The sequence below is a fragment of the Pelophylax lessonae genome, assembly GCF_965119305.1.
Source record: "Pelophylax lessonae genome assembly, chromosome: 13".
NCBI lineage: Eukaryota > Metazoa > Chordata > Amphibia > Anura > Ranidae > Pelophylax > Pelophylax lessonae.
In genome coordinates this window covers 140,473,308-140,545,396 of record NC_138780.1, presented here as the reverse complement: position 1 = coordinate 140,545,396, position 72,089 = coordinate 140,473,308, and positions in this window count along the sequence as shown.

Here is a 72,089-nt window from a genome sequence, read left to right as displayed (position 1 = left end):
TAACTGCGCCTGGCCAGGGCTGTGCTGTGTCACCTGTCAGGTGCTGCACTGGCTGGGTACAGGTCAAGCAGAGACAGATGCCAGTGCCAGGATAAGCACCTCTTGGGGAACCCCTCCTCTCCTGGCACCCTCATGCAGCCGCCTGGGCTGCCTAATGCTGGCCCTGGCCCTGGCCCCCAGATAGGCTGAGGATGCTAAAACCAAGCATGTGAAAAGTACAAGCAGCAGACGAAAGAAAATCCTGGAGACAAGCCGAGGTCAGGACGGGTAGTGATCAAACACAGATGGTAAATGTAGCCGTGGTCGGTACACAGGTAATCAAGCACAGTATAGCCAGGAGGTATGCAAACTACACTGAGCATGTCTTATATAGACAAGCCAACTAGGAGGCGGCCCAGGAAGTGATGGAATGGAAGGAAATAAAAGCCCACAGACTAGCAGACGATGCCCAGGTGAGCACTGCCAAATCATAAATTTTGAAAGAAAGCGGGGTGGAACAACACTGCAGCAAGGGGGTAAGAGAACACAAGCAGGAAGTGCTGGCTAACTTGTGAAAACAACATAACCAGATAACCTTTCTAAAGGTTGGAAAGGTAGATGTCCATTTTTAAACAGAAAGTTGTAGATAGCACAGCACTGACAAACATTTTCTTATATCAGCACTAGTGTTGAGCGAACACGGACTGTATTATTCGTGTTCGTACCGAATAATTGGATTTTTTGTACCCGAACACGGACACGGACACTTTACTGTATGTTCGGGTAAAAATCCGTGTTCGGTCGTTTTATTTCCGGGTTTTGCATGCTTTGGCGCTCTTTTCATGGCGGGCTTTCAACAGCCAATCAACAATTGTTTAACTGGTGTGCCTTAAGCCATCCCAGCCATGCCTGCAAATGTCTCAGTAGCTGTGATTGGCCGTCTGAAGCATGTGACCAAGTCTTTATAAGTTCGAGGCAGCCGCAGCGGCGTCATTATGCTGCTTAGATTCAGGGACAGAGCACACATCAACGTGCTGGCTGCTGATTAGGGAAAGATAGACAGGAAAAAACCATTTGTGTCCGGATAGAATTGAGGGACAGGTCGGAGTGTTTAGGCAGGGCGAGTTGTAGGCATTTTAGGGATAGAGTCTGCTGAATTATATAGGGTCAGTGTCTTCTACAAACTACAATCGATATTGCTGTGTGGGGGGTGGGGTCTGCACTCAATCCTGATCTACGATCTCTTCTCAATCCTGTTAGGGACAGAGTCTGCTGAATTTTAGGGAAACTGTGTTCTACAAACTACAATCGATATTGCTGTGTGGTGTGGGATTGGAGATAGGCAGGTGTCAGTGATCCACATCCATTTTTCTGTGTGTGAGCTGCAGTGAACACAATCTTTTTGGGCTGCAGTGAACACAATCTTTTTGGGCTGCAGTGAACACAATCTTTTTGGGCTGCAGTGAACACAATCTTTTTGGGCTGCAGTGAACACAATCTTTTTGGGCTGCAGTGAACACAATCTTTTTGGGGTGCAGTGAACAAAATCTTTTTGGGGTGCAGTGAACACAATCCTTTTTGGTGTGCAGTGAACACAATCTTTGTGGGGTGCAGTGAACAAAATCCTTTGTGGGGTGCAGTGAACACAATCTTTTTGGGGTGCAGTGAACAAAATCCTTTTTGGGGTGCAGTGAACAACATCCTTTTTGGGGTGCAGTGAACACAATCTTTTTGGGGTGCAGTGAACAAAATCCTTTGTGGGGTGCAGTGAACACAATCTTTTTGGGGTGCAGTGAACACAATCTTTTTGGGGTGGAGTGAACAACATCCTTTTTGGGGTGCAGTGAACAAAATCCTTTTTGGGGTGCAGTGAACAAAATCATTTTTGGGGTGCAGTGAACACAATCTTTTTGGGGTGCAGTGAACACAATCTTTGTGGGGTGCAGTGAACACAATCTTTTTGGGGTGGAGTGAACAACATCCTTTTTGGGGTGCAGTGAACAACATCCTTTTTGGGGTGCAGTGAACACAATCTTTTTGGGGTGCAGTGAACACAATCTTTGTGGGGTACAGTGAACAGAATCTTTGTGGGGTGCAGTGAACACAATCTTTGGGGGGTACAGTGAACACAATCTTTGTGAGGTGCAGTGAACACAATCTTTGTGGGGTGCAGTGAACACAATCATTGTGGGGTGCAGTGAACTCAATCTTTGTGGGGTACAGTGAACACAATCTCATACTGAAGGTTTGAGGGTGCTGCCTGTTCCATACTCCCCCTACTCCTCATCTAGCCTTTTAGGGGTACAAACAATAGTAATTGGGGCCTAGTGTGGTTGTGTACGTGTGATATACATACACTTTTTTGGGATCATATTTTCTATTCCGCTATTTAATCAAAAACCTTTGGGGATCAGTTAAATTGGGGGATAGTCTGTGTTGGTACGTGTGAGAGAGATCCACCTTTCCAAGTTGTTGGGGTTCATCTCATACTTCTGAAGGTTTGAGGGTGCTGCCTGTTCCATACTCCCCCTACTCCTAGCCTTTTAGGGGTACAAACAATAGTAATTGGGGCCTAGTGTGGTTGTGTACGTGTGATATACATACACTTTTTTGGGATCATATTTTCTATTCCGCTATTTAATCAAAAACCTTTGGGGATCAGTTAAATTGGGGGATAGTCTGTGTTGGTACGTGTGAGAGAGATCCACCTTTCCAAGTTGTTGGGGTTCATCTCATACTTCTGAAGGTTTGAGGGTGCTGCCTGTTCCATACTCCCCCTACTCCTAGCCTTTTAGGGGTACAAACAATAGTAATTGGGGCCTAGTGTGGTTGTGTACGTGTGATATACATACACTTTTTTGGGATCATATTTTCTATTCCGCTATTTAATCAAAAACCTTTGGGGATCAGTTAAATTGGGGGATAGTCTGTGTTGGTACGTGTGAGAGAGATCCACCTTTCCAAGTTGTTGGGGTTCATCTCATACTTCTGAAGGTTTGAGGGTGCTGCCTGTTCCATACTCCCCCTACTCCTAGCCTTTTAGGGGTACAAACAATAGTAATTGGGGCCTAGTGTGGTTGTGTACGTGTGATATACATACACTTTTTTGGGATCATATTTTCTATTCCGCTATTTAATCAAAAACCTTTGGGGATCAGTTAAATTGGGGGATAGTCTGTGTTGGTACGTGTGAGAGAGATCCACCTTTCCAAGTTGTTGGGGTTCATCTCATACTTCTGAAGGTTTGAGGGTGCTGCCTGTTCCATACTCCCCCTACTCCTAGCCTTTTAGGGGTACAAACAATAGTAATTGGGGCCTAGTGTGGTTGTGTACGTGTGATATACATACACTTTTTTGGGATCATATTTTCTATTCCGCTATTTAATCAAAAACCTTTGGGGATCAGTTAAATTGGGGGATAGTCTGTGTTGGTACGTGTGAGAGAGATCCACCTTTCCAAGTTGTTGAGGTTCATCTCATACTTCTGAATGTTTGAGGGTGCTGCCTGTTCCATACTCCCCCTACTCCTAGCCTTTTAGGGGTACAAACAATAGTAATTGGGGCCTAGTGTGGTTGTGTACGTGTGATATACATACACTTTTTTGGGATCATATTTTCTATTCCGCTATTTAATCAAAAACCTTTGGGGATCAGTTAAATTGGGGGATAGTCTGTGTTGGTACGTGTGAGAGAGATCCACCTTTCCAAGTTGTTGGGGTTCATCTCATACTTCTGAAGGTTTGAGGGTGCTGCCTGTTCCATACTCCCCCTACTCCTAGCCTTTTAGGGGTACAAACAATAGTAATTGGGGCCTAGTGTGGTTGTGTACGTGTGATATACATACACTTTTTTGGGATCATATTTTCTATTCCGCTATTTAATCAAAAACCTTTGGGGATCAGTTAAATTGGGGGATAGTCTGTGTTGGTACGTGTGAGAGAGATCCACCTTTCCAAGTTGTTGGGGTTCATCTCATACTTCTGAAGGTTTGAGGGTGCTGCCTGTTCCATACCCCCCCTACTCCTCATCTAGCCTTTTAGGGGTACAAACAATAGTAATTGGGGCCTAGTGTGGTTGTGTACGTGCGAGATACATACACTTTTTTTGATCATATTTCCTATTCCGCTATTCAATAAAAACCTTTGAGGATCAATTGAATTGCGGGATAGTCTGTGTCGGTACGTGTGAGAGAGATCCACCTTTCCAAGTTGTTGGGGTTCATCTCATACTTCTGAAGGTTTGAGGGTGCTGCCTGTTCCATACCCCCCCTACTCCTCATCTAGCCTTTTAGGGGTACAAACAATAGTAATTGGGGCCTAGTGTGGTTGTGTACGTGCGAGATACATACACTTTTTTTGATCATATTTCCTATTCCGCTATTCAATAAAAACCTTTGAGGATCAATTGAATTGCGGGATAGTCTGTGTCGGTACGTGTGAGAGAGATCCACCTTTCCAAGTTGTTGGGGTTCATCTCATACTTCTGAAGGTTTGAGGGTGCTGCCTGTTCCATACCCCCCCTACTCCTCATCTAGCCTTTTAGGGGTACAAACAATAGTAATTGGGGCCTAGTGTGGTTGTGTACGTGCGAGATACATACACTTTTTTTGATCATATTTCCTATTCCGCTATTCAATAAAAACCTTTGAGGATCAATTGAATTGCGGGATAGTCTGTGTCGGTACGTGTGAGAGAGATCCACCTTTCCAAGTTGTTGGGGTTCATCTCATACTTCTGAAGGTTTGAGGGTGCTGCCTGTTCCATACCCCCCCTACTCCTCATCTAGCCTTTTAGGGGTACAAACAATAGTAATTGGGGCCTAGTGTGGTTGTGTACGTGCGAGATACATACACTTTTTTTGATCATATTTCCTATTCCGCTATTCAATAAAAACCTTTGAGGATCAATTGAATTGCGGGATAGTCTGTGTCGGTACGTGTGAGAGAGATCCACCTTTCCAAGTTGTTGGGGTTCATCTCATACTTCTGAAGGTTTGAGGGTGCTGCCTGTTCCATACCCCCCCTACTCCTCATCTAGCCTTTTAGGGGTACAAACAATAGTAATTGGGGCCTAGTGTGGTTGTGTACGTGCGAGATACATACACTTTTTTTGATCATATTTCCTATTCCGCTATTCAATAAAAACCTTTGAGGATCAATTGAATTGCGGGATAGTCTGTGTCGGTACGTGTGAGAGAGATCCACCTTTCCAAGTTGTTGGGGTTCATCTCATACTTCTGAAGGTTTGAGGGTGCTGCCTGTTCCATACCCCCCCTACTCCTCATCTAGCCTTTTAGGGGTACAAACAATAGTAATTGGGGCCTAGTGTGGTTGTGTACGTGCGAGATACATACACTTTTTTTGATCATATTTCCTATTCCGCTATTCAATAAAAACCTTTGAGGATCAATTGAATTGCGGGATAGTCTGTGTCGGTACGTGTGAGAGAGATCCACCTTTCCAAGTTGTTGGGGTTCATCTCATACTTCTGAAGGTTTGAGGGTGCTGCCTGTTCCATACCCCCCCTACTCCTCATCTAGCCTTTTAGGGGTACAAACAATAGTAATTGGGGCCTAGTGTGGTTGTGTACGTGCGAGATACATACACTTTTTTTGATCATATTTCCTATTCCGCTATTCAATAAAAACCTTTGAGGATCAATTGAATTGCGGGATAGTCTGTGTCGGTACGTGTGAGAGAGATCCACCTTTCCAAGTTGTTGGGGTTCATCTCATACTTCTGAAGGTTTGAGGGTGCTGCCTGTTCCATACCCCCCCTACTCCTCATCTAGCCTTTTAGGGGTACAAACAATAGTAATTGGGGCCTAGTGTGGTTGTGTACGTGCGAGATACATACACTTTTTTTGATCATATTTCCTATTCCGCTATTCAATAAAAACCTTTGAGGATCAATTGAATTGCGGGATAGTCTGTGTCGGTACGTGTGAGAGAGATCCACCTTTCCAAGTTGTTGGGGTTCATCTCATACTTCTGAAGGTTTGAGGGTGCTGCCTGTTCCATACCCCCCCTACTCCTCATCTAGCCTTTTAGGGGTACAAACAATAGTAATTGGGGCCTAGTGTGGTTGTGTACGTGCGAGATACATACACTTTTTTTGATCATATTTCCTATTCCGCTATTCAATAAAAACCTTTGAGGATCAATTGAATTGCGGGATAGTCTGTGTCGGTACGTGTGAGAGAGATCCACCTTTCCAAGTTGTTGGGGTTCATCTCATACTTCTGAAGGTTTGAGGGTGCTGCCTGTTCCATACCCCCCCTACTCCTCATCTAGCCTTTTAGGGGTACAAACAATAGTAATTGGGGCCTAGTGTGGTTGTGTACGTGCGAGATACATACACTTTTTTTGATCATATTTCCTATTCCGCTATTCAATAAAAACCTTTGAGGATCAATTGAATTGCGGGATAGTCTGTGTCGGTACGTGTGAGAGAGATCCACCTTTCCAAGTTGTTGGGGTTCATCTCATACTTCTGAAGGTTTGAGGGTGCTGCCTGTTCCATACCCCCCCTACTCCTCATCTAGCCTTTTAGGGGTACAAACAATAGTAATTGGGGCCTAGTGTGGTTGTGTACGTGCGAGATACATACACTTTTTTTGATCATATTTCCTATTCCGCTATTCAATAAAAACCTTTGAGGATCAATTGAATTGCGGGATAGTCTGTGTCGGTACGTGTGAGAGAGATCCACCTTTCCAAGTTGTTGGGGTTCATCTCATACTTCTGAAGGTTTGAGGGTGCTGCCTGTTCCATACCCCCCCTACTCCTCATCTAGCCTTTTAGGGGTACAAACAATAGTAATTGGGGCCTAGTGTGGTTGTGTACGTGCGAGATACATACACTTTTTTTGATCATATTTCCTATTCCGCTATTCAATAAAAACCTTTGAGGATCAATTGAATTGCGGGATAGTCTGTGTCGGTACGTGTGAGAGAGATCCACCTTTCCAAGTTGTTGGGGTTCATCTCATACTTCTGAAGGTTTGAGGGTGCTGCCTGTTCCATACTCCCCCTACTCCTCATCTAGCCTTTTAGGGGTACAAACAATAGTAATTGGGGCCTAGTGTGGTTGTGTACGTGTGATATACATACACTTTTTTTGGATCATATTTTCTATTCCGCTATTCAATAAAAACCTTTCTAGGGCAAGATCTTAAATTACAGAAATATGAGGAGACCGTCAAATAAGGGCCGTGGCCTGGGTCGTGGTGCTGCTGGTAGAGCTCCTGTTGCAAGGAGAGGACATGGTCGATCTGTGCCAGCTACACGCACAAGTGAAACACCTTCCTCAAGTGTGAGTAGGCGACAGAACCTGCATCAGTATTTGGTAGGGCATCAAACGCCCCTAGAAGTGATGAGGCCAGAACAAGTTGAGGCGATAGTAGATTGGTTTGCTGCTGACAGTGCCTCCAGTTCCTTCACATTGTCTCCCACCCAGTCTACTGCAGAAAGGTCAGAGTTGGCACCTGCAGCCAATGTCCAACCGTCTTTCACCTCACCCCCTTGCAAATCAGGCCAGCAGTCTGAGCCCCAAGCCATACAGCAGTCTCTTATTCTTTTTGAGGACTCTGTCAGCAGGGTTTCCCAGGGCCATCCACCTAGCCCTGCCCCAGAAGTGGAAGAGATTGAGTGCAGCGATGCCCAACCACTTATTTCTCAAGATGAGTACATGCAAGGATCATCGCAGCACGTCTCCGATGATGACGAAACGCAGGTGCCAACTGCTGCGGCGTTCAGCATTGTGGAGACCGACAAGGAGGGCAGGGGTGAAGACTGGGTGGAAGATGATGTGGAGGACGATGAGGTCCTCGACCCCACATGGAATGAACGTCATGCAGGTGAACTGAGTAGTTTGGAGGAAGAGGCGGTGGTCGCACAGAGCCACCAGCACAGCAGAAGAGGGAGCAGGGTGCAGAAGCGGAGCGGCCGTGCCCTAGACACTACGCCCGCTACTGCCCAACGCAGCAAGGGAACGAGCGCACCAAAGTCAGCTCAAAGGAGTTCTCTAGCGTGGAAGTTCTTTAGAAAATGTGCTGATGACAGGACACGAGTGGTTTGCACCCTGTGCAATCAGAGCTTGAAGCGAGGCATGAACCTTCTCAACCTGAGCACAACCTGCATGATCAGGCATCTAAGTGCAAAGCACGAGCTGCAGTGGAGTACACACCTTCAAAACCAAGAAACGTCTCTGGCTCATCCTGCTTCCTCTTCTGCTGCAGTCTCGGCCGCTCCAGCCACATCTGTAGTGATACCGGCACCTGCCACCCCGCAAACAGACGATCTGTCAGCAACACCACCACCTGGGTCACCAACAACCATCTCCACAATGTCCCGTGGAAGCGTTCAGCTTTCCATCTCCCAAACACTTGAGAGGAAGAGGAAGTACCCCCCTACCCACCCGCGATCCCTGGCCCTGAATGCCAGCATTTCAAAATTATTGGCCTTTGAAATGCTGTCATTCCGTCTGGTGGAGACGCACAGTTTTAAAAACCTTATGTCGGTGGCTGTCCCACAGTACGTCGTGCCCAGCCGCCACTACTTTTCCAGGCAAGCCATCCCTTCCCTGCACAACCAAGTGGGGGAAAAAATCAGGTGTGCACTGCGCAACGCCATCTGTGCCAAGGTCCACCTAACTACGGATACGTGGACCAGTAAGCACGGTCAGGGGCGTTATATCTCCCTAACGGCACACTGGGTAAATGCAGTGGCGGATGGGCCTGAGGCGGATAGCAATTTGGCGCATGTCCTTCCACCACCGAGGATTGCAGGGCGCTTCAGTTTGCCTCCTGTTCCTAACTCCTCCTACTCCGCTTCCTCATCCTCTACCGCCTCCTCATCCGGACAGCGTAACACCTTCACCACCAACTTCAGCACGGCCAGGGGTAAACGACAGCAGGCAGTTTTACAACTTGCCTGTTTGGGGGACAAACCACACACCGCGCAGGAGTTGTGGAGGAGCATGGAACAGCAGACAAATGAGTGGTTGCTGCCAGCGAGCCTCAAGCCCGGCCTGGTGGTGTGCGATAACGGGCGAAATCTCATAGCAGCTCTGGGCCTAGCCGGTTTGACGCACATCCCTTGCCTGGCGCATGTGCTGAATTTGGTGGTGCAGAGGTTCCTTAAAAACTACCCCGATATGTCAGAGCTGCTGCAGAAAGTGCGGGCCGTTTGTGCGCACTTTCGGCGTTCTCACCCTGCTGCTGCTCGCCTGGCAGCGCTGCAGCGTAACTTCGGCCTTCCCGCTCACCGCCTCATATGTGACGTGCCCACAAGGTGGAACTCCACCTTGCACATGCTGGAAAGACTGTGCGAGCAGCAGCAGGCCATAGTGGAGTTTCAGCTGCAGCACGCACGCGTGAGTCGCTCTGCGGAACAGCACCACTTCACCACCAATAACTGGGCCTCCATGCGAGACCTGTGTGCCTTGTTGCGCTGTTTTGAGTACTCCACCAACATGGCCAGTGGCAATGACGCCGTTCTCAGCTTAACTATCCCACTTCTATGCCTCCTTGAAAAAACAATTCGGGCGATGATGGAAGAGGATGTGGCACAGGATGAGGAGGAGGAGGAGGATGAAGAGGTAACATTTCCAAGGCTTTCAGGGCAGTCATTCGCAAGGGGCTCCGAGGGTGGGTTCCTGCACACGCAAACGCCAGGGACGCAATTGTCCAGCAGGGGCACAGTTCTGGAGGATGAGGAGGATGAGGAGGAGGAGGAGCTGGAGGAGGAGATGGAACCATGTTCACAGCAGGGTGGCACCCAGGCCAGCTCATGGCCATCACTGGTGCGTGGCTGGGGGGATACAGAGGACACGGACCATACACCTCCCACAGAGGACAGCCTTTCGTTGCCTCTGGGCAGCCTGGCACACATGAGCGATTACATGCTGCAGTGTCTCCACAACGACCGCCGAGTTGCCCACATTCTAACTTGTGCTGATTACTGGGTGGCCACGCTGCTGGATCCCCGTTACAAGGACAACGTACCGTCCTTAATTCACTCACTGGAGCGCGATCGCAAGATGCGCGAGTACAAGCGCACGCTGGTAGACGCCATGCTGCTGGCATTCCCATCTGACAGCGGGGCCACAGTGGAAGCACAAGGCAGAGGAGGAGGAGGTCGCCAACGCAACCAGGGCACCGCCAGCACCTCAGAAGGCAGGGTTAGCATGGCCGAAATGTGGAAAAGCTTTGTCAGCACGCCACAACAAACAGCAGCACCAGCAGCTCAGATGGAACGTCTTAGCAGGAGGCAGCATTTTACCAACATGGTGGAGCAGTATGTGTGCACACGCCTACATGTAGTGAATGACGGGTCTGCCCCCTTCAACTTCTGGGTCTCCAAATTGGGCACATGGCCTGAGCTTGCCCTTTACGCCTTGGAGGTGCTGGCGTGCCCTGCAGCCAGTGTATTATCTGAACGGGTATTTAGCACGGCTGGGGGCGTTATAACAGACAAGCGCAGCCGCCTGTCCAGAGACAATGTGGACAAGCTCACGTTCATTAAAATGAACCAGGCATGGATCCCACGGGACTTTTCCGTACCTTATGCAGAATAGCAATGGATACCGACCTTACCCACCCATTGTTCCATTTTTGCTCTTTCTCACTCTTTTGGGGTGTACCCTCATTTAAAATTTGTGAAAAGAAGCAGTGTTGGCTACCTCGTCCTCCTCCTCAGGGCCAGATTAATGTAGGGGCTATTGGAGCTGCAGCTCCAGGCCCCTACCTTTTATATAGGCCCCGGGTTGGCCATATTCACTGTTACCGCTCTTCTGTCACTTGTAAACACAGAAGTCTGGCTTCTATGCTCGCTTCCCCAGGCAGCACCCTCAGAACCTCCCCACACAGCGTGAAGGCCGGACAAGGAGGGACAGTTGGCGATGCATGGATGTGTTTATGGGCTTCAGAGACAGCATCCCATGTTGAATTAGGCATGCATGGCTGCACCCTTCCTCCTCTGGGTGCATGGCAAGGCACGGCCCTAAGGCCCTTCAAAATCCTCAGCACCAAGCCCATGATGCTGTTAATCCGGCCCTGGTCCTCCTCCACCGCCGCTTCCACCTACACCGCCCATAGGTGTGCGCAGCCTATTGCATTAAGGTGTGCACCCCAAAGTTGAAATACACATGCATGTGTTTGCCAGCAGGGAGAGTAATGTATCGGGGCCATGTACCTGTAGGCAAGGAGAAATAGAGCAGAGCAGGTCCCAGGGAGATCTTTCCCATCTCCTCACTGGCAATGCTATGTGCCCTAGGTGATTAGGGTGTGCCCAGGCACACCCAGCACACCCTGTGCGCACGCCTATGTCACCGCCACATCCACCACCACCTCAACCTCCCTCCTACTCCATATGGGCCTCGTCCTTCAGAGATGAAGAAGAACATTGTTTTATTTTTCTTTCTTTGTTTTTTTTTGTTGTTTTAAGTTATTTCCCTATCCACATTTGTTTGCAGAGCACTTGCCATGCTCTTAATTACGTTTTGCTGCCATTTGCAGCACTCTAGCCCTTTCCTTTGGTGTTTTAGAGCCATTTTAGTGCCTTAAAGTTCGGGTCCCCATTGACTTCAATGGGGTTCGGTGTCCGGGAAAAGTTCGGTAAAAGTCCGGGACACGGACCCGGACTTTTTTTTAAAGTTCGGCCGAACCCGTCGAACACGGACATCTAGGTGTCCGCTCAACCCTAATCAGCACCCATTCTATTAATGACACTCCTCTTCTTTACAGAAGTCTGATTCCTATGTAAATACCCTTGCATAGTGTTAGAGGCTTTTGTTAGCCCGGTGCCAGTCAGTCATCACTTAGATTTGTGTTTTTTTTCCCTCTCCAAGCTCTATTCACTGCCCAGAGCCTGAATAGTAGTCTGGATTTAAGCTGTTTACCAACTGGGCCAAAGAAGCAGATTGGCAGCCACAAAAAAGCACCACACATGACCTCACAATGCTAGACACCATTTTAAGAGTTATTAAACTACACACAAACTCCTGCAAAGTATGCCTCCTTTTCACAAACCCAACGTGGCGATTTAGCCTTGAATACGGGGGAACCATTAGCAGCAAAATCCTTTAAGAGATTTTCGAGGATCAGACTGGGCAGCAAATGACCTCTGCATTTTTTTTTTCTCCAGTTTTATTTTTTCAAGCACTTCAGCCTACAAGAAGAGTTTTCGGTGCTGTCTGTGCTGTTTTGCCATGCAGGCCTATTTAATAATGTTGCTATTGGCACACTTGGATTTTACAATATTCCTGTTGCTGCACTTAAAATCTGATAAGGTCACCCTCTATAAAAGAAAGGTTGGAAAAAAATGGTTTGAATTTCCCCTCAGTATACTTTAGACATCTATCTTATTAATGATCTAATAGCATCATCATCTACATAGTGCACAATTAGCCTTAAGAAAGTCTTCCTTTTCACATGTATATTAGTGCCCAATGAGTGCCTAATAAGTACCTATATTTGACAGAGAAAACATCTGATTGCGTAGTTAAGGCTAAAAAAACAGCAAGTCTTGACTTAATTACCATCACAATGCATTGGAGTACAACAGTCCTTGCTGTAAAATCCATTCTGGTATAGCTGTGCTACCCTCATCGGGTCAGCCGCAGTGCTGATAACCTTTTGCAGCAGACTGACAAATGCATCTGCAATTGCTTTATCTAATTAAGAGCTCAGGGAGGGCATAGGGAGAGGGCAAAAAAAAAAAAAAAAGAATACCAGCACATTCAGTAAGGCAAATGACGGCTCCCCTCCAGCTGATGGATCTACAATATGGTACTGCTGTTTGCACTGGAAGGAAACTGACTCACTTAACATTTCAATAGGTTAATCAATTGACAATTAAATGGAGAAATTGGTTAACTCTGAAAACAATTAACATGACACTACATTAAGTACGTTCTCTAATAGACCCTGCTGTGAGTAAAAATTAAAAAAAAAAAAGAAAAAAAAAGCTCTTATAAGAAAGATTGGAATTCTCCAGTATCCTCTCAATGAAAAATACAATTAAAATTGTTTACAGCACAGTGGCTTAGTGGTTAGCACTCCTGCCTTTAAACATTGGGGCCCTTGTTTAAAAGCCTGGCCAGGACACTGTCTTTAGGGGGTTTGCATGTTCTCCCTGTGCTTGTGTGGCTTTCCTCCCACACTACAAAAACATGCAATGTTAATTGACTAATATCCAAATGGATTTTAGAATGTATTCATGGGAAGTAGGGATGTTAGATTGTAAGCTCTTGAAGGGCAGGACTGATGTGAATGTAAAGTACTGCATAAATTGTTGGTGCTGTATAAATGCCTGTAATAAATAATAAAATAAGATGTGTTTACATAATCCAATTTATTAAAAATTACCCATGGCCATCAGAGATTTCAGTTTTCACTAGTTTGGAGTAATGAAAAGGAGAAAATGAAACTGGGCCAAGGATTAGGCGGCCATTTTTCCTGGTGTCACCCAAATAGCATCTAGGGTCATGGAATGAGGGGGAAGGGGGAGAGGGGGGTTATTACTTATATGTCAACAAAATGCAAAATAATAATGATAATAATAATAACAATAATAATAATAATGATACTTATTATTATTATTATTATTATTATTATTATTATTATTAATAATAATAATAATAATAATAATAATAATAATAATAATAATAATAGTAATAATAATAAAAAATAATAATAATAATTGTAATTATTATTATTATTATTTTATTATTATTATTATTAAGTAATTTGTTGATTTAGCACATTACTGCGTCATTCCTATATCTCTGCTTCTACTTTAGGATTCCTAACCTAATTTGCGCATGAAGGTGTGAATATGTAATATACTACTACACTGTATATGCAGGAATAATCGTTTAATCATTTCAAACATATTTTATATAATATTCATATTTATCTATAGCCATTAGGGAAAAAAAAAAGAAGTCCCACCCAAGACCTATCTTTATTTAGACAATAACTATGTATTGGGTGCTAAACCTATTTAGTATAATGTTACTGTTATATGATGCCAGTGTTTCGTCAGAATAGGCAACCCGTCAGAATAAGAAACAGAGGTGACAATCCATCAGCTGAATACTTACTGCGAATGTTAAGGTTTGCTAATCTGACAGAACACCTGCTGCCACAAGGCGCCAGTGGACATATTACTACACCCAGCTACGTCTTGGATTTCACAGTCATTTAACAAATAAAGTGAGCGTCTATCAATCAATAAAGTATATTGAGATCCGTCATGCTGTTTTCATGTTACATTTTCAAAGCCTAAAGGTTTAGCTCTGAGGAGTGAGGGGTGTACCAAGATGGCCTCCGCCACCTTCATATTGCTGGCTTCCAGCTTCTTTCAAAATGTAGCAATCAAAACAGCATCACAGATGTCAACATATTATATTTTATTTATATCCGCTCAGTTTATTGCTAAAATGATTGTAAAATTCAAGACATAGCTGGGTGTAGTGAGATGTCTGCTGCCACCTTCTGACTGCATGTGTTCTGTCACATTAGCAAACCTGCTACACATGCGCAGTAAGTATTTAGTTGACTTAATGTCACTTACCGTGTTTCCCCGAAAATAAGACTGGGTATTATAATAATTTTGGCTACAAAAAACACACTAGGGCTTATTTTCAGGGGATGTCTTATTTATTTACGGTATGTACAACAATCTACATTTATTCAAATACAGTTATGTCATCATGACGATCTTAAATTGGTAGTACCCCTCTCTATGTTCTAAAAAAACCTGGAATAAAACAATAAAATGTTTTTAAAAAGTTCCTGTGTCTCCTGTCTTCTCTCCCTCTCTCCCCCATCAGCTCAGGAGTCAGCATTATGACATTCTGTAATCCCAAAAATAAACCTTGGTTAACGCATCGTAAAATGATGTATTCGGTTTTGTAAAAAGAATATATAATGTGCAGTGTGTCTCCTTTTGGAACTTTATAGTAAAAAATATCTTATTTACAGCGCTGCTGGGCGCTTACGTGACCTGCCGGAGCTCTTCTTCCCTGCTCCAAGCACTGAAGAGGGAGAAGCCGCTGCTGGGAGAAGAGGATAAACTCTCCGGGTGGTCACGTGAGCGCCCAGCGGCGTGGTAAAAAGAGATTTGCCACAATAAAGTTACAGAGGGAGACACACTGCATTATATAATCTTTTTACAAAATAGTTTAGATGTTTTTACAGCAACTTTAACTAGGGCTTATTTTCGGGGTTGGCTTAGGTTGCAGCCATTCCCGAAAATAACACTAGGTCTTATTTTTGGGGTAGGGCTTATTTTTAGGGAAACAGAGTATGTTACCTCATCTGATGGGTCCCCTATTCTGACGGAACACAGTATTAAAAATACCCTTAAGGCAGGCTATGAACAAGTTGAAAACCGAACATTCTGTCAAAAAAAAAAAAAAGAAGGAAAATAGCTCATATGACTGTGCCATCATTTGTTTAGATTTCTACAAAGAAAATCCAGCATGTTGGATGAGGCACTTTTGATTGCGGCATGAAAATTGCGTGTTGCAGCTGGCACACTAAAGATGCGAAAAACAAAGAATTTGTCAAGAATTTTTCTTCAGTTTTCGACTCGTCTATGGCCTGCTTAAGTCTAGGCTTTCTTTTAGACAAGGTTCATTCCTTTTGTATCATATCTGCTTTAATTTGAATAAACATATTACTTAAAGTGGTTGCAAACCACTGCACTTTTTTTTTTTTTTACTTACCGGCAAGGCAAAGGCGTATTGTGCTAGTATGCATGGCATATTAGCACATTACGTTAAACTTACCTGAAAACAAAGCGCTCCAGCAATGTGATGCCATCGCTGGAGGTAGCGTTCATCTCACTGCTCTGAAGAAACGGCATGGGCGGCCGTGCCTTCAGAGCGCATGCGCCAGTGACGTAACTGGCTGCTAGGTCAGTAAATATCTCCTAAACGGTGCATGTAGCAGGGGTCCTCAAACTACGGCCCTCCAGCTGTTGTGGAACTGCCCATCCCATGAGACATTGTAAAACTCTGACATTCACAGACATGACTAGGCATGATGGGAATTGTAGTTCCTGAACAACTGGAAGGCCAAAGTTTGAAGACCCTTGACCTATAGGCTTACCTATAGGTATAACTTAAAGATGGAAGCTTACTTCCTCTTTAAATGGGTAATTTAATGAAATTGCCATTTTAAAGGAACAGTAGATCTCCACAGTGATAGCTAAATTTAATATTCATAGATGTTTCAGCACTCAAGTCAAACATGCAAAGTACAATGGAAAAAGAAGCAAATGTCAGAGAAAAGTATATAGACATTTATAGGGCCCTTTATGCAAACACTGTCACTTTGCACCCCCACAATTGTGATGCAACACAAAAGAAATGGTGAAGCACGGAATGGACACTGCATGACTCCTAACAAGAAGTTGCCCGTCCCTTAAGAGAATAGGGACAAGCTGGGTGAGTGAATATATTGACATAGGGGAATCAATTAGCCATTAAGCTACAAACTGCAGCCACAACATGTGAGCCCATCGTTACAAGGTAAGGCAAACAAATGACACTAGAAATATAACTACACTGCACACAGAATATAGGTAGAGAGGTAACAACTGATTGGACACAGCGAGAGCCAATCAGCAGGTCCAGCGGCAGACAGGTCGTTCTGTCAGACAAGGAGAGAGAGATCTTGTGTTCCTACTAATCAGGAACACAGATCTCTCTCTTCCTGCAGTCAGTCCATCCCCCACACAGTTAGAAAGCACTCCCTAGGAGCACACTTAACCCTTTGATTGTCCCTGGTAATAACCCCCTCCCTGCCAGGGTCATTTATAGAGTAACAGTGCATATTTTTAGCACTGATCACTGTAATGGTGTCACTGGTCCCCAAAAAGTGTCACTAAGGCCCCTTTCACACTTGTGTGACTTTTCCTGTGACTTGGGACTGCAAAGTCACATGACAAGTCGTACTCCATTATTTCCAATGAGTACCGTTCTTATCTGTGCGACTTCAAGTCGCAACAACTTCAAAGTAGTTCCTGCACTACTTTGGGCCGATTTTATTGCGTTTTTATGCAAAAAAATAGCGGCAAAATTGTGCGGCTAAAGCAGCGTAGTGCCGTATCGCAATAAAATGGCCTGGTCATTAAAAGGGTAAAACCTTTCCGGTAAAAACTGTTAAGGCAATAAACACTTTGGTCAGAGGTATGTAATAAAAATTAAGCATATGCATCATCTTATGCAGAGTTCACTTACATTCACCCTGCTGCCTTGAGCAACACCCTTCACAAGGCAGGTGTCTCCTCTGCAACTGCTGTATTGGAAGAAAAAAGTCCCAAAATCACCACCATGCTCAGCATTTTAATTCCAGGTTGGCTTGTGGACTCACCTTTTTTCTGTGAGTTAATGACCTGTGCTAACCCACAGTGGCAGGCACCCAGGCACCATTTTGTTGCCCAAAAGACCATCCCTGCCCTCCACTAACAAGTGGGGGGCAGGGACAGAATTCATTATGTCTGTTTCATTGAACTATGCTGTCAGCAGCAGAGAACACATGACCATGAACATGTGGTCTAGTAAAGAATGGGACACTACAAATTCTTCTTGGTGCACCAGGAAATGTTCTGGTGGCTGGCAAGGATGTAGCACAGGGTACACCTCTTAAGCTGGTGGTGCCACTACAGGTCTTAGCAATCAAACCTCTCCAGTAGAGTAGGAGGGTTGAGGTGCTGGTGGTGAGGAGGAGGAAATGAGACAGGATTCAAGGTGGACATTTCACCCCTTCTAAACCCTGAAAGTTATACTTGAAGAGATGAAATTGTTGAGGACAATGTTGTCCTTGGTGAAACTGAGGGTCTCTTTATGCTCAATTGCCTGCAGAAGAACCTCAAAATTTGCATCAATAAACTATTAGGTGGCCGCCCTGTTTTATCCCTGATGCAAGGGTAAAGAACCCAATCTACTGCCACAATCCCAGAGGAAACCAAAAAAAACACAACTTTAAGGCGGTATTGTGTAAGAACCCCTTTATCACATTTCCATGGTGACAGGATCCTATATGATGAACAATTTGCCTCCTACCCTCTAATTACTGAAAGGAGAAGTATCAGTAGCAGAGTTTTTTTTTTTTTAAACCATAATGAACATGCCTGCTTGCCCCATCTCATTCTGTTTGCTATCTATTCAAGTGCTTGTGTCTTGTCTTGACACTAGCCCATTTCTACCAAACACATACATGGTCTATTTTTTGAATAATTTAGGAAAAATTGAGAATACGCGATGACAGGGGGTTCAGGAAATGTGGGGTTGTGGTTTTGAAGTGTTTTTGTGCGTTGACATTGCATTAACCACTTGCCTTCCAGGGGAAATTCTGACATTTCTCAAATACATGTGAAATATCTGCATTTATTTATTTATTTATTTTTAATAGAAAATTACTTAAAACCCCAAAACATTATACATTTTCTGAAAGCAAAGTTTCTGGAGAATAAAATGGTAGGGTTTTACAACTCACATGAGAGTTACGCAGCGATTTTTCAAATGCCAATTTTCAGAAAGAAATACACTTAATGAATTTTGGGGCACACAAACACAATTTAATACCCTAATGTTTGGTAAAATAGCAAAAAGGATATTACCCCAAGTAAAAAAGATACTCAACATGCCATGCTTTAAAACACCCGTGGAATGGTGACAAACTATGGTACATTAAATGAACAGCATCACTTGTGATAGACAATAATAACAAAAATAACCACGCTAAACACAAAAAATATATATAAAAAAAGCTGCAGCTAGAAGTGGGAAACACCAAAAATGCAGATAACAATAATAAAGCAATTATTATTGTTTGATAACATTATCCAATTTAATTTTTAGTCTACATTTTTAATTAATATATTGGCTATATTTATATTATTTGGATGGTTAGTGGTACAGTCAATAACCATTTTTAAGCATTTTAATGTCTGAAAACAATGTTTGGGACTAAATGGCTAGCCTTGGCATATTTATGAGCACTGTGCTGGATGGCCTGTTGTTCTTATTATCTTATTATCTTATCATCCTATTTATTCCTTTGAATCTATATCATTAGTGGAGCCGGCTAATTCTGAGGGAATGCGGCTCTTAGATTATTATTTACATTGGTCAGCCATTTTTAGATCCCAATATGTCATGTAACATCCACATCCTAAATTTAGGACTACTATTGGCAACCTTCCCTGATCCAAAATGGTGCCTGCTGCTTGTCAGCGTGGTATAGATAGGGGTGGTTTGATTATAATTTATGTATCTTTTAATTTATTAGTTATTTAGATAAGCCATGTGATTTTGATTAATCCGGCTCTGATATAGGAATACCACATACCTCTTAACTAAATTTATGATTATTTTTATATGGCTCAGATTCGGGTCACCCTGATGGCCGTTATTGGCATATTTCCCGCATTAAATATAGCGCCCGCTGTACGCTAGTGCGGCTCAGATGGGGCGGTATTATCGTTATCTGCTCGTTAGCTTGCGAGCATATAAGTGGTGAGTCAGCACGCCGCCCGTGTCCCCAGGAAGACGTCGTTTGTGACGAAACGCGTCAGTATAGGCATGCTGACGTCACCACGTGATACCCGGAAGTCGGGCTGCTGTGTCCTATGTTTTCTTCTGGTTTTACGGTGCTGTTTTCTTCATATAAATGTGAGTGTTTTACTTTGTGTGTTTAATAAATATGCTGTTTGCTACGTACTTCACCATGGTGGCCCTTGTTTTTATGTGGTGATACTACGGGGGAGACTGCTGTCTGAGCTGCCCTTGAAAGCCACGGTACCTAGTGTTTGCTTGGCACAGTGTGGAGATTCGAGTGATACCCATTTGAGCTGGCCTGGTATCTGGATCCTCCAGGGAATATTTTGAAAGGCTTTATCTCTTATTACATCTGGTAAGCGCATTAGCTTGTCTTTGGCACAGAGACACTGTGGAGGAAGATTATATTGAATTGTGGTGGAGGACTTCAATTTTCCTTTCACATCCAATTATTCAACATTTTGGAATTTATTTGGGACTTTTCCTTCCTTCCATTTATTTGTTTGCATACAATAATTAATTTTTTAATTTGTGAGCATTATTTTGCACTTTGTCACATACCTATTATATCACATAATATGTATATGGGTCTGCAATACCTAGTTTAAGGTTGTGACCTTATTTGCATGTTGTGTATTGATATTTTATTTATATCACACTATACATATATGTTTCACTAACATACATCACTAGTAGCGCAGCTTTATTATTGTTATCATTTGTGATAGCATTGGCCATGATAGGTCCTCCTTATGGAGAGATCTGGGGTCTATTAGACCTCATCTCTTTCCTCTACCCTCCATAGCAGCTGATCAACCGAAATCTGTTTGAATGGCTGCTCTACAAGCCGGTAACAGCTTGTAAACAAAAAAAACAAAACCGGGCATGACTAAATCCTTGTTGCTCCTGGTTTCTGATGTCACAGAGGAGGAGGAACAATGGAAGTTCCTATAAGTCCTAACAATGCATCTGATGTGACAGGTCACACTGTTCCCAGGCTCCTCAGTGGGACAAGAGAGCCTGGGAAAAGTGGGGGGTGACCTCAGAAGCGTAGGACCCTCTTCTGCTGCTTGTATGGCCCCTTTCAGATAGGGGCTCTGTCAAACGGATCCACCTGCTCAGCGGGGGATCTCTCAGATGATCCCTGCTGAGCAGCTGGATGACAGGTCCGTGTCGTGTATGGCCCCTCTCAAATAGGGCGAAGTCCATCAAGAGGATCCGCCTGCTCAGCGGGGGATCTCTCAGATGATCCCTGCTGAGCAGCTGGATGACAGGTCCATGTCCTGTATGGCCCTTCTCAGATAGGGCGAAGTCTGTCAAGAGGATCTGCCTGCTCAGCGGGGGATCTCTCAGATGATCCCTGCTGAGCTGGTGGATGACAGGTCAGTGTCAGTGGGTGACTGCAGGAGTGTAGGACCCTCTTCTGCTGCCTGTAAGGCCCTTTTCAGATAGGGTGAACTCTGGCAAGCTAATCCGCCTTCTCAGCGTGGGATCTCTCAGATGATCCCTGCTGAGAAGGTGGATGACATGTCCATGTCTGGATGATGACCACCTGTCCTTTTCCATCCAACTTTTATCCAATCCACCAGACGGATGGGGAATGGATGGGGATTGCCATCCGTCCATTTTTAGTAGACAGAATCGGATGTGTCAGGAGACATCTGCCATTTTATAAAGCGCTAAAGATGGTCCGATTGGGTCTGCCTGAAAAACTGACAGGCAGACCAGATTGGTCTGTTAGTGTGAAATGAGCCTAAAGGGCCATACACACTATAAGATTTTCTGAAGACTTTTTCCTTCAGATTTACCTTTTTTATGTAGTGCAAGGGCCTGCCAGATTGCATACAAATTGAACGTGTTTAGGTTTGACCTCATATTATATGGTTTTGGTAAATCTAAAGGAAAAAGTCTTCAGAAAATCTTATAGTGTGTATGGCCCATACAGTGGCTGTAGAGCCACTCGGATAGATGGGAAGCTGCTGTTAAACTTTTAGGGCAATACAGTGCGGTACTATGGAAAAAGAAAATCACAATCTATGCTATTAAACTAATGTAACAGTGGCCAATTTGTAAAAAGTTGAGGACTTTAGCTTTATTTTTTTAAGAGTATATCCTCCTGTAAATTTTAAAGTTTTGGTTGCTACTTGCACCAGTCAGTACAGGTTTATTACCTCTTTAAAAAAAAGCTACCTAAAAAAACTTTTATTTTCAGGTTGATATGAATCAGATTTGGGTGCTGCCACTGAATTTAAGCCAAGCTAAATGTAAAAGTTAAAAAACCAATTGCACACCCAGAATGTTTCATATCAGAATAAGGTGTTGTTGACCACACCACGCACAACATAGAGGCGTTCCACAAACATGCTATTTAAATAATTTGTGTTTTTTCATGTTTCCCTTGAAATCATATTAGAACTTCTCGGGGGTTGTATGATGTTTTATTTATTTATTTTGCTTTGTTAAATGTCCCCCCCCCATGGAAGCACCCAATGCCCTGTGCCCTTTTTAACAACAGCTTGCCTAAAAGCTTTGAAAATGCCCTGAATTCAGTATCAAGATTCACCCCCTTATAAACTTCAATGGGACTTGATACTAAGTTTAGGTTGCATAGATTTTAAGCAGGATTCTAAAGGGGGTACTTGCATCTGTTTCAAGAGATAATTCATCAGAAAGTAATGGAAATCCACAACTGTGTGGTGATTCCTTTACAGCATTTAGATTCTATATCAGTAGAAACTGGTGCCTTGACCTGTATTTGCTCTGTAGTTTCAGCCCAACAACTAAATCCATTGATGATTATGTCATATTTCAGCTGTGTTGGGAAATGTTTTAAGTATGTTGTTTGTCCAGCCTAATCTCGATTTCCCAGGGAGCCAAAAGCATCAGGTTTTATGTTTGACCTTGCACAACCCGTGATGTGAGAATCAAAGCAAACAAGAGACACCTGCTGTCATTTTATTATTTATTTTCTGTAACCTGTTGGAAGACTGTCCACAAACAAGCAAGTTCTGCAAGACAGACAATAATAACCTTTGCTGTCTTATTTTTTTTTCCCAAGTAGAATGGAAAAATATTAGTGGTACTCACGTCCAGGCATATCTACTGATATGGCACTTTGGGATGTATAGTCTTTTCAATTCAGTTTATATATATATATATATATATATATATATATATATATGTATATATACAGTATCTAACAAAAGTGAGTTCACCACTTTACAATGTAAAGTAGTGAGCGTACATTTGCTGTCCCCTCAAAAAAAAAAAAAAAAAAACTCAACACTAATTAATGTCTAAACCGCTGGCAACAAAAGTGAATCATGAATTTAAAACAATATGAATTTATTGTCGGCCATCATCAGCACCTTTGGCGCAAGAAAAGCTCAAGAAAAATGCATCCCTTTAAATTCTATGTATGTCTTCACACTGGTCCGTTTTGCTTCTGTTTTAGTGCCGGTTCACACTGAAGCGGCACGACTTTGGGGGCGACCTGTGAAGTCGCGTGCACATCGACTTCGGCACGACTTGCATGGACTTCATAAAATGAATGTCTATGCAAGTCGCTCCAGGTCACCCCGAAGTAGTACAGGACCCTTTTTCTAAGACGGAGCGACTTGTGTCGCTCCTATTAGAACCGTTCCTGTACCACACAATGGACTGCGACGGTGCATGACTTGTCAGGCTGACCAAGTAGCCTGACAAGTAGTACTAGTGTGAATGGAGACTTAGTGGTAAAAATCATGCTTGATGCATTTTTCAATAAACAACAAAATAAACACCATAGATAAATGGTCATAGGAGTCATGCAATCATTTTTTCAAAACAGTTCCATGATTAGTCTAAGAAACATCCTAGAGAAATGTGGCAACCAAAAATCCGGCATTACCATGGATTGGGTCAGAGCTAAAAGAAGAGGGACAAGGAGAATGGAGGGTTATGGTAAGGGAAAAATGAAGAAGGGGAGAAAGAGAGAGGTAAAGGGTAGGAAAAAGGGAGGATGAAGATGGGGAAGATAATGGAAGAGGATTAGTGTGGGTAGATAGGGTACCATACACAAGGTACAATAAATAACCCTCAGTTATATACTGTGAGATATCAACATCTAAACAGTAATGCCCTCTATCCAGCCAGCCAAAATGTTGTTGACTTTAGCAGGACAGTTTCGTCTGATGCATGTGAGCTTATATAGGGGAAGAGCCTTGTTGACCGTCGCCTTCCAGCCAGACACCGTGGGCAGAGTAGGAAGCTTCCATTTCAGCAGGATTTCTCTTCTAGCATAATAGGCTGAAAAGAAAAGAAATAGTTTGACATGTTTAGAGGCCTCCACAAAATCAGTTTCAGAGTCTTAGCAGCAGCACCAAGGGGTCCAAAGGGACAGACATGTTACCAACTGTGTTAAAAAGATCCAATACCCCTGTCCAGAAATTACACAACCTGGAGCAAGACCAAAACAATGCGAGCAAACATGCCCTCGGCCATGTCACAACGAGGGCAAGCCGCCAGTCTGCCAGAATAAATTGCAACCAGTTGTATTTTTGGTCAGTTAAAAACACCATGCCAAAAATGCACCAATGTGATGATCAAATAAGCCGGATAAAAAGGACCTTGCCAAGCTCCCTAACATCATGATTATACAGGTGCATGTCATAAAATTAAAATATCATCAAAAAGTTCATTTATTTCGGTAAATAAATTAAAAAAGTGAAACTCATATATTTTATATAGACACATTAAACACAGAGTGGTATATTTAGAGCATTTCATTCAATTTTGATGATTATGGGTTACAGTTAGTGAAAACCCAAAATTCAGTATCTCATAATGTTAGAATATTACATAAACCAATTAAAAAAAAAATAAATACAGAAATGTTGGCTTAGTGAAAAGTATGTCCATGTACAGTATATTATGCACTCAATACTGGTTGGGGATCCTTTTGCATGAATTACTGCATCAATGCGGCGTGACATGGAGGCGATCAGCCTGTGGCATTGCTGAGGTGTTATGTAAGCTCAGGTTGCTTTGATAGAGGCCCTCAGCTCAACTGCATTGTTGGGTCTGGTGTCTCTTATCCTCCTCTTGACAATACCCTACAGATTCTCAATGGGGTTCAGGTCAGGCGAGTTTGCTGGCCAATCAAGCACAGTGATACCATGATCATTAAACCAGGTATTGGTACTGTTGGCAGTGTGGACAGGTGCCAACTTCTGTTGGAAAATGAAATCAACATCTCCATAAAGCTGGTCAGCAGAGGGAAGCATGAAATGTTCTAAAATTTCCTGTTAGAGGGCTGCGCTGACTTTGGACTTGATAAAACACAGTGGACCAACACAGCAGATAACATGGCTCTCCAAATCATCACTGACTGTGAAAACTTCACACTGAACCTCATGCAACTTGGATTCTCTGCCGCTCCACTCTTGCTCCAGACTCTGGGACCTTGATTTTCAAAATTTTCCACAGTCCGTGATGATTTGGGGACCATGTCATCTGCTGGTGTTCCTCTAAAAGGAAATTCTAGAGCACTTCATGTGAATGGATAGGGGTAGGGAATATGGCGCTGCCCTATAGGTGTTGGGTAACAAAGCAAATAACCTCTAGTGTATCACGAGGATTATGATTCTGAGCATATAAGTACATATAAGTAAAAAAGTTTTATATCACAATAATAAATCTTAAAATTAAAAATTTACATCCAAAAAATCGCTAGTAAAGCATATATTATTTGTGCAATAGTAGCATTTGTAAAGTGCTTCATGACATTTACCTAGTATAGTAGCTCCTAATAAGGTGATTATTGTGATATAAGGTGCAAACAATTAGTGACTAATGTGGTTTATGGGAGGTATAGTAAAAACTGTAATTTTAAATGAGAAATACTAATATTAAAAAAATCTTAAAAATTGTAGTGTAAACCAAAGAGTGGAGACACAAATGAATAAATATCCAGTGGTAAATAATATAAAGTGATTAGTGCGATAGTGTAATAAATATATAAAATATATATAAGGTGCCAGGTTGACTGTATTAAGTATACAAGTGCACAACGGGTTAATAAAGTGCAAGTAATCTTATGCACAGTGGAAATTATACGTTGCTCAGTGTTTCAATCATAAATAATTGTCCATATGTGGTGGTGCTCAATCTTCGTGTGGCGATCCCAAAACTCTTCTTAGAAAAGAGGGTGCCCAGGGTGGTTATAAAATAGATTTCACTCACCATAGTGCCCAACCCCACATAGGGGTGTTAGGCAGGGGTATATTATAAGCTGTATACCACAGCATGGAGATGGCTGGTCCTGTGGGTCCTAAGTACTGTTCCTACGTCTGTAGGTCCTTGTACCAAGGAGGGTAGGGGAGTAGGTAATAATCCTTCAGCACTCAGTATGCTTCCCAATAGGTACTCCAGCAATTATATATGTGAATGAATAAGGGGGGGACACATAGTGTAATACTGTAAAATAAGGTTTATTCAAAGGCTTTCACAATTTCATAATAGATAATTTGCATAAAAGAACATTATAAACAAGGGGGGACTGTGTAGACAAACCGCCGAGTGGTTGTAGCTCCGGAACGCAATGCGTTCCACGAAGGTCCCGGATCAGGAAGTGACGCAACTGCGCATAGCGTTCTGGAGCTACAACCACTCGGCAGTTTTTCTACACGGTCCCCCCTTGTTTGGACTGTTCTTTTATGCAAATTATCTATTATGAAATTGTGAGTACCCATTTTTATGAAGCCTTTGAATAAACCTTATATTACGGTATTACACTATGTGTACCCCCCCCCCCCCTTATTCATTCACATATATAATTGCTGGAGTACCTATTGGGAAGCATACTGAATGTTGAAGGATTATTACCTACTCCCCTGCCCTCCTTGGTACCAAGACGTACAGACGTAGGAACAGTACTTAGGACCCACAGGACGAGCCATCTCCACGCTGTGGTATACAGCTTATAATATACCCCTGCCTAACACCCCTGTGTGGGGTTGGGCACTCTGGTCGGGCCAACTGCTATACTAAACATAGAACTGGTGTTGTAAAGCTTATAGAAATTTTTAATTCATGAAATTAAAAAAATGTATTCATGAGTCATGGTGACATGTTTTGACCATGTCTAGATGCCTAAATGCATTGAGTTGCTGCCAAATGGTTGGCTGATTAACAACTTGTGTTACCAAGCAATTAAACAGGTGTACTTATTGTGGCCGGTGAGTGTATACCAGAGCACTGCCAGGAGTAGCATTGAAAGAAGGGGAGCTGTTAAATAAAAATATTCAGATCCAGATCAAAACTGTGTCTGCCTTATATTTTATATTACTATATGTGCGTTGCTTATTACACTTGTAATTACCGTATATAATCGAGTATAAGCCAACTTTTTCAGCACATTTTTTTTTTTTTATGCTGAAAAGCCCCCCTTTGCTTATACTCGAGTCACTTACCTGTTCTCCCTGGGGCTGACCGAATGGCAGCGGTGGCCGGCCGACATGTACACTGTGCCGCTGCCGGTCAGGAAAGCCTGTACGCACTCGGCCAGTCTCGGGCAGACAGCGCATGCGCAATGACATATTGTATCGGGCAGCGCCATTTTTAAATGTAAGGTGCCTCAGGGATGGGTAAGTAAGACTCCCTCTGCATATCCTGCACCATGCCCTCAGCCCTGCATCATGCTTGCAGCCCTGCATCTCCTGCACCATGCCCTCAGCCCTGCATCTCCTGCACCATGCCCTCAGCCCTGCATCTTCTGCACCATGCCCGCAGCCCTGCATCTTCTGCACCATGCCCACAGCCTCTGCATCTCCTGCACCATGCCCGCATCCCCTGCATCATGCATACAGCCCTGCATCTCCTGCAGCATGCCCTCAGCCCCTGCATCATGCATACAGCCCCTGCATCTCCTGCATCATGTCCGCAGCCCCTGCATTTCTTGCACCATGCCCGCAGCTTCTTCCTCTCCTGTACCAGCCTCTAGTATCTATTTTTATTTTTGAAATGTACCAGTAGCTGCTGCATTTCCCACCCTCGGCTTATACTTGAGTCAATACGTTTTCCCAGTTTATTTGTGGTAAAATTAGGTGCCTCGGCTTATATTCGGGTCAGCTTATACTCAAATATATACGGGATATTTTTTAAAGTTTTACTTATTAAACATTTCTATATATCCTCAGTACGCTCGGAGTATTTTCTGTGTACACCTTTTATGATAAATTACAACATATATTTTATATTCAAATAGTTTATTCAAAACCAAGAAAAAAGACACGAAAAAAATCACATTGCATATTACTGAACATTATTTTACTTGAAGTTCCTGATTAATGTAAGCATTGGTCTTTACACTTGGCTACTTAACTGCTGAAAGGACCCATACTACCACAATGCCATCTTTTTCAGTTGATGCAAAGTTGCCTGCCAAAAGCCCTCTTAATTATAGTGCTGTGCATTTTGTTTACACTAATACAGGGATTAAGAAGCTGTATTAATTCTGTTTGACATTAGTAGTGATAAATAACAGAAACATGCAATTTCCCTTTTTTTCTTGTGTGAGTTGTAGAGAAATACAAGAAAAGGGGAAAAAAAAAAAAAAAAAAAAGAAAAAAAATGTAGCACGATGGGCAATTTTTAGGATTTGCAACTAAAGGGCACATATGGCTTGTGTAGTGTGTAATTATGTGCATTTTTATAGGCCTTATAATATTCCCCAGAGTTTAAATTGATAAGGAAACCTTTTAAAATCTGGTAATGAAATAGAACTCAACTTACCATTATTGATGCCAGGGGCACTGCAGGGGATTATGGAGTTAAAAAGGTAAATGCATAATAATACAATAGTATATGTGGATAGGTATATAGAATCTCTTTTTCTGCTTATGTTGTTTTGCTGATTTCAGAGTGAGCCAGCATGCTGTTCTTAACCGGCAGCAAATAAATAAATGAACAGTCCAGCCCTTTCATCATTCTTTAGTTTTGCAAACTTTTCAAGGGAAGTTTGAGACCTTTAGCAATGCAACAGATAGATTGGCATACGGGTTAGTCTTTACCAACTTTTCTGAGGAAATGAAAAATAATAGAACTTTTGTGGTAAAATTCTGTTTTATGTGCTTTGTATCCTTTCATTACCATCTGAGGGTGGAAAGCTGCAACTAGCTAATTTACTTCTTTGAACACCAAGAGTAGGCTTCAGGAGAACCTCATCTATGTACTCTATAGACTAGAGAAAAAACTGGGCAGCAGAGACACAGATAGGAGATTCAGTGATTGCCCTTCTAATGGAGGTGATATAGCTATTGTAGTGGCTTAGTCCCAAAGAAAGATTGAAGCTGCAACCAGAAACCAACAAACTGTAGTAAGTTGTCCCGTCTCATCCTTAGAGATGATATACTGTCCTGCAGCATAATGTTTCCCCATGAATTGTCAGTACCTGTCAGGTCACACTGTCAAGGGCCCACTTGGGTTTCCACAAAATGTTCATCTGGTTCAGAAGACAAGCTATGTATGTAAATCTTTTTCAGTTGGCCAAACAAGTTTGCTGACACTGTGTGGTCTTTTCGGTGTAGGAGGTGTTGAGGACCAAATTCTACCTCAGATTTAGTACAAATTTGTGTCACTGGAAGTACTGCCCATCAATTTTCCTACACTTAACATGTCAGAAGATGGTTTTCTGCTTTCCTTATGGCTGACAGACCAGACCAGGGACCCTGTTTTGAAAGCAAATTTTTCCAAGACTTGTGCCACTCACTAGGCTTTAAGAAGTTGCACTCTACTCAAAGAGCAAGGGGGGCATATGACCGGTTCAGTTGCACTTTGGTATAACTGCTGAGAGGCGTAACTCATGAGAAATGAAAGAACCATTACATTGCCAAAATAGTCTGGACATGCAACCATATAGTACATTCCCCAGCAGGCGCTCTTTCTACTATGTTATGTTTGCCCATAACTATAGGCCATAGTGCCCACAGAAGAACTTGAACATGCTTCGACTTCCTGGATTTGGGAGTGAAAAAAATGTAGTCTGAAAAACAGTTTGTTAAAGCCTTATAAAGGGTGAAGCAAGGACAACTGGTATGTGAGACCTTTACCCTCAACCTTGGGACAGAGTGCTAGTCCAATGGAAAGCTGCTCACCAGCAAGAAAAATTACAAACACCATGGAAAGAAGTCCCTGAAGTTGTCATACAACAGCCTATTACAGGTGCAGCAGACTATGATATCCAGAGAGAAGGAACCAAAGAAAAACTAGGACACCTATACTGTAAACTCCTTCGACCCATTGAGACCCACAGAGAGGCTTATAGTGGGTTTTTTAATAATCCTGTCCAGGTTTATGAGCAACAAATGTCTATGCCACCAGGGGTTCAATAGTGGCTGATTTCTGTTCCTCCGCCATTATCTTCAAGACTTTCAGGACAACCCATGGATCCTGCCAATATTACCCAATGGCCATCCAGCTCAGCTCCCTATTCCCCCTGTTGTGCTCTCATAACCACCATTCACTGGTGCGTGTCCTGCAAGATGGAACTGAAACGCCACCCATTAGATGCTTCCAAAAATCTAACTTCAGGAGATTCCCTGAACTCTTTACATAGGATGAAGTTGAATGGTCTGCAGACTTGCCAGAGACAGCAAGTTCAAGTGGAGTGTAGCAAGTTAAAAAGAAAAATAGTCCTAATATTAGGGCTATCTACAGCGCTTGCTAAAACAGTGTAAAAAATTATAAAGATTATATGCAATATTCTTACAAATATAAGTGCAAATGTGCAAAATATTGTGCCAATTAATTTATCAAAAATTGATCAATTCATAAATATATCAATAAAAGTCCATGTCAAAAGTGCAAAATCATAAAGATCATGAAACCAATGTTCAGTGTTTGTTCCTTTTCCTGGGAACTGTGCAAGTGCTCACAAAATTCAATGAGTAACTAATAAAGTGCAGGTGCTGGGTGCCTTCTTCCCGTGCAGCAATTTATAAATTGGGTGACTTACCGAATATAGTGGGCCTCATATACCTTACAGTATTGAGACCTATCTCACTTGTTGGTAAGTCCCCTTTAAGGTCCTCCTGTGCCGATGTTAGTTTTCTTCCTTACCATTCCATAAGGCAGCTCATGATGTTGGATTTGGAAAAAAGATAAAAGGCTCCAGATAGTATAATATAGTTTATAAAGCGGTTTATTCCAATAAAAAGTATACCAGCTACCAATATAGTCGGATCCCGCAAGAATCCCACTATGGTAGTGTCCGTGACAATCAAAAGATACCATGCAGAGTGGCAAGCGGAGGTAATTCCGGCTTGCGTTCCAAATGGGTGTCACGTATCACGTTGTGCGTTACACTTACTGACGCGTTTCGTCACATGCGGTGACGTTCTCAAAGGGTATATTGGTAGCTGGTATACTTTTTATTGGAATAAACCGCTTAATAAACTATATTATACTATCTGGAGCCTTTTATCTTTTTTCCAAATCCAACATCATGAGCTGCCTTATGGAATGGTAAGGAAGAAAACTAACATCGGCACAGGAGGACCTTAAAGGGGACTTACCAACAAGTGAGATAGGTCTCAATACTGTAAGGTATATGAGGCCCACTATATTTGGTAAGTCACCCAATTTATAAATTGCTGCACGGGAAGAAGGCACCCAGCACCTGCACTTTATTAGTCACTCATTGAATTTTGTGAGCACTTGCACAGTTCCCAGGAAAAGGGACAAACACTGAACATTGCTTTCATGATCTTTATGATTTTGCACTTTTGACATGGACTTTTATTGATATATTTATGAATTAATCAATTTTTGATAAATTAATTGGCACAATATTTTGCACGTTTGCACTTATATTTGTAAGAATATTGCATATAATCTTTATAATTTTTACACTGTTTTAGCAAGCGCTGTAGATAGCCCTAATATTAGGACTATTTTTCTTTTTCACGATTTCTTACACTACTGCTGCTGCTGTATTTATTTTATTTATTTATTTAAATTTAATGATTTGTCACTAAATATAGATATCATTTAAATTAATTTTACACATTTAATATACACTAAATCCTAGGCGCGGGGAGTTCGCTTCCTTTTAAGTCGTACTTTTTTACAGTGTAGCAAGTTGCCTCTTTAACTTAGTAAGCAGTTAGCCAGTCAGGAGCCTAACAGCAAGCAGCTTCTCAAGAAGACTTAGCTACTGTAGGGGGCCCCTTTTAAATTTCTATCAGAGCACTCCAGTGCCAGTCTGATGTCACTTTGCCCTAAGGCTTTGGATCCCTCCAGTTGTTCACCTGTGTTGCCAGAGCTACCCCAGACTTTACAGTGAGGGATGCTGTTTTATAAGGACAATCACAAGTAGCTATTTTCTCAACTCTTTTTACTGCAGTAGTGATTCTCAGCTTTACTTTTTTATAAAGTCTATGGCCCCATTCACATTTCTTAATGGCACCCCAAATGAGGCTAGCAGAAATATGTTTTGTTGCATCAAAATTCAAGAAAATGCGCAAAAAATACATCAAAATGTGCAGTACAAAAATGTGTAAGGCTCACAACCCAAAAAAGGTGCAGGAGCTACTTTGGTGTTTTTTTGTGCATACAGCAGCCCATTAAATTGAATTGGCTGCCCTATGTTATTGTTCAACAAAATGCTCAAAAAAAAGGTGTACAAAAATGCACATAAGTGCCACATGCAGGTGTAAATGGGCCTCATAGAGACTATACTACGCAGCCACATGTTATCCTCCTGACTGAGTCACAGGGACATTACTGTTATAGGCCCATGTTTGTGCAACTTTTATATTCTGTTTTTTTACTATTCTGCAGCATATGCATGCTCTTTGCTATTTTTGAACTTGTTTTGCATTATTGCTTCTAACTTTGCATCTGTTTTGTAAACTGCAAGTTAGCTACCCTCTGTCTGATCATTAGCCGATTACCTAACAAGCTAATAATTCATGTTCCATGTCACTGGAGGCATGGCAGGTACAGTATGTGTCCTTTATGTACATTCTTTGTACTAAAAGGCGTCCCTCTTTCTCAGCTCAGAAAGTTGGACGGTGTGGTGGTGAGGTGGGGGCTTTGATGGTGGAACACAAGATTCAGTTTGCTTACCGATACAAAAATTGTGACATTCCTAATAAAACAGATATTGCTGGGAGGTATGCTATGGCATAACAAGGCTAATTTATACATCTACACAATACATACAAAAAAGATCAGATATATCAGCATCGTAATCTTGTTTCATAGAACATGCACACAGTCAAAGGCAACATATTACTTTTTTTTAACTGAATTACCAGAATCAGACTAATCTTTTTTTTCCCGTTTTAATATGTGGCTGTTGAAATCCTCAGCTGTGATAAATTAAGCTACTTATTAATCTAATTATCGTACATTCATCCGAGCAAACTTTCAACTTTCATGTGACTTGAAAAGGCCATTCAACCTTTTTCCTCCTTTTCTGCAAAAAGCTCAACCTTCCACCAATTAATATCAGTCTAAAGTTATACTGAGTGGAAAAAACCTCTCATTAATTACTCAGTGGAACAATGGCAACTGAGAAAGCTCGAATACTTGGGCAGAATTCCTTTGATAGGCTACTCAATGCTCTCCTAATTTTGGAGATGGCTCAAAGAGAGTCCACTTCTCATTGTAACTGTGGGGCCAGAGATTAGCTAATAAGAGTGTCTGCAAAAAAAAAAAAAAAAGAAGTCTTACATGAACTTTTTCTGAGGTTCTCTGTAAATTGCCTAAAGGTATATGGAAAATTCAGAATGCATTATTAAAATGATGCTTGGATAAGTACATACAGTAAGTAAGTAATATTAGATGCCACAATGTTGTAATCAGATAATTAATTTTACACATAGCAAATAGGTGGGTGTATGTGCAGTCTAAATTTCTGGTGCCCAACCTGCGACTCAAGGGCTGTATGCAGGCCTTTGGTATATGATGTGTGGCCCTCGGACCTCATCAGTTTGTAGTGGGAACATTGATTAGGGTACTAGCATTGATCTCTACTAGCCTCATGTCATATGTTCCCAATTTTGTATTGTCTTCTGCAGCATATACCCAGCCAAAAATGTAGCTTGTCCACACTCTCTGACCTTCATTTCCTCTATTAGGTCTGCAGTTTCTGATAGTCCTCTCAAGCATTATATATACCTGTATTGAACATTATCTGCAGTCCTTTGGTAATGTCAGGGGCCATATTTAAGGTCCCCTTTAGATCAGAATTTGACAACCGCTGGTCTAAATGAAACCCCAACTCAAGCCAAAGTCATAAAAGCCCGACATGGGGAAGTCTTGAGACTCATTCACACCACGACACTTGCATAAACACACATTAATATCATGTACACAAACCAATTTTTTGTGTGCTGCAGTGCGATTTTTCAACACATTGCACTGCATTGAGATTATTTTTTTTTTCCACAGTGGAAATGTTTTTTTCTACCTATCAAGCATTACAATATTTTGTAACATACTGCACAGACATGCAGAACTGGAACTGTTACAAATAATCACTGGCCTTGCCATTGGAATGTGTTGAGCAATAAATCCCAACACTGGTATTAAGATCAAGCCCTTCCAACCACTGTGAGTTTTTTTCAAGATGTGAGCCTATTGGGTACATTTCTCTAGTTTCTATATGGTCACTACGACAGAAAGCGGGAGGACATTTACCCAACAATAAAAAAAATAAAAGAGGCACTAAAGTTGCTGAAAACTATCCAAAATCAAAAGAAATAAAAAAAGATTTGGCTGGGGTTGGGCTGTAAATTCATAGTGAATACATGCTGTAACAAACATCACAAAAATTCACTACGGCAATACACATTTTGGCAGGAACAGATATGCAATGTCACCCTTACCCCCATTCCATAACTCATGGGCTTATTCTACTCTCATATTTAATTTGTGTTGATTACAACTTGTGCCCAAACGGGATGATGCCCAAAGGAGTTGCAACCCTAAGCTTTCCCTCCTCATCGGGAACCTTTCCCCACTGCTATTGCTGTCCCCAACAGGTGGGGTACCTGTCCCTACTCTACCAACTCACAAAAAGCGTGGAAACCAGGCCCTTAAATAGGCTCTACCTGACCTAAGATGGCTGCCAGACTCACATGGGACAGCAGCATCCAACCAGATTTCTTCCCCAATGATCCAGGAAACCATAGAGGAACTTTGTTCTTCTTGACTTTCTCTTCAGCTACAAGGCTGCTGTGGGTGATCAACACCTGCAGTGGGGAAAGTACCGGGCCTACATACATTCAGTTGTTTCTTTCTTCTGCCTCTAAATGCCCCTGCCTCTAAAGCCTATGTGTGCATGGACACATAGGCTAACATGCAGGGGTGTTTAGAGGCAGAAAAAAAAAAAAAAAACACCAGATACCCCTAGGATCTGCATTAAAAATGTACAGTGTGCAAGAGGCCTAACAGGATAGTTGATGAAAAAAATAAAAGAAAATTAATACTGAAACAAAGTTATTTCATCCAATATGTCATTTACATAAGAAGGCAAAGGTGTACTAGTTTATACTAACTCTATTCACACAGGGCTTTATGTGCCTGATTCACTAAAGGATGATAAGTGTTATCACTCAGAATTAGAGAGCTATTACATATCGCCTGAAATGGGAGATAACAATATCATTCTCAAATTCACAAAGCAGATTTTTAACACTGGTGTTAATATCACCAAATATTTTTCTCTCCTGCAGTATTATCCCTAAAAATATCTCCCAAGGTCTGTTATCACTCAGTTAATATTTATGCCTGGGGGAAAATAATATTAAGTGATAACAGAACTTATTTTCTCACCAAGTAGAGGCAGGTGTTAAAAACATTTTTTGGTATAAGAATACTGCATACAGGATTTGCTAGGAACATTTCACTGTACAGTACACTTCATTTTATCAAAGTGTATTATTTTAATGATAGCAGTGATGGGAAAAAAGGTCATGTGAAATTTTAGGTTCATTGCTGTGCACTAGCAGCCCATTTATAATTCATAATAAGTAATGACACATGTCTAATTAAGTGATCTTGCAAAACCCTGAAACAGCATTCTTATGTGATTTTGCAATTAAAGTTTATGCCTTGAAATAAAATTCTGGATATGCTGGTAATACATTTTACCCAGAGAAGTAGAGCTAACTATACCGGGACATGCCTGTACAAGGACCTTCGTGGCTGGATCACCAGGTAGTATTTTAACTGTAGCACTGTCCCCAAAGGGCCTACTGAATAAAGACTTGACGGGCTCCCCTGATTACCAGCACACAGTTACCTTGAGATATAGTTTGTTGATCCCTCCTTGCTCCCGATGGGACATCACACAAATATACAGTCTAGAGGTGTTGTTTTTTTTTATGTTCATTTGGAACTGGGATAGGAGAAGGGAATAGTTTGTTGATCCCTCCTTTCTCCCGATGGCTCGTCACACAAATAAACAGTCTAGGAGTGTTGGTTTTTTTATGTTTATTTGGAACTTGGAAAGGAGAAGGTAATAGTGGGATACCCCAGTTTGAACTATTCACATTAGCTGAGGACTTCTATCTTTAAGCCTTCTAGGTTGATTGGAAAAAGCTAGGCTGCTTAATCCACACTACACAAGTGTAGACAGGGTTAAGTCTCTTGCTCTTCACTTCCTAGCAAAATGACTTAGTGGATGATAACTTATATTCAGGACACTCTCACTAGCATCCCCTTTTATCCGACACCCGTCCACTGACTATCCTAGGAGCAGGGGTTGCCATCCTCAGGTCAGGCCCCTTGACATGAGATTCTGTACTCACTGTACTACAGAGACAGATCCTCCAGTGCCTCCCCCCTCAGTCAGCTCCTTTGGACCTCCGGGTTCAGTTCCTCACTGCTACTCTCCAGGCCCCTCATGACGACACCCTAAAGGCCGCCTGGCACCTCTACTGAGGTGGAGGCAGCTGCCCCTTCCCTCCCGGACTCCACTATCCAGACCAACGACCTCGAGCACATGTGTTCCTGGCTTTTATACAGTATCCCAACATGCACCGAGGCACTTTACCTCTGCCAATCATCAGGACTATATCAAAAGCCTATGCACCCATGCAACAGATTTCCTACCACTGTCCAACATGACTCCCTATTGGACCAGTGTGAAACACTCTCCAGACAGAATGAGTACAATGAGCAGACCTCACTAACAGATCCTGCTCTCTGGTAGGCAGAGAACAATATAGATTTACCTGCAGCCCCTCTATAATTTTTCAATAGCACCTACCTAGGAGGGTGCTACATAACAAAAAATAATAAAATATTTATTATTTTTATAATCCCCGTGTTCTGTAGTGTGTGGAATGCGTTTACAAGACTGCTGCTGGAATGTAAGGTGTATATTCCTCTTAGGTATTTTTATGTCGCTGTCTAACCATAAAGTGCTTATTATGTATCGCTATTCATTATTTGTGCAGAAACATAATATTTAAATCACAATACATAATAAGTCTTTAAAGTGCTGGTTATCTTATTCTTCCTGTACCAGTATGTTCCAACAAGTGCTGTTGTGCACTGAGTCAGATTTCAGGCATCCCCTGCAACAAAAATGTCATTTTTGGTGAGACACTCCCAATAGAAACACGTCTAAAAGGATGCAGGCCCAGCATATTTCCTCATAAGTGCTCTGCAGCTGGGGAAGTGGGTGGGAAGGAATTGGACACCCTTTCAGGTTTTTATTGCTGTGTGTTCCCCTAACTTCACCCTCTCTTTTTGTCCTGTTTATCATTATCATTGAAAGTGAGAGTAAAAGAAACCCCCAAATTTAGGGCTGTACTCAGAACTGTAATAGATTGGAGATCTTCCAATGGGGACATTAGTAGTGGTGACCCGGGGGGGCCCAAAGGGTTTCCCTTAATTTGCAGGGGTTTCCTCTCACTTCCTGCTTTGGTTATAGGACAGGAAGTGAGGGTAAATCTTGGTGTTTTTCAAAGTGATTTTGCAACAAAATAAAGCATGGAGACATGGACGGATGGGTGAGTTAACTTAGATATTAAAAATAACCTAAATGAGAGGAGGAAGGGGAGGAGTTAGGGCATGACGGGTTGAGGACGCTCGTCATGAGCTCTTGGCTGCTCCCTCCTTGAGCCAACTGTCTCCAACCTAATAGCAATCCAGCAAAAACCGACTGAGAGGTGGAGAGAAGCCCGGTAGCCTGTACCGACTGTGAGCCCCAGCATCCACCCGCCTATGTTCGTCTATGCTCGTCTACCCCTGCTGATCTTCCTCGCGGCAACAGCTTGTTCGCTTGAGACCCGGGACCGCGGGAGCGCAGGAAGTGGCAGGTGCAGAGTACCACGGACAGGAAGACCAGTGGAGCGAGGCGCTGGGAGACGCCGAGAGGAATCGAGCACTCGGCGCTTGGCAGCTCGAATAGACAGAGTGTGACTCAGAGGATCTCGGGGAGACATCGTCCCGGAGACTGCCCGTACAGAGACACAGGGAGCGGGAGATCAGCCTATGATCGGTAGTCTGGGAGGTGAGAGGGGCTGGCTCCCCAGTCTTTACTGAGCAACCCAGAGGGCTTTGTCTCATACATTCCGGAATGTTGCTAAAAGGACAGATACTGTGATAATAAATGCTGGGTCATACGGGGTGAAGTGTGGTAACGTGTAAAACCAAGAGGAAGATTGTGTCATCTCAGATCCCCCAGAGGGACCTTTTGGTCTAAACTCTTTCTGCTAACCAGAGGACCTAGTGGAGTTTGCTGAGACCGAGGATCGAGAGAGGTGAAAGAGGGGGTTCACCCCATGCCCCTTTTTGTCAGTAAGACAGAGGCTCTCTACACATTATTGCGAGTGGAAGGACATTCACTGAGACTGTAGCAGATGGGGCATGTATAATAAATAGTGAGATATAAATCCTACCATTTGGAAGCTACCTGACTTTTGAAATATCGCCTATTGCTTGGCTCCTCCTATTTTTTTTCTTTTTCCTTTTTAGCTCATTGGGTGAAGTGCTATTAAAATATGGCGGAGTGAGGACACGCTCCACCCTTCAGTAATTCAGTCATGTGGTGAAGAATGTCGACGAGGAAGAAATATAAAGCCGGCGGCACCATTAAACAGACTCGTATTCAGACCTGTAAGCAAACACTGAACCCGACTGCAGAGATAAAGCATTATTTCAACTGTGCACAGACCAGTCAGATGGAGACCGGGATAGTGACAGGTATGGAAGTGGAGAGGGAACCAGCGGCGATCCCGCTGGGACCAATAGCGGAGGTGGAGGCCTGTGTTAAGCCGCTAGAGAGAGAGGCGGAATGGATGTTGGTATGGAAGCAGATATTAGAGAACTTATCCGAGCACTGCCGACTAGATCCGAAATTGAAAGTTTGATACTGAGAATGGAAGAAACTCACCAGAAAGACATACAGAAAATTCACAAGGAGATTGGAGATTTAACAGATAAAGTGGCCACAGGAGAGAAGATGGTAACAGAGCTATCCAGTAGAGTATCAAACATAGAGAGAGAGATAAGAAGGATTCCTTGGATATGTTATCCTCCATGCAGTTACATCTGGAGGACATGGAAGAACAGAGCCGCTGGAGCAATATTAGACTAAGGGGTCTTCCAGAGCCTGCGGAAAGAGAAGATCTGCAGGAGGTGACGAGAGACATTTTTACTAAAACTCTGGATTCTAGCCCTACTAGCCCCATACTACTTGATAGAGTATATAGAGCCCCAGGTCCTAAATCAACAGACCCTGATAGACCCCGAGACATAATATGTCAGTTTAAATACTTCTTGCAAAAAGAGGAGATTATGAAGAAAGCATGGTCTAAGGGGTTAATTGAGTATAATGGAGCTAAGATCAAAATATTCTCGGATCTCTGTAGGGCCACGCTTTACCGGAGGGCTCTATTACGCCCAGTTTTGGAGAGGGCCAGACAATTAGGCTACATTTATTGCTGGGGATACCCGTTAAAGGCGACTTTTCGGAAGGATAATCTCTTCTATACCATACGCTCCGTGATAGACCTCCCAGGCCTGTTTGCCTTTATAGGGTCAGAAGAAATCAAGATTCCTAACTGGCTAGCAACACTACCCCAATACCCGGGGCGACCCGCCAGGGAAAGGACAGGACCCCTTAAAAAGGTAGAAATGAGAGAAATGAATGATCTGGTCCGGCGCTCGGAAAATAGGAGAAATCTACTTTTTTTTTTCTCCCCTTCTACTCCCCCCATCCTACTTTTTTTTATTTTTTTTGGTAATAGCTTCCCGTTGGATGAGAGGCTTTGACTTTTCATCCCCCCTTCTCTTAGAGTAAATGAGGATAAGTACTGTTTAAGGACATGTAAAATGAGCAAAATAGGATGGTAATTTAAGGGGGTACATTTATATATTCACATATCATGTTGGTTGAGATCAATATATCCTTTTTTTTTTTTTTATCACACAATTTTTTACACATATGGCTGTAATAGATATATGAAAGGTAGACACAAATGGAAGGAAACAAAGTGTTCCCATCCTCTAAATTTTTACGCTCACCTTTTTTTTTTTCCCCAGGGGGAGTTAAAGGTTGCCCCCTCCTAATAATACATTTTTTTTTCTCTCACGTTTGTATATACATGTGTGTAGTTTTTTTTTTCCTGGTTTTGAAACAAGGTTAAAATTTGTAACGGATAAATGCACTGAATGTACTTTAATGGATGATTGTGGTTTTTTTTTTTACTAAATTTTTAAATGTACTAAAATTTGTAATGGATAAATGCACTGTGTGAGAAACAAGGTCAATTAAAATATAGATTAGAAGGGATGGGGGTATTAAATCGGAGGGAGGAATATGAGCAAGATAAGGGGAAGAGAATAGAATATAAGGGCTAAGAAAATATGAGCTGGTATGAGCTGTTTAATTTAAATATAAGATAAGGTTGGAGAGGGGTTGGTCGGGGGGGGGGGGGAGAGAGTTGAGAACCCGCCTTGAAGTCTTGCCCGGCCAAAACCCCACTTAGGACGATGTTCACACCTTAGGGAGGGAGGGTGTACGTATAAACAACAATTAGTTGTTAATAGAAATTAGAAAGGGTTTTTTTTTGTTTTTTTTTTCTCTCTCTCTCCCTCTCCCTCTCTCTTCTTTGAAGTAAGAAATGGCAAATATAAAAGTAATGTCATTAAACGTAAGAGGCCTTAATGTACCAGAAAAAAGGCATATATTACTGAACGATCTAAGACGGTCTCAAATCGATGTGGCACTGTTCCAGGAGACACATTTTAAAGAAAATAAATTGCCCATTCTTAGAAATAAAAACTACCCATGGGGATACCACTCATCCAATATATTGTCCAAATCGAAAGGGGTATCAATTCTTATCTCTAACAGACTTTCTTGGACACTAGAGGAGCCGCAAATAGATATAGAAGGATGATTCGCATTTGTTAAAGGCTCAATTGGTGGAGCGAAAGTGACATTAGCAACCATCTATGTGCCAAATTACAAACAAGACACTTTTATTAAAAGGACCCTTAATAATTTAATGAATTTCTCAGAAGGTCAGCTGATACTAGGTGGGGACCTAAATGTTTCTTTAAACCCCAAGATGGATACTTTAAAGGGCTTTTCTTCCATGCCTCTACGGGTAGGCAAATCCATAAAACAAGATTTACATAAACATCAATTAGTAGATGCATGGCGACTACTACATCCGGAAGAAAAAGACTACAGATATTATTCCCAGGTTCATAAAACATATACAAGAATAGATTATTTCTTAATACCTCATAGACAGTTACACGCAATACAAAAAATAGAAATTGAAAATATAACTTGGTCGGATCATGCTCCAACTCTGTTATCATATTCACTCTCTGAAACCACTTTATTAGCAAATAGGTTCTGGAGGTTGAATGAGAGCCTACTACAGATCCCAAAGATCCTTAGAGATGTTACAGAGGAATTGCAGCAATATTTTCAGATAAACGTAACACCAGAAGGTGACCCGGGTATTCTGTGGGAGGCACATAAAACGGTCATTCGAGGAATAATGATTAAACATGGTTCCAGGGTTAAAAGAGAAAGGGAAAAAAATTAACATCAATGTTATCCAAACTACATGAGTTAGAGATTAACCATAAAAGATCTTAAACAGAAGAACTGGAGATTGAAATAATTTCATTACAGAAACAAATAATGGATTTACTGGGCTATAGGGCCAAAGCTTCTCTACAAAGAAGCTGTAAAATAGGTTACGAGTCAGGGAATAAATGCGGGAAAATACTTGCGAAGGCCGTAAAAGATATTAAGACAGCCACATATATCCCCCAAATTTTATTCACAAAAGGTGATAAAGTATTACTTCCCAAACAAATTGCTCAGACATTTGGAGATTTTTACTCCTCTCTATATAATCTTCCAGACCAAAACCACAGATGGAGGAATATATAGCTTCATATCAACTTCCTAAATTATCAACTGAAATTTGTAAGGAATTGGACTCGCCAATTAGGATGACAGAAATTCAACAGGCCCTAAACGCGATGAAAGCAGATGAAACCACCAGGGCCAGATGGGTATACGCTGCAATATTATAGAGTTTTTTTTACCAATATTGGGACCACATCTACTGAAGTTATACAATTGTGCAGGAGCTTATCCTGCTTTTTGCAGGGATACTAAAAGAGCCCATATAGTGGTTATACCTAAGGAAGACAAGGACCCAATGTTATGTGGTAGTTATAGACCTATATCACTTCTTAACATAGATCTTAAAATTTTCACTAAGATATTAGCAACTCAATTGTCACAACAACTACACTACTTGATTCATTTGGATCAAGTGGGATTCATAATGAACAGAGAGGCAAGAGACAACACCACAAAGGTATTAAATCTAATATATGCTGCAGATAGATCCCAACTACCAAGCATTTTTATAGGAACCGATGCAGAAAAGGCGTTTGATCGAGTTAATTGGAAATTTATGTTAGCTACACTTAAACACATAGGCCTGGGTAAATCCATGTTACAATGGATATCCTCTATATATACGGACTCATCAGCCCAAGTTAAGGTTAATGGGATTCTTTCGGAACCTTTTTCCATTAAAAATGGGACGAGACAGGGGTGTCCCCTCTCCCCCATACTTTTTGTTCTCTCTTTAGAGCCATTCCTGTGTAAAGTAAGACAAAATCTAGACATAGAAGGTATTATGGTGGGGAAAAAGCAGCATAAAATCTCCGCATACGCTGATGATCTACTTTTTTCATTAGTTAATCCGATAATTTCATTACCGAACCTTATCCGGGAGTTTGAACAATATGGTGCTATCTCCAACTTGAAAATAAACTTTAATAAATCAGAAGCTATGGGAATAAATATATCTAGTAGAACATTATTACAGTTGAAACAGAATTTCGCATTTAAATGGACAAAAAGAGCATTAAGATACCTGGGCACATTTATGCCAGCCAGACCAGCACACATTTTTGAACTTAACTTTATTTCGCTGTTGACGGAAATTCGTCTTAAGTTAGAGAAGTGGAATACAGGCGTGCACTCATGGTTTGGCAGGTGTAATTTGATCAAAATGTCTATACTACCTAGATTCTTATATCTATTCCAATCACTACCTATTAAGATCCCAGCTTATTATTTCAAACAAATAAATTCAATATTTATTAAATTCGTATGGGCACAAAAGAAACTTCGCCTTTCAAAACAGCTACTAACGCTACCTAAAAAATCAGGGGGAGCATCACTACCGGATATGCGTAAATACTATTAGGCCTCTCACTTAAGAAGGCAAATTGACTGGTGTCGACACGGGGATTACAAACTATGGGTTCAAATAGAACAGGCATTTACCCCTATCCCCCTAAATAGAGCACTCTGGTGTTACGACCATCTTCCAATAGAGGTGAGGACACATCAGTTAATAGGTACGACGTTACAAATTTGTTCACAAGCTTGTTTCCAGAACTCCCTCTCCACATTCCCCATTATTCCCAGTTTTAAGGAATCCAAAATTTATGATGGGTTTAGAGGTACAATCTTTCAAATCCCTTAGAGAGACAGGTCTTTTCCAGGCCTCACACTTCCTGAGAGAGGATAAATGGCCCACATTACAAACGTTGGTAAACGAGGCAGATGTTTTCAAACTCTCTTTTTGGAATGCATTGCAACTCTCACACATGTGATATCCAAAATATATAATTTGATAAATACACCTGAAGAGCAATATCAATTACCCTATTTGGATAGATGGGAGAAGGAAATGTCTAGAGATTTTTCCTCAGAGCAGAGACAACAGATGGTCAATCTGGTCTTTAAATCTTCGATATGTACTAAATATCAAGAGACAAATTTTAAAATCTTAACAAGATGGTATTATACCCCGCACAAGCTACATAAAATCTCGATTAATAATTCTGACCGTTGTTGGCGCTGCATGGAGGAAGAGGGCATGCTATTACACATATTTTGGGATTGTCCCAAACTGAGAGAATTTTGGAAAAAAGTGAGAGAGATTATGCAAAAATTTACAGAGATGGAGATACCGGAGGATCCAGCCTTCTTTCTCCTACAGTTAAATAACATATCAGTGAAAAGGTATAGAAAATCGGTGATATGTCATCTAGCAAATGCGGCTAGATCATGTATACCCCTTAATTGGAAAAAACAAACACCACCAACAATAGCAGGGTGGATTCAGAAAATAGAAGAAATAAATAAAATGAAAGATTTGGTAATGTCAGCACAACACAAAAGGGAGAAATATACAGAGACGTGGGGGGCATGGAACCTATGTGCCCTTTCAAACGAAGGTAAAAATTTGCTTGGAATGTGACCTCTAGATCAGAAATAATATAAAAAGCCGAGAGACACTAGGGTTAATAGTACTCGGCCTTGATAAGAGAGAGTGGAGAGAGATTTTGTTCCCCCGGTTTGTGTTTCCCCTTTTTTTTTTTTTTTGTGGGTTATTTTGGTTAATAAATATTTTATAGTAGAAAAGATAGGGTAGGTAGGGGCTGACTAGACCGAGAGGGGAAGATTAAAGAAAGGGGAAGAAACAGAGAAAGATTTAAGGAAGGTTAAGAGGAGAAGAAGACCCCGTTTGTTAGATAAATGTATTAGGTATGAGGAAATAAGAAACTTATGTCGATTGTTAAAACATATGATTATATGATGTTTTATCCTTGTTAATCATATCTGATTGATTGTACAGCCCACTACAAACCCTTAATAAAAATTATATTTGAAAAAAAAAAATAACCTAAATAATATTTTCAGGTTGTGGTGCTAAGATACAGTTTAGTAGCACTTTAAATAAGCACATAATGCAACAGACTGATTTTGGAGAGGTTGTGGGGATAACGGGACGATGTTCCACATTTGGTGGGACTGCCCCAAGATCCGAGAATATTGGTCAAAAGTAAGGCAAATTATCATGGAGATTACAGGAGTAGATGTCTTAGATGACCAACGGCTGTGTCTATTTCAAAGAACAAAAATACCATTTAAACAATACAAAATCACATTGGTTCCAATTTTACTAAATGCAGGAGTTATTCCGAAAAAATGGTTAGTGGTAACGAGCCCTACCCTGAAGGAATGGTGTAACAGAGTAGGCCATATTTATAATATGGAGTATTTAGGTAGTAGGGAAGAGGAGCAAATTATGTGTTGGAAAAATTGGGAAATTGGGAAGACTTCAAAAAATCTAGTAAATATTTTGAAATGTCAATAGTGGACTTATGATAGAATTTATAACATTGTGTAGGTTTGAGAGTAAACAGAGAATAACATCAAAATTGGGAAATTGATTAAGGAGCTGGAGGGTGGGTTGGGATGGGGGGCAGAAGGGGAAAGTTGGGAGGGAGGGTTAAACGGTTTAATTTGTATTGGTAATGTTGTTATGTGAGATGCTTGCTTTTTGCTCTTTTTTTACTTTCAAAGATTTTTATTAAGTTTTAACAAAACAAAATCCATCAACAGATAACAGCATTTAGCCATATAAATTGGTACGTAACTTACAGAAAGCTTCACCATACAAGTTATGACCTGTGGAGTGTTTTGCTCTTTTTTTTTTATTGTTAACAGCAGTTTAAAAACAAATAAAACATTTATAAAAAAAAAAAATGTGCAAAAATCTATATATAATAAGATGTCCATAAAAACCCATATATAAAACATGTCCATAAAAGTCTATAAATCATTACAATTAAACCCCACATGTCAGTGAAAATCAGGCTGGGTTATATAATAAAACAATTTAAAAAACAAAGAAAGCTCACAATAGTGAATTATCACTTTAGAAAATTAATTAAGCTTATAAAATTAGGGAAACTCATATCTCACATATTTAAAGTGCAACACAGCACTATAAGACAGAGCTCCAAACACTTTATAAATAAGTTACAGATATAGGCTGGATCATGGTACGGCAGCAACCAACTGAGTTTTCAAAAGTGATGATGATACAAGGTCCTGCCCTTTCATCACTGGCCTTCCTCAGGGGTTTTCTTTGATTGTAGGCTACACCTGGGCTACCTGGCCAGAGGAAAGACACTGGCATTTAACCCTGCATGGGCTCAACCACCTAGGTGCAAGAACCTTTAGTCAGCTCTCTGCTTACTGCATAGAGCAGACAAATGTTGATTCACTGACCATTGAGGAGGCTGAAGGCACAAAGTTGACATGGCTTAATTAGGACTGGAGTTGTGTATGTCACCCATCTGACTGTGCAATGTGGAATACATACATTTATTACAGGACTGGTTGGTAACCACTCAACCTCCGAAAGATTTACTTCTCTTCATGACCAGGCTATTTTTTGCGATACGGCACTGCGTTACTTTATCTGACAATTGCGCGGTCATGCGACCCTGTACCCAAATAAAATGCATGGCCTGTATTTTTTCTCACAAATAGAGCTTTCCTTTGGTGGTATTTGATCAGCACAGCATTTTTTTTTTTTTTTTTTGTGCGTAAACAAAAACAGTTTGACAATTTTGAAAAAAAATAAACAATATTTTTAACTTTCTGCCATAAAACATAAAAGAAAATAAAAAATCTAATTTCTTCATACATTTAGGCCAATATGCATTCTGCTACATGTTTTTGGTAAAACAAATTCCCAATAAGCTTATCCTGATTGGTTTACACGAGAACTATAGAGTCTACAAACTTTGGGATATTTATTTTTTTTTCATTTATTTTTTTATTAGTAATGGCGGCAATCAGCGACATATAGTGGGACAGCGATATTGCAGTGGACATTGTGACACTCATTGACACTTTTAACACTTTTTGGGAACCAGTGACATTAAGACAGTAATTAGTACTACAAATATGTACTGTCAATGTACTAATGACAATGGCTGGGAAGGGGCTAACACCAGGGGTGATCAAATGGTTAAGTGTGAACCTAACCAGTGTTTTACTATACTGTGTGAGGTGCTTTTACTAGGGGAAGAGATGGAATTTATTCCTTGCTTGGCAGGGACACAAACTCCATCCCTTCCCACCTCTGAGAGCGGCGATCTGCCTTGTATACATAGGCAGATCACAGTTCTGTCTCTCGGTCTGACAATCGGCGGGAGCCAGAGAACATCGAGTACCTGGCACCATCCTATTAGCTTTGTGTAATCACAGCAGAAATGAGCTACCAGAGGCGCACACGCACACCCCCTATTTGGAAGTCCGGAATCACATATATATGTACGTGATCCTGTACACAGCTGCCACTGTAAAACTGCTATAGGGCGGTCGGCAAGCAGTTATTGATTACAAATCCTAATTGCTGTATGGTTTTTAAGGCTTTTGTATAAATAAATGTAACCTCAAACCCTTTGTACCCCCTTTAGAGTATGCCCAGCATTCATTTTTTTCTTTTACTTTATTGTGGCAAAAACACAGCTTTTATAACTCTCCTTAATGTTATCATCATGCTTGTAAAATTCATGCAAGGCAGCTGCTGTGAGGTCAGGTCCTATTTAGGTAAGCATATCCCCCAGAACTACATCGCCCAAGAACACTTTCCCTAAGCACAGTGTATAGACATTCTCTTGGGAGTCAAGGCAGCAGCATTGTTTTGATGGGAAATAAATCAATGTATTAATGTGGAGATGGACAAAGAGGGTCAACATGAAAGTTTTGTAGTCCAGGAAGGGAGATCCCTGGTATGGTTGACAACACTGCTTGGAATTTTAGTCCAGCAGAGGCAATGTTGTCAGCCCACAACAGGAAACTGTGGAACAAACTGTGGATTTAGCTATTTGCACAGAGTCTTGCTTTAACAGCTATTTAATCCTGAGCACTGTAGGACACCGATAAAAAGTCAAGAAAAACATGACCGTCAAATGGCTATCACACCAGCAATGACTTTCCTGAATCACCTGCACATAAACCAGATATTATCCTAACACTCATTCAGTTCATCTAGACTCCTCATTGTATTGTGAAGGTGTTTTTAACATGACAAATGTATGATATCTTTTATTTAATCATCACATGTACATTCCATTAAAACATTTATTCTGAGCATTAATGAAAGGCTTTGCACATATTAGAAAAGCCATCCAATGTCACCACATTCCATCCCATAAGAAATATTGTAAAAAATGTGCTCGAATTAAAAAGATAACACCTATATATATTTAAAGTACAACCATCGTTCAATTATAATGTGTTCCTAATGCCTGTTACCAATTGGTTTTTCAGCTCCTTGGGGATCTCTTACACATTTGTTCATTGTCATATTGTTTAATGAATGTTTTAGTTTCAACATAAATAGAGTTCATTTATATTTAAATTACACCCTCTGCTGATTGGTATGCAAGGTACCTGTATTTGCATATGCTGCTAATGTACGGCTGCTATTCATCTAGACCTTTCATTTAGACATAAAGCACACTTTTATTTTCATAAAATGGTTCGGAGAGAAGCAGGAAAAAAAAAAAAAAACATAATGCAAAGTTCTTTTTTCTTTTTTTGGGGATCTACCCATTGTATGTGTACAAGAATGATGGGTACTTGTTTTCTTGTACCCAAAAAAATGTAAATGTGTGTATCAGGACTGGGCTTACATGCATTTGCCTTACAAAAGCTCCCAGTAGAAGATGAGGTAACTGTGAATAATAGGGAAATATTAGGATATAGTTAAGCCTGGCTAAGGGAATGTTTAGTATTAGGCTTAAATGTTGGGGTTAACCCTGTACATTGCTCATGCAAGGCAAAGTAACAGGGTTTGTTAACTCCCTTCTCATACCATCATAATTTACTTGCTTTACTTCCCTACCCTATTGCTCAGTTCAGCCATTGAGAGCTTGCAAAGAAAGCTCCCTGTAAGCTCCAAACTGACTTATTGGAGCTTACGCAAGGCTGAGCACTCTCTCACTGCCCCATGTGACCTTGCTGAGCCAATCACAAAGCAACAGTGCTGTCATGTGGGAGAAGCGAGTCATATGCCCTGCATTTCTTCAGAGAGAGAGCAAAAAAAAGGCGAGTGCTGGGGAGAGGGAAAGCTAAGGTAGTTCACTCTGCATAGGCCTCGTTTTGTATTTTGTATTTTTGTATTTTAGGATTTTTGTATTTTAGGATTTTTAGTATTCAAGTACCAGGCGAGTGCTGGGGGGAGGGGAAGCTAAGGTAGTTCACTCTGCGTAGGCCGCTTTTTGTATTTTGTAATTTTGTATTTTTTTTTGTATTTTAGGATTTTTGTATTTTAGGATTTTTAAGATTTAAATACCAGACGAGTGCTGTTAGGAGGGGAAGCTAAGGTAGTTCACTCTGCGTAGGCCGCTTTTTGTATTTTAGGATTTAAAAGTGCATCCCTAATCAAAATATTCTTTGGTCTCAATTACATATGTGACAAGGAGTGCCGCACCTTTGAAAATCAATCTAAACTTGGATCCCGTTTCACAGGTGTTTGTCAGGTGGTGAGGAGATAATATTTTGCCTCCTCGTTCACTGTATTACTGTGATCTCTGCCAGGTTCATTTTTGCTGTCTGTGCCTCACTGATGGATATTTCCCTTTACATCTTTCCCCGAAACACAACAGGAAGTGAAAGCAAATCTTTCTTAAACAAGGTTAAATCCCTTCCACACAAGATTTCCCATCATTATGTAACATTAAGGATTTTCCCCTTTTTTCTGTACCAATAACAATGGTCACCAGGACACATAGAATTTATTTTCCCAACAAGGACATAGCAATGGAAACCTAAAAAAGGTTGTAACCATTTTTTACTCTATTCAAAGCCAAGAACTACATAAGTATTAAGGCCTTACTTTTGGGGTTAAGCTAACTCTTAGGGTTAGAAGGTGTCAGGTAAACAATCAAGTAGTTAGTGTTAGAGGTTAAGGGCAAAGGGTAGGTTTTAGTAGTTTGTTTAGGTGTTAAATGTCTGGTAAGTAGGATTAAAGTGGTTGTAAAGCCACTTTGTTTTCTTAATAGAATCCCCTGTGTTATGTGCCCCAGTGTATGTGCTTTATAAAAAAAAATATGTAGCTTTATTCCTTATTTCAGAGCGCCATTCGACGCTCATGTGACAAGAGGAGAATAGCGGCGGGCGGTCACGTGAGCGCCAAATGGCACTCTTAAATAAGGTATACAGCTACATATTTTTTACAAAGCACATACACTGGGGCACATAACTTAATGGAACACGGGGGATCCTATTAAAGAGGAAGTAAACCCTCCTCTGACACTTTTACCTATAGGTAAGCCTATGATAAGGCTTACCTATAGGTAGTGTAAATATCTCCTAAATATGTACCGTTTAGGAGATATTTACCTTACATGCAGCCAGTGACGTCACTGGCGCATGCGCTCTGAAGGAACGGCCGCTGGTGCCGTTTCTTCAGAGCCCCGTGCCGTGACCGTCGGCTCCCGCGCGCGTGCGCGGGAGGGACGTCACCGCGGCTCCGGCCAATCAGATGGCCGGATGCCGCAATCCCGGAAGACGGGCGACTGGACATGTCGTCTGTCATACAGGTGAGTGAGCGGCATGGCGGGGGCTCGTTCTGAGGTAAGTATTTCACAATGAGCTAGTATGCGATGCATACTAGCTCATTATGTGTTTCTCTTTCAGGTTACAGAAAAAAAAAAAAAACGTTCATGGGTTTACAACCTCTTTAAGAAAATACAGTTATTATAGTAGCAGGAGGGGAGGGGCTGGGAGCAGATCAACAGAGACTAGCTGACAGGCAGGGAGGGAGGGGGAGAGGGGGAGAGAGGAGAGACAGCAGGATGACGGAGGCACATAAACTGAGAAACATGGTCAGTTAAAAGTGGGGGGGGGGGGGGGAAGCACCAGGCAGGATCAGCCTGGTATTTTAGATGATAGAAAGGGATACATTACACAGCACAAGCATTGTGCTGTTATTCATGCTAAAAAGGATCAGGATCATTTATTTTTTTATTTTTTATTTTTTTTAGAGTTACAACCACTTTAAGTGTAGGGGAGGACTTATTGTAAGGGGGACATTTTAATATAGGGGATACTATATTAGTTAGGTAAACTTAGGACAGCTACTTTATTTACTTTATTTCTCTATCCCGGTGACCTCACATCAGGAACAGCCATCACTAAACTCCCAATGCTAACATTTCAGCACTTCTGTTGTCTAAAAAGCATTTAGGCCAGACTAGGTTTACTTTTATGCTAAACAATCTAATAATATGTAAGGTATGTGGGTCTTAAAACCACCTCTTCTAAATACACTAAAACCTTCAAAATAAAAATGGCAACACTCATTTGTCTTCTAATTTTGTTCTAATGACCATTGTCACTGAGGCCGGGTTCACACTTATGCGAATTGGACGTGGGTTTTCCCGCATCCAATATGCATGACAGGAGAGTATGACCAGCTCTCTGGGGCAGCGACAGTCCACACTGGAAAAGGATCCTGTGTGTCTTTGGCTCTGTTTTGGGTCCAAATTCAGGCAAAAGAATTTGGACCTGTTTTGCTCCTGAAACAGAGAACCTCTGCTGTGAGCCGCGGCCACAGCTAGTGTAAACCTAGCCTTAGACAGAAAGTGATGGGAAAATCAATGGCAGAAAAGTGATGGGGAAAACATCCAATGGTGACACCTGTTCTCCTGACAACTGTCTAAAAAGTAAATTTCCCCTCACTTTGTTGAGATGCTCTCTCGATTTTTTGTTCCTTTTACTTCCCGTTGCAAAGTAGAGATAAATTGCGCCAATGAGACATGGAAAGCAAAATAATACATACAATTTTAACCCTTATCTACTCTAGCCAAAGCTTTGATAAGTTTCACTATACCTACAGTAAACTTTAAAGAAGCCCAAAACTATATAAATTAAACTGGGACTTGTAAGAAGTACCCATGTACAATGACACCATTTTAATTGATGTATTTTTGTATATGTAGCAACTCCACGTTGATTCATATCTACCTTTCAAATCCATTTTTTATTTCTTTAGATTCTAAATCCCTTATGGAACCATCCCAGACCTTAGACATCTGTGAAACTGTGCACGCGATTTAATATTTGAAGACTTGCTTTCTGTCAGCCCCAGCAGATGTTATCAGCTTTTCAAGAAAATGTCCCCGCAAATAATTCCTTCAAGATATTAACAACCCTCGCAATAGGTCGATTATTTACCACCTACCGATCCACCGCCGCAGAAGGCTCTCACTGCCCTGTTCTCTTGAATGGGAAGATTAAAAATAAATAAGCTCAATAATTAAAGTATAATTAGGCTTTATGGGCGTACCATAAAATATGGGTTAAAAAATGACAGCGACAGAAAGTTTGAGCGAAATGCAGATGAATGTTGTCATCATTAAAAGATAAAAGTTTCACACTGTTCTTATCTGTTTATTTGGAAGGAATCCAGACATAGCAGCTATATGGGGAAACAAAAAAAAAAAAAAGAAATGAAATGTAGGAGTAATTATTGAAACTGTGCGATTCCTTATCTTTGCTGCTGTCTCTCAAACTGGTAATGCGATATCAGCAGCTGCAGACGGTCGTTGATTCCCCGTATTAGTAAACAAGTGCTTTGGAGACCTGTATGAACCACTTTAAGCCCACAACTCCCTGAAGTGCTGTCAGGCTTAAGTTCTTAATCCATGGTTATTTCGGAGCTCTGGAAATTCATCTTTATAAAACCTAAACAAAAAAAAAAAAGTGTAAAAAAGCCTGTAGGGCATACGCTCCCTCCGGTGAAGCAAATGACATGCTCATTTATTAATGAAACAATGACTCAATAGAAAATATCAAAGGACGTTCCATCTTCTCTTTACAATTGCTGATTTTCTCAGGTCAAGCCATTTAATTGAGCAATCACATTACCATACTTGATTGTAGAGAAAGTGAGGTTACATCTGGGCTTATTGGTTAGTGGAGTGACATTTTTTTTTTTTACTTCCAGTAAATGGGTACCTATCAGAGTGGGATACTATCATATTACTATCTAGTGCATTAAGCTGCCATAGTTTAACTTTAGGAGGTAGTACTGGTTTCAGGGCACCTGTCAAGGTGCCTGGTGCAGAACTGGAACTGTTTCTGGGATGTGGACAATGCCAATGGGTGAAAGCCTCATTTTCGTCAGGTAAGCAATCATGATTTGATGCCAGTTAATGGCAATATAGGCAAAAGTCACTAGCAAATGCAAAAAATATTAATATCTATAGACATTGGATAAAAGTTTGGTAGTTTTCTCTCTACTCCAAGAAAATTATTTTGGAATGCAAAAACAACTTGAAGCAGATTAATGCAGCTTTGAAGGATAGCAGATTTAGGCCAGAAGGAGGTCAAGCATATTTGTCATTTGGACTCTGACTGACCTCAGAAGCAGTCTGAATACACCAGAAAACAACATGCATTAGCCAATCGACAAAACCCGTCTACACAGACCCATATAGTGATTTTCTATCCGATGATACATGAGGTTATCCGTTCCCACTAAAGCTCCTTTACTCGTTGCCCCTCCTCTCTCCAAAAAAGAGCACCTGTGCTTTGCCCAGGAACAGAAAATCAACAGGTTTCCTTCAATGGCAGCCTCTGAACCTGCATATAATGGAAAATTGATTACCAATATTTACCAAAATGTTCCTTTCTTGACCATCCCCATGGCATCACCCAAAGGTTTTACTCTGTCCCCTGCCCAACCCTTACAGGAAATTATCTATAAATTTAAGTCCCACATTAGCAGGGAAGTTTCGTAACTAGACTACGTGGATGTGATGCCTTGGAGATAGTCAGGAAATGAAAATTGTGAAAAGTTTTAGTAATCAATTTCGCACGGGAAAAAATACCATAAACTGGCTTAGATGCAAACAAAACATGTTTTAATCCCTCAGAGCAGTAACAGACAATACTTATGCAAAATCACAGTAAGGAGTGAATAACAAACTCTTCATCCAAATTCAACCATGGTCAAATCTACAAGGTAGTGAGACAGGAACCTGTTTGGTGACAACCATATTCCTTCCTTTCAATCAGACACCATCCGTGATACTGTTAATGATGTAACAATACCACGCTCCAAGTAAATAGTCACTCGTCCTGGTGCCATAGAGCTCTGGTTGATGACCTTGGTGGCTAAAAGTGTTCTCAGACAAGCCTCCTTGCCCTTGTTTATTTGTGTATAAATGATGAACAGTTGTTCTGACACTCTTAACTCTGCCATAGCCTGGCTGTTATGACACTGCCGATTTCAAAAGGATAAACTTGGCCTCTACTCTGGAGAAGGGCCATTAAAACTAGTTCCTGACTGCCATTGAACCCAGATGGTGCTTTGGGCAGAAAATCTAACCTCTGATTGAAGATGACTCTAACAGAAACTAAAAAAGCTTAGCATGCTCCGAGTGCTCTTATTTCTAAAACACTCTGTGCAGAAGTAATTGCAACTAGAAAGACTGTCTTTAGACTAAGGTTTTAAATACTGAAAACTTCCAGAGGTTCGAAAGCTGAGCTCAAAAGATAGGCAGACACCATTTGCATGGCAAGTTTTTCTTGGCGGCCTATAATCTCTAATAAGTTTCATCAGTCTATATACTGCCCCCCCCCCCCATGTATTTGTGAAAGCAGATATGGCAGAGACATAGACTTTTAGAGAGCTATGACCCAGTCCTAAATCAAGCTTTGTCTGAAGGGAATCTAGTATACTTGCATAATTAACGTCAGAGGCTGCTGCAAGCTGCCTAAACTTCCACCAAATTCCATTATACACCTGGTTCTGACTTTCAAGAAGCTGTTTACTACTGCCCTTTAATAGCCTTCTCTTATGAGCCTGTTACTCTCAAGATCTAGGCAATCAGTTTTAGCCGAGCTAAGCATGGATGGATTGCACTGCATTGGGACAGAAGGCCATGCCTCTGCAGCAGGGGAAACAGATCTTGGATGCTGAGCTGACACAAGAGGGAGACCCATGACCACTTGAGCCATTATGGTAGGCTGTCAGTGTGTCATGTAGCTGGTCTTGAGGCCGAGATGATGAGTGGGCTTCCTATTCGGCTGAGTGCACAACACCCCTGGAGATGGTGACAGTAGATGCTGAGCCCAAAGAAGCATGGGTTGCCAGCTGTATGGTAGTCAAATGGATCTGTAGTGGTGATGCTTCTTCGGGAGGAAGCCAGGCACTGGAGGCAACTGATCCAGGAAGACACACTGGGAAGTGCAGACAACTCACAGCAGATAGGATGAGGCAGGAGATGTGTTCAGGAAGGGAAGCCAAGGTCAGACAAAATTGAAAGGGAACTTACCCTTACCTTAGTTAAAGACTGCCATTATCTAAACCTGTGCAAGCAAAATTGCTGTTTTTTTTTCCTTGCACCTGATTGGATATTCTTTGCAAAGTGAATTTGTTTACCAAATGTAAGCCTATTTACTATTACTAAATTACCTCCACTGTGTGAGAGCTGATAGGGCATTCTTCACTCATTGTCTGACAACCAGTATACTTTCTACCCAAAAAGTAAGGGTAGTATGGACAGTGCTGAAATGTGCTTCAGAATCTGAGTTGGATCCAGATTACTTTTTGCAAATTTTATAAACCAGACAAAACTGGTATGTGTATATAGGACTTTTTCTTTCTGATCAAAAATATGTACCTGCTCTGTACTGGGAAAAACACATAATAAAGCTACAGGTGGATTCCTATCCCCTCAACAGTGCTATGATTACTTTTGTCAGACTGTACAGGCCAGAAAGGAGCACACAACAATTTATAAAATTCCAAATGTATTTATACATAAATAAAGAACATAGATGCTGGGGTGCATCTCCCATATACAATATATCCCCAATTATAAAAAGTCACAGTGGTTGTGCTTACATGACAAGTACTACAACGATGGCTCCTCAAAAGCCAACATGTTTCGCTTTACTTCATCAGGGTTTGGGGAGCCAAAAAGTACTCATCTATAACAAGAAGAATCATCATTTATACATCTACATATCAATACATATCATATATGTTCTTATTAACCCATCATCCTTCTTACTAAAAGGAATACAAATAAAAATAGTTCTTACTATAGGTGAACATACCTCATTGTTTTATATGTATTAAGGTGCAACCATCTGTATTGTAGTTGGATAAATCTTCAATTCACCCTGGTTCACCTTAACTGATAGCCATCTTATGTTTCTTGCAATATATTTAGGATCTCTCCAGTTAACCTCTCTCACTATCCCTCAAGCACCTGTTTGGGGAGAATTTGCGTTTGTGTGGTTGCGTTATTGAGGTGGGTTTTACACATGTAATGTACTATGGACATATTTACCTATATTGACTGAAATTAGGTATGTAATGTAATAATACGCTTATTCAGATGTTAGAGGGATACTTATCTGGAATCAAATTATTGGTGTTAAGTTTTTTAAGGGCCTCATAGGCTAGTGTCGCTTTTGATATATGGAATGCCTCGGATACTCTGATTTATATATATTGGAATCTTGCACTGATGTTCTGGCCACATACATGCTTCACCTATAGTAAGAACTATTTTTATTCGTATTCCTTTTAAATGTTAGATTTCAATATAGGAAAGGACAGATAAAATAGTAGGAAGGATGATGGATTAATAAGAACATATATGATATGTATTGATATGTAGATGTATAAATGATGATTCTTCTTGTTATAGATAAGTACTTTTTGGCTCCCCAAGCCCTGATGAAGCAACGATAAGTGAAACACGTTGGCTTTTGATGATCCATCATTGTAGTACGTGTCATGTAACCACAATCACTGTGACTTTTGCATTTTATAATTGGGGATACATTGTATATGGGAGATTCACACCAGCATCTACGTTATTTTTATATATGTATAAATGAATTTGGAATTTTATAAATTGTTGTGTTCTCCTTTCTGGCCTCTCCAGTCTGTTAAAAACCTTTTTTTTTCCTTTTCTTTTCATTACGGATGATAGCCTTATGATTGCCTCATATATTTGTAAATTTAGAGCTATGAATGCCAGAAGTACTTTTTTGAAATAGTTTGTGGTGATGGAGATGGGGATAGGCCAAACAGCAGGCAAATTAATTGGTTGGGGAGCTCTCCCACTTCAAAGTGAAGACACAACTGAAAGGAATCTCTTACATTGACCTAAATATATGTGAACTTTAAGTCAATGGACTACATCCATCTTTAGCAAGAACTCAACTCAAAATATTTAAAGTGACGGCATGTTGAACTGATATCTGGAGATGTATTTGTTGAGTTTCCTGAGGTTAAATACTTGCCTCCACTCACCAATGTGAGATTGGGTAATACGCTCCACTGAATCTTTGAACTGGGGCACTAAAATGATAGCTGCACCTGTGAGAAGGTCACAAATGTAATGAAGCAGTTTTTCTTGTTTTGCTGTTCTAGAGTGTTTGTGCAAATGAAGGAATCCTTTGGGTTTGTCCGTATGACCAACTGTGGCCCTGACTTACTGTCTACAGGAGCAATGTATCTGTAAAATATTCCAAAATGACCTGACAGAAATAACAACCAAGCTTCCACTGTCCAGGGCTGGAGGGATGTGCCCTCAAAAAGACTTTCCTGCACTTTGCAGTGAATAAAGCTTTTGCCTCTCTTGAGTGTTTTAGAAGCATATGATGTGGTTCAATTCTTCTCTGTTTGAAAAAGCACCAATCTTGAGGTATGTAACTGGTCAGTTATCAAATTTGTCACTGAATAGTGACTGGCCTTCATATGGAATTCTGCACCACCCTTGTTTGCAGAAAGGGTCCGCCAACCAATGGGCAAAAGTTTCAGAATCCTCTTTGCCATAACTGCGTGTAGCATAGATCTGGCATAGATGTCCTGTTTACATCCATTGCTGCCTCACCAATTTAGATAGAGAAGAGCTTTATTTACTCCAGCTCTGAGATTATCCCCTTTTTGTCTTGGTCAGCTCATACTATGGTCTCCACATTTTTAACCCATATGTTAAAATCTGTGCCATCGCTGTCAGGGCTTTTGCCAGGTAGCAGGCTCCAACTGAATTTAGGTAGATCTCCTTAAAATCCAAGTTAATGCCCCCTGCTCTGCACACCCCTTTAATGATACAGCATCTTCGAGAGGAAGCGTTACATGTCTCACAAGATGTATAAGTGAGGCATTGGACAATAGAGCAGTGTCAATGTTGTTTAACCTCAGACTCTTTTATTGATAATTGGTAGAATTTGCATACAGTAGACGATGATGCAAGGATTGCTTCCGATCCACTTTGCTTCAATCCTACCACACAAGATCTTCATTCTTGTCTAAAAACTGGAGAGTGATGGTCATTGATCTCCTTCTTGGAGAGCGTGTAAAGCTTTTTAGCTGAAACTTTAACTGTTTGTTCCCACTGAAGATACTGTCTTTTAGCCTTCACACAAGGCCAAAATCAAAGCCTTCAGGCAGTGTTAATTTCATCAACAAAAACGATTTTGTCAAAGTTTTCGTCAGCAGCACTTTTACAGTGACGAAAACTAAACGCAAAGTACAGCAGATTTTCGTCCACTGACGAAAACTATGACGAAAATCAAATCCGTTTTCGTTAATGAACAAAAACAAAACGAAAATGTGAGGCAGGGACATTACCCTTGAGAACTAACTTCCGGTTTCCACTGAGCTCCCCCTGCTTCTGCTCCCAGCAAGCGAGTTGAAGCGACTGTGTGCACCGTGACGACTGCCAGAGACCAGAGCAGCACTGTGCATTACAGCCAGGCCTTCCTTGTCCCACTCCCGAGTCCAAACACACGAGTTACGAGATGACCGCCCACGTCCAGAGCAGAGACAGCAGACAGAGCAGCCAATGTGAGTGTAGTGTACATTACAACTACAGCAGGCCTCAGACCACCATCTGTCCAGAGCACTGTGTGAGTGCATTTACAGGCCTCTCAGACCACTATCCTGATCACTGTGCAGCATTACAGGCCTCCCCACACCACTGTCCAGAGGACTATGAAGCATTACAGGCCTTCTCAGACCACTGTCCAGAGCACTATGCAGCATTAGGCCTCCTCAGGCCACCATCCAGAGCACTATGCAGCATTACAGGTCTCTTCAGACCACCATTCACAGTACTCTGCAGCATTACAGGCCTCCTCAGACGACCATCCAGAGCGCTCTGCAGCATTAAAGGCCTCCTCAGACCACCGTCCAGAGCACTATGCAGCATTGGGCCTCCTCAAACCACCATCCAGAGCACTATGCAGCATTACAGGCCTCTTCAGACCACCATCTAGAGCACTATGCAGCATTACAGGCCTCCTCAGACCACAGTCCAGAGCACTATGCAGCATTACAGGCCTCTTCAGACCACCGTCCAGAGCACTATAGAACATTACAGACCTCCTCAGACCACAGTCAGGAGCACTCAGCAGCATTGCAGGCCTCCTCAGAGCACCATCCAGAGCACTCTGCAGCATTGCAGGCCTCCTCAGACGACCATCTAGAGCACTCTGCAGCATTAAAGGCCTCCTCAGACCACCGTCCAGAGCACTATGCAGCATTGGGCCTCCTCAAACCACCATCCAGAGCACTATGCAGCATTACAGGCCTCTTCAGACCACCATCTAGAGCATTATGCAGCATTACAGGCCTCCTCAGACCACCGTCCAGAGCACTATGCAGCATTACAGGCCTCTTCAGACCACCGTCCAGAGCACTATACAGCATTACAGACCTCCTCAGACCACAGTTAGGAGCACTCTGCAGCATTGCAGGCCTCCTCAGAGCACCATTCAAAGCACTCTGCAGTATTGCAGGCCTCCTCAGACCACCGTCCAGAACACTCTGTAGCATTACAGGCCTTTTCAGATCACCATCCAGAGCACTATGCAGCATTATCGGCCTCCTAAGCCCACCGTCTAGAGCACTATGCAGCATTACTGGCCTCCTCAGACCACCGTCCAGAGCACTCTGCAGCATTATAGGCCTCCTCACTGTCATCAGATCATCCAAGGCTGTGATGCTAAGGACAACAAGACCCTTTGCTTACCATGTGGAGCGACACTCGCTGGTAAAAATACAACAAACTTGAAGCCTCATTTGCGGACATTCCAGTACACACTTAACTCCAATTTGTTGAGAACAGTCTTATCTATGTACATTGCAGGCATTTTTTTAATAAACTTTCTTGCAGTCAGATTGCATACCTTATGTTATTACGAAGTAATAGCGGTTTGTTTGTCTGTCATGTTGTGCACTTAGTCACTGAATCTTAATGGGAGGGATTTCATAATATCTCTAAGCTGCTGCAGTGCTGCTTTCCCAGAATTGAATTATCTCACGAAAATATATATAGAGGGATGTGGCCACTGCGAGGGGCACTGTCAATTTTCGCCCTGTGCGCTGGAAGGCCTAAGGTTGGTCCTGGGAAGGGCCATACATGTAGTATATTATAGAGAGACAACTTAGAGCTGACTGTGTGGGGTGAGAGAGGAAGTAAAATCAGAATAACTTGATTTTTTCCCCCTAATTTAACCCCACAGATACAAAAAACCTCAATTGACGGGCCAAGTCAAGCCAGTGTACCACCACAGAAAACTATTTGCACTGCTCTTTTAGGTGTTTCAAAATACAAAATTGACTTCGAGGAACAACAGACCACTGAGGCCAGTGAGAAGGCTATAGCAAAATGAATTGTGTGCACTGGATTACCAGTCATACTGATCTGCTGCTCTATGCTGCCTGTTTGGGGAGATGCACTGCCTGGGTCTTCTGCGACATTTTGAAAGAAACCGAAAGACTGGCTGCTTTGTTGTGGATGGTGCTTCATCCACTTCCTGTGATTTTTTAATGTTCTGCTCTTCTTACACATCATCTTCAGAGTCAGACAGATCCTCATCTTGTAAGTGGGGCAATGTGGATTTTCTTACCGCACGGATATACTTCTCTGCCTTCTTAAGCAGTTCCTGAATGTTCTCATCCACCACATCAACAAGGATTTTCACAGACAGCAGAATTGACAAAAAAACAAGCAGCTGCTGCAAACACTGGCGAGAACATTTCATCAGTTACTTGGATCTAAGAATGAATGAAGCAAAACGCTACTTCACATTCTCTTTAATGTTCTGTGCAATTGTGGCATGGTCTTGGTAGCTAGTGTTCTGTTTAAAGTCCTCAAGGTGGCTGAGAGTAGATTGTAGAGGGCAGGGACATGGACATGGGGTCCCTCTGCAAAAGGCAGCAGTAGGTCATGCAATGATGTGAGCTTTTTCCATTTAACTAGGGAGCAAGCTGTGTCCCATCCCATGTTGTTTGTGATTTGGCAGACGGACTCTTTCAGTTTGAAGAGTTTTTCAATAATGTTAAATGTACTAGTAGTAGTATTGACCAGCGTGTGGGGCAGTCATTTAAAAGAGTAAGACTACAATGCTCCAATTTCTTCAGTGTTGCCATGGAATGGAAGACTTGAAGATGTTCACTATTGATCTTGCTTTATCAAAGAGTCTCTTAACACTTGCCTCCTTATTCTGCATCATGTGGACCACAAGGTATGCACCAGAGGAGACCACACGCGGTGTCCGATCCAACATCTTATGGAAATAGTTTTACATAAGATACTGATTAAATGGAAAAATAATAAAGCTACACCAGTAGAGCAGACAGCCCCAAGATATTCATCTAATATCCATTTGATAATTGACTGTAGTGTCATCATGTAAAAGAATAATAGAAATGTCTCACTGACCGCAGATCCTTAATTTTGGACTCAAGCATTTGTCCACACAGTGATTTAATTGACCGTGAAGTGTGTGGGTTGGCTTTGGGCAATATTTTTGTAACGAAACTTGGTTTTACAGAGTAAAGACTTTATTTAATAGCTAAATCTGTGTCTGTGTAGTTTGTTCAAACCATAAATAATACCATCCATGATATTAAAGCGGTAGTATACCGCTTTTTTTGACTTTTAACTACAGGTAAGCCTATAATAAGGCTTACCTGTAGGTACAATAATATCTCCTAAACCTACACGGTTTAGGAGATATTTGCTTTGCATGCAGCTGCTGACGCGTGCGGCGCCTGCGCTCTGAAGGTCCGGGGGGACCTTCAGAGTTCCTTGCCGGGAATTGCCGGAAAATGACTCCCGCGCGCATGCGCGGGGGTGACGTCATCGTGGCTCCGGCCAGTCACAGCGCCGGTACCGCCGAACCCGGAAGAGACGCCGAGGAATCATGTCAGCGCCCACAGCGGTGTCCGGGGGTCCATGTCGGGGCTTCGTTCTAAGGTAAGTGTTTCATAATGAGCTAGTATGCGATGCATACTAGCTCATTATGCCTTTGTCTTACAGGTTTTTTTTTTTTTTTGTATGAGTTTACTACCGCTTTAAGTGTTTTTCTCCAGGAGTGTATAATGAGTTTTTGAAATTCTAGAGAAATGCTTAAATAATGCATTATTTAACTAAACACATTAGATTTTAGTCGACTAAAATGTAATGGAGATTTAGTCGACTAACTATGACTAAAACTAAAACAATTGCAGAAGACTAAAAGGGGACTAAATCTTAATTGCCATTTTAGTCAGAAGACTAAGGCTAAAACTAAATCGAAATTTGCTGCCAAAATTAACACTGCCTTCAGAGTCTACTTCCTCAGATTCTTCTCCAGACCAACTGTCTGGTGAAGCTCTTTTCTGTTTCACTGGTTGAGCTGGTGTAAGAGACCCCTGTAAGGTTGCCGGTTCCTTTTGCTGGTTTCATTGCAGAATGTTTTTTGGAGGGTGCTGATGTGGAGAACTCCTTTAAAGTCTCTTGCATAATTTGTCTGATTAGAAAGACCCCTCCCTGTTATCTGTCTCTTTCTTTCTAGGGGCTTTTCTGAGGTGTGCTTGGCACAGGGTTTTTTCCTGCACTGCAGCATTTGGGCAGTCACGGCGATGTCCTTCAGCAGGCCATCCATGTAAAGATGTAAATGGACACATATGGTACCTTGATGGAGAACAAGGCCTTCTTCTGTGGCTCCAAAGATGCGCTCTGCCCAAATACCGGCTTCCAGAGAGGCAATGTGAGCTGTGGCCAGACCTGCAATGGCAATAAAGATACAAAGATATTAAATACATTTGCAATACCTGAGGATGCATCAACCTTATTCGCAGCTCCCTACTTTCTCTTTTCAGGCTGTTACCATAGGGGCACCTTGGCACCATATTCTCCCTCTGAACTCCTAATACATCCTTGGTGTTCATTTGCTGCTGTAAAATGGTACCAGGTGTTAGACTCTGCCACCACTGCACAGCCCCTTTAACATAGCTCACAGTACGTCACGTTGTGTCACACTGGCAGTTGTGTGTTTAAATAGACGCCACCAGAGACCTGTGTCTGGGGGAGCCGCAGAGTGTTCTGTTTGTAATGGGCATCTGCCTTACTCCCATGGCTAACACACACAATGTGCATCCCACCATCCTTCCTGACTATACAGCACATGCGCGGCTTCACCAGAAGCATGGAATCCCCCTGTATCTGGAATGCACAGTGTGCGTTCCACCGCATATCATCTTTCCTGCTTCTTAACAGGGAACACTGAAGAGACCTGACCACAGCAAACCAGCTGACACACAGTGGCTGTGAGTAACACAGACCATACAAAGACAGGAGAGCACAGAGGGGGAGATACTATATGAGCTAGAGGGACTTCAAATGACAGATACTGTGCCAGGCAGCAAAACCATAGAAATTCAGGCACTGCACATGGCATAGAGGCAGCTGAAAGATGATTCTGGCAGTAAAAACAGGTACTTAAGCACCCTGGAATCAGCCGTAATTCAGAAGACCCACTTTAGAGGCCCATAACCCTTTAACACATTCTTTGCTCCCTAGATTTCTGAGGTAGGAAAGGAGTCTTCGTCCTGTAGACAGGAGTATAAAAAAAAGAACATCTCTTCTAGAGTGGGACTCAGATTTATAGATTAAAGGATAACTAAACCCAAGAACAAAATTATAGTATATATAATATTGCAGCTTACGGTCCTTAGATATGGAAGCTGAATTTGTTTTTTTTTTTCAAGCTAAGAACATTGTCAGCAAATGCAGAAAATGCTTGTTGATCTTGCCAGAACTGTAATGCCCTTGTCACTTTCTATGAGCCGCACCAAAGAATATCTTTCTTCCCAGCTATTGTCTGTAAACTACCAATTTCCCTGCCTCCCATGTAATAGAGATGGAGAGATACAGACATGTTTGTAGTCCATATCAAGTGAGCAGCCAAAGGGGATAACCATGGATCTTTCTATAGAAACAGTGGAGAACTGACATTGGCCCAGGGAAAGAAGTGTGTTGTTGGAATGATTACCATGTGAAACTATAGCAAAAGAGGTCTGAAGAAAAGAAAACAAAACAAATGTAGCCTCCACACCAAGAACTAGTGAGCTGCAATATATTACATTTTGGTTTTGGGTTGAGATACACTTTAACCAGTTGCTTCCTGTGCACTTCTACCTTCTTCCTGCCCAGGCCAATTTTCAGCTTTCAGTGCTTTCGCACTTTGAATGACAATTGCGCAGTCTTGCAACACTGTACCCAAATAACATTTTTATATATTTTTTTAGACAGATAGAGTTTTCTTTTGGTGGTATTTATTTGACACTGGGTTTTTTTTATTTTTTGCTAAACAAATGAAAAAAATCGAAAATTTTGAAAAAAAAATGAGTTTTTGTTATAAAATTTTGTAAATAAGTAATTTTTCTCCTTCACTGATGTGCGCTAATGAGGCTTCACTGATTGGCAGCACTGATAGGCTGCACTGATAGGCACTGATAGGCTTCACTGATGGGCACTGATAGGCGGCATTGATGGGCACTGATGAGGCTGCACAGATAGGTGGCGCTGATGGGCACTGATAGGCGGCGCTAAAAGGCAGTACTGATGGGCACTGATGGGCACTGATGGGCACTGCAATCACAGATGCCTGCAAATGTGAGCCGCAAGGGGCGCAAGAAGCACGATCACAGTAGGAAATCATATGATGCCCTCCCGACAATATGCGACTGCGCTGTAGTTGTCATTCGGCTATAGCGTGGTCATGAAGAGGTTAAAGGCATAGTTTTCCTTTACTAAAAACTGCATCTGCAGAAAGCAATGTCTGTAAATGAAAACATTCTGTACAGCTTTGACCAAAATTTAATATTGTCCTTGCTATAGGTGTAGGCCATTTAGATACCTCATAAAGCCTGGCCTGAAAACTCTTAGTACGTTGCTAGGACATTGGTAAGAGAGGTCCAGCTATCATAGGAGTGATATGATTCAAACTCTCTTACTGTACATGTGCTTTTTCTCTGAGCTCCTGTGATGGTGAAAATGAACAGTAAAAGCTAGGCCTCTCTTAGCAATGTCCTAGCAATATCCTGGGAGTTTTTAGGTCAGACTTTGAGAGGTATGTAAATGGCCCACATCTATAGCAAGAGCATTATTCAGCTTTAGTCAAAGCTGCACAGTTTGTTTTTATCAACATATGCCCCTTATCCGCATAGTCAGTTTTTTGGTAAAGGTGAACTGACTCTTTAAGTCATGGAGGGGTTGAGCAGTAGGCGGCAATCTTTTCTACCAAATCCTGAATTTAAAACAAAATACAGGCATAGGTATGTATACCGTTTATGCATTATTTTTGAATTTTAGACTTTAATGTCATTGCCCGGCTAAACGTTATTGAACTCGGCTAAACACTATAATGGACTCAACCAGGTTCTATGGTAACTGTACTTTGTATTGAGAACTTTACTCTCTACACTATTCTATTTAATTTAAATCCAATATTAGCACAGAAAATTGGCACAAAATTGAACACCATAGCTGAAAAACCAGCAAAGGATTTGGGAGCAAAATAGACCACATTCCAGACTTCAGAGAAAATGAACTTTCATGTAAAAAATTCAAATAAGAGATTACAAGCCCAAGATACAGAGAGACAGCAGCATGGTTAACGCGTTTCACGAAAAATGCGGTTTATGATTCAGGAAATTTTTTCGTCAAACACGTTAACCATGCTGCTGTCTCTCTGTATCATGGGTTTGTGATGTCTTTTGTGGATTTTATACATTAAAGCTCATTTTCTCAAGTCCACAATGCGATCTATTTTGCTCCCAAATCCTCTACTATGCCCAGGTCACGGACTGGACTGCCACCCTGCCATTCAAAGAGGGTATTGTTTCACCTGAAGCCGTGTTGCTCTCTAACTATTGACTGAAAAATCAGCAAGTCTTTTTGATATAAAAAAAAATATTATAGGGGTAGGGGCCTATACCTCTTACTGTAAGGCTGAATGTGAGGACCTTGAATTTTTTTTCCTGTATGTGGCTGTATTATGGTGTCACTAGTAGTACTAACGGAAGAAGTAGTGGAATACATGCAAATATGCTTTACTAAAAATTTAACTGAGGAACAAAATGTCCTGGTGGAGCTTCATAGTAAGCACAGACTACTATTTACTGGGCTTTTCAGGGTCCTTGTAGAAAGGTCATATTGAACACCTTGGAATAACAGTCTTTCCTGTTACTAGAGGTAGCTGCTTTCTATGAAGGCTAACTAGCCAGGCTGAGGCAATATTGTACAATGCTTTTCAAGAAGAGTTTTGGACCAGCCCTTGCAGGTAAAAAGTTGAACTATTTTTATACAGAGATCCCCATGGCTTTTTTCAGCTGGAATGCAGTTCCTGCACCTCTAGCACTGCATGTGTATAATGGCAAGGGGTGCTGGGATATGTTGGAGGATCTATTGATGCTAGCTGTTGGGGGAATCTATTGTTGCTGGAAGGGGTCCATAGTTAGGATGGTCTGTTTTTGCTGGTGGGGGATCTATCGTTGCTGGGAAATTTACTGTTGCTGGGGTATCTACTGTTGGGGGAGGTGTCTATTGTTGCTCGGGGATCTACTGTTGCTGGGGGATCTACTGTTGAATTCGGAGTCCATTGTTGTTAGCTGCCGAAGGGTCTATTGAGGTTGGCTGCTAGGAGATATATTTTTGCTGGGAGGGTTCTATTGTTGCTGAAGTGGATCAATTTTTTTGGTTCTATTGTTGCTGGGGGATCTATTGTTGGTGGTGGAGTCTGTAATTGCTGGAGGCATCTATTTTACTGCTTTTCTTGTTATAATTAATAAGTTCCATACAAATTACTTAGCACCAAAAAAAATTATACTTGGTTCTGTATTCTCTAAAAGGGGTGCTACTGGGAGGTGGCTAGGGGCGGTACCAATGGATGTGCTCAAAGGTGGGTAGGGGGCGGAGACAAGGGGTGACTTTTTTCCTAATAGCATCTGACTATATCCATGCCTACTTATGCCATGCCCGCTTTGCTCACATTCATTTCCACTGAGCCTACCACTGCTTGGGATGGATTCTAATCATATGCACCAAAATTTGCCAGTCACATAGGCTTTAAAAAGCATAGATCACCTCTTTATATGTTCAATTTTACTTGTACACAAGCAGTAGCTACCAGGTCCAACACAAAGAAAAAATAGCTCCACAATGCAGTTTTTGTGATGGTATTTATTGATTTCTATATATTTTCTTTTACCTAAACCTTTTTTTAAAACAGTAATTTTATGTCATTTTTCATGGGATGAGTCAGTTGCTTCGTTAGTAATGAGTAATAATTAGGAAGAAAAATAACTTTCAAGACTGCTGTCTTCCTTATCCTTCACTGATAAATCCTGTGCATTGTGTATTGTGAATGACTAGGCAGGGTTCTTTTTTTAGCTGTGAGGATTATGGAACCAATGAGGACTATTATCCCAGGAGAGGTGGTTGTTACTAAATAATTAGACTCACAGGTATAGAGAGCGAATAAGAAAGCAGCCATGGTAATGATCCAAACTGGATGGTACCCACAGACTACAGGCATTGGTTGGTCTTAATGGAGCAATCTGATTGCTGGAGCTTGTGATGACCTATGAACTCTTAAGAAATCAAGACATTAACTCTGTGAAATATGAATTTTCACTTTGTGATAGACTATTATTGGAAATCAACTTGCATTAACATATTTTGCAAAGTTTTTACCTGTGACCAATGAAAATGTATACAATTAGCAATTTTTTTCAGACCTAATTTGGTATATTCTTGAAATTATGTATGTTTATACATTTACGAATGATTAAATTACTATTTTTATTATGTAGCACCCTCCTAGGTAGGTGCTAGGAAGAAGCATATGGGTGGTCCTGTCTGCATATCAGGGGGGCCTGATCATTTAGTTAGGCTGTCACATGCTTCCAGGTGTGACCTGTTGTGCCTGGGGAGTCTCCCCACTGTATCCAATGAGGACTCTTATTGGACAGTGAAGGAAACCTAGCCAATAGCACACCAGGGCTTATGGCTATCTCTGCAGGTGGAGTTTGCCGCAATGCACCCTGGGAGGGGCTATAAGTCTGAGGGAAGCAGGTGACAGGGGGTCTTTGCCGGAAGCAGAGTCCCAGGAGGAGGGTGACGGCTGTCTCTCCTCCTGTCAGCGGTAGTAAAGGTGTTCTGGGCAGTCGGCCTAGAGGACGAAGGCTGAGCTGAGCGGCAGAGAGAGAGGGATCCAGAGTGCTGAGGACTGAGTGGAGCTGCTGGGCAGAAGTTTCAGGGGAAAAACAGTGTGAGTACTCAAAACCGCCCAGTGGTCTGCCTAGGAGAGGGGAACCACTCCAGAAGGTCGGAGGGATCTGGGAGCCAGCTAACCTGTGGAGCAGGCTTAGAGAAAGGGGATGCCAGTGTCTAATCCCTGAAGATAAGTGAGAGAAAGAGGGTGCCGGTGTGGGCCCTGAAGTGTTTAGCAGCGCAGCATTAGAACAAGCAGCTACCTCAGCAAGAAGTGCTTAGGGAGCTCAAGAGGACTTCTTCATGCAAGGAAAGCAGTCCAGAGTCAGTTTGGGGTTAACAGGCAGCAAGCCAGCGTTAACCAGTGTCAACCGGCATTGACCGGCATTTAGCCAGCGTCAAGTCATCGCCAAATGGCATTTACAGTTGTCCCCAGCAAATTGTGCATAGTTGAGCCAAAGGAGTATCCCACTCATTGCCTTCTCCCATCCACAGTTCTCAAATAAAACTAAAAGATACTGGACTGGTCATTGTCTCAGTGCTCACACTTGGAGAAAAATGCACAAAGGTACTTTTGTTTCACCTGGTATTTTCTGCTCCTTGTTAAGAGCACAGATTTGTTTTTCAGCTCTAAACTTGTATGTGGCCAAATGCACATACAAATGTGAGTACAAATGGAAGCTGAAGCAGGAAGATGTGATTCTGTATCTATCATGAAAGGCCATTTGGTTGTATTCCACTCCTCACCCCCTCCCCAAAATCAAAGATTCTTGATGGGTTAGACATAGAAGTAACCCTGCTGCTATGAAAGTAGGAACATTTTTTTATTTGTAACATTGTGGGGGGGGGGGGGGGTGGTTTACTAAAATTAGAATTTGGTGCTGCTGTGCATGGTAGCCAATCAGCTTCAAACTTCAGCTTATTCAAATAAACTTTGACCATAAAATCTGGAAGATGATTGATTTCTATGCAGAGCTGCACCAGATTTTGCACTCTCCAGCTTTAGTAGATCTCCCCCATTGTATTCATTTTGAACAAACTATCATGTTTTTCATAAAGACTAGAATGTGTCACCCATACTAAATGGAATATTGGCTGCCATTGCTGACTTCCTGAAAATGCTAATTGGTTTGCCGTCTCTGAATTCACTACATTCTGAATTGCAGACATAAAACAAGCATGCATATCCACTGGATCATCAAAGAAGCCAGGGGCGTAGCATTTTTTAGAAGGAGAGGGTAGCGATATAAGCTTCCTCATTTCTCTCAGAAAAGGCTTCCTTACAAGAGTTTTTATACATTATTTTACAGATACTATTACTATTACTAGTTTATCAAGGCAAAAATAACCAATATACCCTCTTGAATTAAAATGTGTAGACTTTAAATGAAAATACTATTTTTATTGATCTAATTGTCCTCCTATCACTGTTGAGTCATAGCTCCTAACACATAAGGTAAAGCAGGTAGGACAATTCAAAGGAAATGTGTTGTTTCCCATCTGTCTGTCATTAAGACTGACATGAAGCAGGGCAGCAAGCCTCAGGTGAATATTGATTATAATATAATATTCATTATGTACAATGGACACTCATTTGATCCTGCCTCTTGTACATTATGTGCACACCAAGTAACCTTCATTATGACAATCTGAACACTATATTGTTGCTGGTATGAAAGGATGCTGTTACTGTCTCCATTATGTTCCGTCTTACTCATCATCTTTAAAGGGACACCATTGTTCATGTGTAAGCAACCTGAATTACTAATTACCCAATATATGTCATTCTATAAATATATTACAATTTGTACTGCAGCTCTGAAGGGTAGTTGTTCCAGAAAGAACAAAAAAATTATTTTTCTAAAAATACAATTTTAGTTAAACATTTAAATTTTTTGTTTATTCTAACCTAGGGGTTACAGTCTGCTAAATTACTCTAATTTTTATTGTGACATTGATCTTGCGTGGCAGGTTTCCCCACATGTTGAATCCCCGTGGCTGCAAATAGTCATAGTTTATGATCTAAGCCCTCTGACTACTTGTAGACTCAAATAAAAATAAGGACATCCAAGAGGCGCTGGGAGATTGATATACGTTTATATAAAGTAGTGGAATGGCAAAAACATATGAAGAGCCCACTGACTTAGGTTAGGCTGCTCACGACAGACAAGGCCACCCTTCAGTCGGTACCCCAGCAGGTTACCAGAGAAAATGTTCATAAATGGAAGGAGTGCCAGGCCAAAATTTAAGAGTTCAAATTAATTTATTGGCATTTACATCAAAAGATTGGTTGTTGGATAGACTATAGTCACATGGTAAGATATCCCTACAATCCCAAATAGTACATGGATAAAAGACGAAACAGGAATAGTGAGGTCCCACTACTAAATAGAAAGCCGGATCCTGACTAAGCCTATAAAATAAGGGGATGGTGGAGAGGGTATCAAAAACCAGTGAGTCTGAGCATCGTAAAATAATAAATGAAGAAGAATAGATAATAGTAATAATAATAAATACTCATTTATTGGTATTGTGCTAAAAGACAGCCAATGTGTTTTGGGGGTCAAAAGAACTCCCCTTTCACCAGGGCTACAGTAAAACATAATATGATGTAAATATAATTGTGACTGATAAAATTATGAGCCTGACAAGCATAAAAAATCATTAATAACATACACTATATAATCAAAAGTATTGTGACACCTGCCTTTACATGCACATAAACTTTAATGGCATCCCAGTCTTAGTCTGTAGGGTTCAATATTAAGTTGGCCACCCTTTACAGCTATAACAGCTTCAACTTTTCTGGGAAGGCTGTACACAAGGTTTAGGAGTGTGTCTATGGGAATGTTTTACCATTCTTCCAGAAGTGCATCTATGAGGTCAGGCACTGGTGTTTGACTAGAAGGCCTGGCTCGCAGTCTCTGCTTTAATTTATCCCAAAGGTGTTCTAAAGGTTGAGGTCAGGCCAGGCAAGTTCTTCCACCGCAAAATTGCTAATCCATGTCTTTATGGACCTTGCTTTGTGCACTGGTCCAAATCATTTGGTGGAGGGGGGATTATGATGTGGGGACTAAGACTGGGGTGCTGTTAAAATTCATGTTCGTGTAAAGGCAGGTGTCCCAATACTTTTGACAATATAATGTATGTGTACATGTATGTATGTATGTATTTATTTTATCATGGATGTGAATACATGTGTACATGTATCTTATCTAAGATGTTTTATTGGAAGTGAATATTGCAGCAAAAGCTGTTTTATTGTTGTTATTTTTGGCTGGAGGTCTGCTTTAAACATATTGATATTATTTATTTGCCTTTGAGGGATCTTTTATTCTAAAGCTACTTAATTTTGCAAACCTTTTGGATTCACACCTTTCTGGGGTCCTTTTAACATGCATTATTAACAAGCATTTTCATATGCTGCCAATGTCATCAACAGACCCTATTGCATCAAAAATAGACAGTACATGTCAATTCATTGCAGAGATGTGATCTTGCACTATTTAAAATGGTGGCAACCCTGTGTAAATGGTTTAATATATATACAAAAACCATATAGGTGTGAAGGGGCCCTTATTGTAAGA